The sequence below is a fragment of the Phasianus colchicus genome, chromosome 4 (assembly GCF_987193195.1).
Source record: "Phasianus colchicus chromosome 4, bPhaCol1.hap1.1, whole genome shotgun sequence".
Classification (NCBI taxonomy): Eukaryota; Metazoa; Chordata; class Aves; order Galliformes; family Phasianidae; genus Phasianus; species Phasianus colchicus.
In genome coordinates this window covers 54,772,922-54,830,440 of record NC_143439.1, presented here as the reverse complement: position 1 = coordinate 54,830,440, position 57,519 = coordinate 54,772,922, and the positions used below count along the sequence as shown (strand labels likewise).

At 39.2% G+C, this 57,519-nt stretch overlaps 2 protein-coding genes across 2 annotated transcripts; one reads left to right on the top strand and one right to left on the bottom strand.

The window, feature by feature from the left end:
- Positions 1-5,956: 5,956 nt before the first annotated feature.
- On the bottom strand, positions 5,957-37,208 carry SEL1L3 (SEL1L family member 3). Its single transcript, XM_031588442.2, has 24 exons — positions 37,063-37,208; positions 32,648-33,215; positions 30,648-30,774; positions 27,762-27,883; positions 26,325-26,440; positions 25,369-25,424; positions 24,702-24,834; positions 24,043-24,175; positions 23,161-23,304; positions 22,232-22,443; positions 20,391-20,570; positions 19,302-19,421; positions 18,610-18,750; positions 18,319-18,381; positions 16,671-16,847; positions 15,973-16,100; positions 14,765-14,848; positions 13,843-13,933; positions 13,648-13,732; positions 11,456-11,565; positions 10,145-10,272; positions 8,373-8,475; positions 8,208-8,280; positions 5,957-7,243 (listed from the first exon to the last, which is right to left on the bottom strand). Exons 1-24 carry the CDS (start codon positions 37,117-37,119, stop codon positions 7,080-7,082), a joined length of 3,315 nt encoding a protein of 1,104 aa, XP_031444302.2. The 5' UTR covers positions 37,120-37,208; the 3' UTR covers positions 5,957-7,079.
- An 81-nt stretch (positions 37,209-37,289) lies between these two features.
- Positions 37,290-43,823, top strand: SMIM20 (small integral membrane protein 20). The gene is made up of 3 exons (XM_031588443.2): positions 37,290-37,610; positions 40,019-40,075; positions 43,275-43,823. The coding sequence occupies exons 1-3, from the start codon at positions 37,502-37,504 to the stop codon at positions 43,310-43,312; spliced, it is 204 nt and encodes a 67-aa protein (XP_031444303.2). The 5' UTR covers positions 37,290-37,501; the 3' UTR covers positions 43,313-43,823.
- Positions 43,824-57,519: the final 13,696 nt, after the last annotated feature.

Below are 57,519 nucleotides of genomic sequence, written 5' to 3'. Positions count from 1 at the left end.
AAGTATTCGTGTTTAGTTAGATCTAACAGATTTTAATTCAGTCTCCTGTTACAAGATGCAAGTGCATTCATGTGATGTTTCCTTCTGCAATGAAGGGAACTGCTGCAGACCACTGCTTTACTTACACAGTAAGATATAAAGTCTTCCTGCAATAGTAACCCAATTGTATCAGAACTGCTCTGAGTATGTTATATCTGGAAGTCAGATGTACAAGGAAAGCCCTAGCATGTTATGTCTTTATTGGGATGACATGAATCGTGAGGACATAATCTTTGGTTTGCTTGTAGCAAGCAGCAGTCTTAGAGGATGCTGCCAGAATGACACAACACCCTTAATCTGATGGAAATAAAGTAAATTCATGAAGTGCACTATCTATATTGCAAGACAATTTTGTTTTAACTGTGCTAGTAGACTTACGTAAACGTGGGCCTGCTGGGAGTGGTGGGGGCTGAGGAAAGAGAACTGGGGTAAGGGCAGTGGTAGATAAAATTCTCAGGGTACAAGCTCTTGATCATAGTCCAATTGTATCTTCTTCCAAGTACAGACAGAAGTGTGTGCGTGTTCAATCTCTGTGCCTCTCACCACCAAGCATCAGAGATGGAGACAGTTTATTAACTGAAGTGGGTCCAAGTATTACTACTGGCTGAACTTTGCCCAGTACAGTGGGCTGAAAAAGCACAGTAAAGCTCACTTGATCATTGCTGCTGAGATAACCTGATGATGATACCTGGGACAGTCCATGCAAGAAACTACCCTAATGAATCCTCTCTAAATTGCTTTGTCAGGACTGATGCCACGTGTGGACTTCTGTTGTTGTAAATGAAGTGATGGTAACTGCACTAAAACAATTATCAATGCTTCTTCACTGATGAATATCGTGTATCTTCTTCAAAAGATGTCTTCAGTCTGTGTAGTTGCTAAAAGCAACACAGTCTTTTAATTGTAACTGTACTATTCGGACTGGGACAGGCTGACAGGCTGGAAAGTTTGGCAGTGAGGAGCCTTATGAGGTTCAACAAGGGCAAGCGTAGAGTCCTGCACATGGGGAGGAAGAACTATGTGCATTAGTACAGCTTAGGGGCTGACCTTCTGAGAGTATTCTTCAGAGAAGGACCTGAGTGTCCCGGTGGTCAACAGGTTGGTTGTGAACTAGCAATGTGCCTTTGTTGCCAAGGCCAGTGGGTGTATTAAAAAAAGCACGGCCAGCAAGTTGAGGGTGATGATCCTCCTCCTCTGTTCTGCCCTGGTGAGGCCATAACTGGAGTGTTGTGCCCAGTTATGGGCTCCCCAGATCACAGCGGACAAGGAACTACTGAAGAGGGCCCAGCAGAGGACCAACAAGGGGATGGCTGGGGGGGGCGGGGTGGATCTTATCAATGTTTATAAACATGTAAAGGGTGAGTGCTACAGAATCATTAAGGTTGGTAAAGACCTCTGAAATCATCAAGTTTAACCATCACCATGCCACTAAATGATGTCCTCATTGCCACATCTACATGTTTCCTGAACTCCTCCAGGGACAGTGACTCCACCATCTCACTGGGATGTCAAGTGGGGGGGGTGGAGCAGGCTCTTTGCAGTGGTGCCTAGCAAAAGGAAAATGGGCGACAGGTGCAAACTGGAACCCAGGATGTTCCATATGAACATGAGAAAGAACTTCTTTCCTGTGAAGGTGACAGAGCACTGGAACAAGCTGCCAGAGTGGTTGTGGAGTCTCCTTCCCTGCTATTCAAAACCTACTCAGATATTTTCCCGCCCAACTTCTATAGGGAACCTGCTATAGCAGGGGGTCGGACTAGGGGATCTCCAGAGGTTCCTTCCAACGCCTGTGATTCTGTAAAATATCTTTAAGAAAACTTTTTAGTAGATTCAGTGAGAGGATCAGTTCATGTATCTTTACATATTTGCAGTGATTTTATGTACTTTTACCCATGTGCAGCACGGACCTTTTTTAAATTCAGCTTCCCATCTTCAGCCCTTCAAAGAGTTTTGGAATTATATAAGGCAGCTACACAAAACAGCAGGTAGATATCCAAATTTCTGCTTTCATCCACAAGTGTGTGGGTTGTTTTTGTTTTTTTTAATAGGCAGAGTTATAATAATAAAATTACTGCAGTGAGAGATTTTATGTTATAAACAAATCGTTGCTAAGCTTTTAATGCATCACAAGAGAATCTAAGTATTCCTGGGGTAATGGTCTGGGGCACAAGGTACAAATATTCATGACATTGGGAAGCGTTTTGTTATTGATAAGCTGAGTCTGATTGATTTCTTTTATTTTTCCGATGTTAACTAAGTTAGCATATAGGACGATAAAATATTCTTAGTGGTCTTTTCCAACTTTAATGATTCTGTGAAATCTTCAAGGAGGTTCTTTAAGGTATTGGGACTATTGGAAGGCACAAAATGATTATCAGGTTGGTGAAATTGGGACTAACGTTAGAGTTGATGCTGGGAGTAAAAGGTGGTCCTATGGCCTAAACCAGAGGCCATCAGCCTCAGTTCATCTGCGCAATTAATCTAAACAGGGTATAAAGTATGTACTTAGACACTGGTTCATGGTCATCTGTGCTATCTGGCTCTGTGCTTCCCAGCCTCACCTACAGCTTGAACAGCAGTAACCCCATTGACAGTGTTAGGACAAAGCTGAGGGGGTTTTACAGACCAGGACTGTTGAACAGGCAGATGGGAGGCATCCACATTGTGAGGATGAGTTGAACTATGGCCATGCTGTAACGCTTTATTTCACAGTCAGGTAGTGAGTAGAGTGGGATCTGCACTTCGTTAGTGCATTAATACAAATTTAGCCAGAGATTGTGCAAGTTCAGAAGCAAATTAAAGATGCTTGCTGTGTAAATCTGCAATTCTAGGCCATGATGTAATGAACAGATGGAAAAAGGCCATTGACATTTCTCACTTTCTGCTTTCCCAACTGCCATAAAATGGTGCATGCCAAGCTCTGCTACTGAAGTTGTGTTTTCTGTGGTTTGCCAGGTGAAACTGATATGAACAAATAGCACTGCTCATGATTAGGAGCTATCTAGAAGGTTGGTGAGTGATCAAAAAGGCAGAGGTTGACCTGGACAAACGGGGTGAACCAGGAACCATACGATGGGATCTGGGAGAGAATCAAGGTCAATGGGTACATTAGAGAAGGAAAGATCATTGTTGAAGTCATAAAATAATCTACTGCAGCCAGCTTCCTTCTAAAGTATTATTAAGGTGTCAAAAGGTAGGTATCTGATACGTTTACCAAGAGGCTCCAGTACCTTGAGTCAAGGGGCACATAAGCATAGATGCAATTTGCTTAGAATATCAGTGCTTCAGAGTATCTAATCTACAGCAAAATTTTGCAAACACACGATGTCTAATGCTTTCAGTAAAGTAAGCATAATCCATGTGTACTGTACTTAGTCTTTTCGTTCCCACTTTGGTTACTCATTACTCCTTTTTCTAGTTATGATTCTTGCATGCATGAATCTGTATGTAACTACAAAGGGATGTCTTATATTTAGGCATGGACTTAGTATTATGTTCTTTTTAACTGAAAATAAGTTGGGCCTTCTGGCATAGCAATTAGTTACAACACAGCTTGCGCTTCTAAGGAAATGTTTCCAGCATATTTGCACACTGTCTGCTTTTTCTTCATTTGCAGTTTTCTTTCAAGTGTTTCTATTCAGGTGTTGTTTCTCTCACCTACATCTTAGTCACATGTGCATATATGCATGTATACATACACGTATGTATTAGTCCTGGTACTCTGTGTATGTATTGCAAGTATGTCTCCTACAGGAATTATAGTATTTCTATTTGAGTTACTAGGAAAGCACAGACAATCTTTAAAAGCATATGGGAAAAGTTATCTGTGATGAGATTTGTTTCTTCTCTGCATAACGTGTCCTCATAGACTACAGGAATATGATGTTTAATGCCAGATGACTGCTGACCCTTCACTTTGAAGTGCAGGACAAAGGTACAGAACAGGTTCGTTAAGTTTTGACTGAAATTGCCTCCCACACACATACCTCCTTCTAGTAAACATATAAATAGAATTAAAATACAAAGATGTAGAAAGAGAGTAAAAGGGAAAGAATAGCTGGAATTTTCAAAAACTGAGCCTAAGTGTAAGGAAGCTCAAGAATAATGAGGGGAGTCTAGACATAGCAAGGGAAATTGCTCTATCTTCTATGTAGGTTGCTCCAAAAATAATGTCTCCTATCTATTTCCATGCAAGGAACAACAGATGTAAAGAGCACAATTATACTACTTGATAGAGTAAATCTCTGCTACAAAACATTTTTTCAGCATAATCACACCATTAATTATACATCCTCACTAGTGATGAACAAGAGCCTGTGTGCTGTTCTTGTAACAATCTGTAACAGTGGAAGCAATCCACTTTCACAGCTGCTATGACTGCATTGTTACTAGGACAACACTGCCTATACACTTGAACAGAAGGAAGTCAGAACATGCCAAATCCTTGCCATATGGTGGGTGTGGTAGGACAGTCCAGCCAAGATTGGCAATGTGCTCCACTGTCTTCAAACTGGTGTGTGGCCTAGAGCTACCATGCTGCAAGCCAAACCTTGTCTTCTCTGGCCTGACCCTGGAAGTTGAAGCCTTCAGCTTGGTCAGTATCAGGATGTAGCAGTCAGAGTGGATGGGTTCCCAGAAATCCAGAAAAATCACCACTTTCCTATCCCAAGAGAGTGCACTCACTATACCTACTGAGGGCTGCATCTTGAACATTTATTTTGATGGGAATTCACACTTTCCCACTCCGTGGACTGCTGTTTTGACTCTGGTTTCTAGTGGTGATCATATCTTGTCACCAGAAATGATGTGAACCAGGAAACTGTCACCTTCAGCTTTGTGTTGGTTCCATTGGTCTTGACAAACTTGCATATTGTATTTTTTTCTGCTCTTGTGTCAGCATTTATGGGATCAGATGAGCTGATGTAGATGCTCTTCATTTCCTGGTGTGACAGCTGTCTGGAACATAGCTTTTCTTTCATGTTGCTGTTGCTGAAATGTACCACCACACCACTTTGCTGTGCTCACATCCAGTGCATTGTCTCCATAAATGTTCACCAAGTGTTGAAGAAAGTCAATAATGGGTGCAACTTTTTCCACACAGAGGAATCCAATGACACACCTTTTCTTCATACGTACTTCCATGACAGGCTGCAATTTGTCAGACTAACCCTCTGCCATCTGTCACATGGCAACAACACGTAAAGAGATATTGGCAGTAAGGTTCAACTTCTACTGCCACACCAGCAACATATAGCTCTGGGCCAGTATAATAAAATAAGAGGCATTACTTTTGAAGCAGACCTCATAAAAGTGAAGTTCCTATGTAAACACCTCACAATACCTAGTAGAAAGGAATATCAGGTATATATGTTAACAAAATCTGTCACATGACCTCCCTCTACAACCATAAAAACAACAATCTGTTTGCACTGTTCTTGTTCAAATAAGTGAAAAACCTAATAATAAGAGTATACTTCCTCATTATATATTTGGAGATAGGGGAGAAAAAAGCTTCAACATCTGAATTTTCTCCCTTCCTTATTGAATGGAATGGCTGGCTCAATGCACCAACTCAGAATGCTTTTGAATTTTTATGTATATATATTTTTGCAGGACAAGCATACACTGGTGTGTGTGTGTGTATATATATTTCAATCTCTTTCTGAAGGTTTTCTTTCTTTTAAATTCATTTATTACCTACTGAAAACTCCTCCTTCTTGAACGACAAAAAGCCTCCTAGGTCCACTCTGTGACAATGCTGTGTGCTTCAAAGAAAGTAATGGTTGACTGTCCCATTTCAATCTAAGAAAACAGACACCTAGATAATATTCTTGAACATCTGCAATAGTAAGATACTATTATAGGAGAATCTCACCTGACAGGTGCTTTAAAAAAAAATCCTCACATTAAGGCTGAATTAGAAAAATATTTTTATTTACAAGCGTAAATAACGTAGTGCAAGGAGAGTGGATTTAACCCTCAGTAATGCATAGATTGATGCAGATTGATGCAGTTTATAGTCTGTGATCTAAATACATTTGCAGAAGTGAATGTACATCTGCATTAGAAGTCAGACCTCTCCTACAGCCACTTACCTCACAGCTCTAAATCAGACAGAAGACATTTGCACCATGTTCTTATTATCCATATTTCCCATCTAATGTTAATCAAACTGTCATTTAAAGAGGTATTTTTAAGAGGTACTGTAGACTCTGAAATAAATCCTGCTGAGTGTTAACCTATGTAAACTCAAGAAAATGAACTGTTCACTCCATGTCACTTGGTAACACTTGAATATTCCCTTATTTATCTATTAAGGACTCTATTTTCTCTAATCAATATCTCTTGGGTGGAGGAAATATTAACTGTTGTGTTCCTAGGAAATTGCTGACACTCATGAAACTTTGACATTTCAAGGGTTAGCCAGTAGTACTACTACATTTTGTCTGTATTGCAAATCATCCCAGTGTTTATCTTTCAAAAGAGAATATCTTCTGCACCAAAGAATTAGGATGGAATATAAGGTGTCCAAAAAAAAACCCAAAAACTGTTATGGGTACAAAATTCCTGACTGGTATGGCACTTGGAAAGCAGTGGTGGCTGAGTTTCACTTGTATATCATTTCCATGCTTCCAGCTCAGAAAACTTTAGTAACTGTACCAGTAAAGTGGCCTTTACTGCATTTGAGCTTATCTAGTAAGTTGTTAGATATGCAAGCAAAATATTTGCTTCATCAAAACCAAGGGGAGTTTTTGCATCAGTTAGGTATTGGCTTTGTATGTCGTCTTCTAGTCCTTCAATAAAAAACACAACGGTCATTTGTTGGGTACAGTAAGATAAGCTGTATTCCCTGTTTGGAGTGTTAAGGTTATTTTAGGGGTGGTTTTCTACTAGAGTAATTAGATCTGTGGATTTCCCTGTAATTTTGGATGTTGGGCTGTATTATTAATGCTACTAATATGGTTGGCTGCCAGTTCTTAGATTTGTGGTTGTTCATATCCCGTATTCCTGTAGACTATGAGCCTTAAGAAGACTACACCTCAGTTGGTAACAAGAGGATTCAGAGGGTTTAACTCCTGCTGTGCTAAATCATCTGATAAAGTTGATTCATCTTGTTGCACTGGTCTTGTAGCCTCCTCGTTGCTGCTCCCTGAGGAAGGTTCAGCCAATGATGGTTCAGATCTTGTTCCAAGAGAATTACTGGCTTCAGGAAAAAAAAAAAAAAAGAAATGATTAAAAAGAAACTTCATTCCATGTAAGAAAATGTCAAATTAAAAACTCAATCTTTAAATATTATGTGGCTATAAAATTGCAATATAAATATGATAATACACAAAGGTTAGGAAATATAAAATTAAAAAAAGAGTATCTGTAACTTTAACTATGCCACTTGTACATATGCATTGCAACTCCCAAGTTAGATCAATAAAAGCTAGTAAGAAAGGAAATGCAGATTATCAAGTTACTTCCATAATCAGCATATTATTTACAGTGATGTCCTAAATGCTGTCTAGTAATTAGAAAATTCAAATAATCTTATATTTAATGCTGAGATATACATATATTTTAAAAATACTATTCCCTTTTGGTGTAGACTGGCAACTGGGAAGATATTTATATTGCAGAAATGTTTTTCTTTTCTAAAGAAAATGCATTTAGTGGAAGAAAACTCTAATTCTGGACAGGAAGAATCTGCAGTTGCTGATTCAGTGTATTTACTGATGCTGTTACTGGTCTGAAGAGGAACTGACTAGTTTCAAGTTATTCCTGTGTACTAGTTTTCTGAACTGCACTTTTACTCCCACACTCTGACTGGATGCAGCTCTACAGAACATGGGATGCAGTCTCACGCATTGAAGAAACTATTTATGAACTCTCACAGTCATATAGTTAGTGACTGCATAATCTCCTGCAGTTACTGTTTTTATTAAGAATCAAAGGTTTTATCAAGGGAAATTCTCAAGAAACTAACAAGTTTAAACCAGTTATCTGTGTCTGACTTCATGTGATTCTTTTCAACAATCAAACAATGACTTGTATACCAAAGAACTTGCTGTGCATTGGCCATTCTACCATATCTAGAATTCCCACGGTTATTTTTAAAGTTCTTACTGAAACAAAAAGATCACTCCTATTATTTATTCAGTTTTATTATGAAAAGTACTTACCAGATAGAGCCTGAAAATAGTGTACTGTAAATGCAACCAGAATTGATAGAAGAAAGGTTCCCATGAAATATATCTGTGACAGGAAGATTTAAAATGTTAGATCAGTGCAAAGCCAAGATAGTGCTCCAAATGAACTGGTGCATGTATCAAAGGAACAATACATACCAAAGTAGACTGTAAAATATTGTTCCAGAAAACTCTCGTGTAGAAATAAAGCAATGCTAATGAGCATGGACTAATTGATTCTTGGTTACTATGATTCCAGCACCTACAACCAAAAGATTAAAAAAGACTAATTAGTCCTACTTTGTAATTTTGTGGCATCTGTAATCTGAGAATCTCCAGTGTGCTTGCAGTAGCCTATAATAACAAGCAGATATGATTAGCAGTATCTCGCATATGGTAAAGTAAAAATTCAAAGAAATACCAGATTAGCCTCATTATGTACAGAATACCTTATCCTAGAAGTATACTTATATTTTCTGATTAGTCAACAACTGGTCTAAGCATCCAGGCTGCCCTTGCTGAGAACCACAGTACAATGTCATATCCACGTGTCATATCCAGGATACTTTATAACTCATGTGAGTCACCAGCAGTTGGACTTGTTTCAAGATTAGGTCTACAAAATTGGGCTGTCTGTGCAGGAGATTGGTGCCTGAAACTTCTTCAGAGTCAATGGAGTACTATATAGTGCAATCAGAGCTCACAGTGCTTTAGCTGATTAACTGCTAGGGATCTGGTGTGAACTGAGTTGTGTAGTTGGTTTCATGAGTTAGGACTTTACCAGCTAAGAGAGAGTTTTAACTTCTAAATCACAGATACTTTGAGTTTGAATTGATTGATTTACTTTTTTTTAAACCAAGCTGAGGGTGTGTGTGTGTGTGTGTGTGTGTACATGCCATTCTGGACAAAAGTGTAGAATGATGGGAAATTACAGCAGTGTTGTCCACTCTGGCATCATTCTATATGAAGCAGATGCCTTCAGCTCAAGAGAAGGTAAAATTCAGGTTTACAATCCTAGGAAGACCTACTTAGCTGAATGCTAATTTAATGTAGATTGGAAGTAATTTAAGGTACAAGTTCAGGCTAACTGCAGCGAATTGGTGAACTGTTGGCAAATTAACAAGTGAGCCCTTAGTGTTGGTATTATCTCCATTATTATTATTTTTTTTTGGTCGCAGCACTCAGTGGCAAAGCAGAAAACAAAAAAACAACTACTTGTACTTTCTTTGCAGCCTCATATTTAACCATTAGCTCCTCCTCCCTTAAATATATGGAAAGGCAGTTCCCCATATCCACCAATAATGTGTAAGCTTTCAATTCCTACCATGTATTTCCAACACATGTATGCTGCTGGGAAAAGGAACCTAAGATCTGTACTGGAACCAGAGTTCTTTAGGTGATTCCTGCATATACAGCACTCAGCAGTTTAGGCAGTGGATCTGCAATGTTCTCCTATCTACTGCTGTACCAGCCCGGTGCCAGGATGATCTGTGGCACAGTATGAGCAGGAATACACTGGAATGTCTTTGCACAAACAGCAGAAAGAACTACTGTTTTTCCAGTTACGTGCTTTAAAATTCTATATTCTATATATATTAAAAAAAAATTGTTTTTTGGACAGTTACAAATTGTCAGTGACTAAGTTAGGAACTTAAAAACGTAGAATTGGAAAAGTCTATCTGGATCATTAAATTTAGTCACTGCTAATTCAGGGAACCACATACAATCAGGTCTCACATAACAAGCATAAACTGAAGTATATTTAGCAGTTAAAGCATTTAAAACATGTTAACCTTACCCTGCCTTAAATCATACAGGTGAATGAAGTTAATAATTACAAAAATTGCTGTTCTCTAAAGTAAATGCTACTCATGGAAAAACAGAAGATAAGGAAAAAAAAAAAACCACAAAAAAAAATCCAAAAACCTCACCTGTAATAAAGTTCCTGAAGAAGTGAAGTATTACCAGAATGCAATGCCTGATCAATTTCCAAGTGATCCAGAATGTAAGAAGGTATGGAGTTGCCTTCTTCTATGAGAAGGGCCAAATTAAAGAAACCCTAATAGTAAAAAAGAAAAAGTACATATGCATTTTAACCATTAATATTCCATGTATGTACTTAGAGACTAGTATAAGTATCAAGTATCTAAACAATTATATTAGTGTAACATAATATTCACTGAGTAATTACGAGAGCCTTACATTCTAACTGTATATCCAGCTAAATACAGAAAATGCAAAAGAATTAGCATTCATTTGCTGTGACAGTTTTCTCAGAAACTACTTGGAAAAAGGTTTGAGCTTTCTCATCTTTATTTACTCTTTAAACACAGCCGCCATATCAAACCATAGACATCTACTAGAGAAATAGACTAAAAGTGGGAATAGATTCTTGTCATGTTACCATTTAATTCTGCTCTACATAATTCTATAGGTCAATAGAAATCAGAACAGTGAAACTGAGAGGAGAAATTTGCTCCAAGCAATTTAAATCTTTTATGTTACACTTGGCCTACTTGGACTAGCTGTAGCCATATGACCCTTCAGAGCCTTGAATATGAACATGGGAAATGTACTGGAGGACTCCCTATCAATCTGGCTTTCATAACTGTTCGTGTTTACCTTCTTTCCTTTGCTAACTTACCAGTATTTTTGTCCTAATATCCTGAAATAGAGATCCCAAGTATGCTACCTCTAATAAATTAGCATACAATATATTACCTGTAGACTCTATCAGAGATATAGGGAGAAGACTGGATCTAGGACATGCCCTAACACCATGAAGGCAGAATGAAGAGTTGAAATGTTGCACGTCTCTTGTAATGTAACATCATATATCTCTTCATTATAAAACATTTTAAAATGGATCTTTTGTTGATGGAGCAAACAAAATTTACCTTCACATATACTTAGTCAATGGAAATGGACCATTCCTCCTATTTTCAAAACAGCAAAAAACTGAACTGGAAGAAAATTCAGGCAACTCTATTAACTCTTCTGCTTGCAGTGCAAAAATTGCCAAAGGTCACAAAAGAATCAAGTGTATTGAGATATGGTAGTACTGAATTAGGCTTTTCATCTTCAGCTTTTAATACAACCTAACTCTAAGCATGTCCTTCTATTCGAGGTCTGCCTTCTATTATGAAATAGTAACCAGTGATCCACAATATCCAGTCTCAGATGAATCATCAGATTGCTCTAAACTCTAGTGTTTCTCTAAAACATTACAACAGCAGATCTACCTGTGAATCTCCCTCTAATGCAGCTTGTGCGTACATCCGCACTGACCGATCAAGGTCTTTAGACTGGTTCTGGTAACCATAGTAGTAGAAGTCTCCCATCTTCAAATAAACTGTGGAAGAAACCAGTAGCATGTTATTTAAAGCATTTGTAGAGACAGAATAAAGTAACCGGTAATGTGATGGAGAATTTCATAATCTTTCTACTTAGATGAGTGTATAAAAAGTAGGGGTATTCTTCCTCACTCATTGTCTCTGTGACTATTTTATATCAGACTGACAACTATAAATATCCTGGCTGAATATTTTCATGGTTGCTCTTCAATAAATTAACTCAGTAACAGGTTATTACTACTTTTACAAAAAACTAAGAGACTTCATACTTAATATACTTAATGCCCTCTTCACTTGCTGAATCTGTCAGTCTCCCTTTGGGCAACCTGTAGCCCATTATTCAAGTCAGCTTACTAACTTAGTAAGACTTAAAACGTGCTGTTTCACAGTGACAGAATGATCTCTTAAAGTTGAATGCACCTTAAAAATTACAGAGATTTGCTGATGATTATTTCACTCATTTCAAATTCAGTCCAACCCAGGACAATAGCAGGGGTAGAATTTTCCTGGTACACCCAACAGATTCCCTACAAATACCTTTCTCTGATACTGTACAGTAATGAAACACTGTAAAAGAGTAGAACACTGGATTCAGGAGCCAGCGTGTCACCGCATTAACATATGCTAAAGAGCTTATGAGCTTCCATGATCATGTCCAAACTAATCTAAGTTAAACTCTCCCCAGATAGTTGGAAACACTTCTAGGCTTTCGTTTTGCATGTCTCTTGCAGTTACTCAGAATTTTTTTTTCTCTTTTGTTTTAGCAGTGAACTATAGTAGAGCTCTTCCAGCAAGTCAGTCAGTTTCAATAGCAATGGGAGAAAGAGAATATGCACTGGCTGACAAAGATTCAGATAGTAGTGCAAAAACACTGTAGTGAAATCACAGAGAGGAGAGTTCCCCTTGACTGTATCAGGCATGTCATGCCAGCCTTCTCATGAGAACTCTCCAGGAATAAGCAGTGGCCTTGTGGTCACACTGCTGATGATAACATAGCTCACAGAATCTCTGTTGCCAGGATTACTCTCCTACAAGAAGGATTTGATCCTCCACTAGTATAGAAAGGGGCCTAAGATTAAAGTCCTCTTATGCTATTCATGTGAAGATAGAAAAAGTAATAAAATTCTTCATTTGCTGAAGTCAACAAGTCATTTTTCCTTCAATGGAATGACAGTCTCACCTAATGAGTCTGAACTGCAGAAGCTCTTCTAATGTAAGATTTCACCAGTGGATCTGTAAGAATGCCAAAACTGCACCCTGCTAAGCTATCAACAAAGTCCTCACAAAAGCTAACAGGGTTTGTCAGCTCCTGCAGCTTTAAGCACTATCAATGTGGTATTTAGTTCTAGTGCTTGAATTATTTTTAAACTGCACTCTTTCACATTCTTTTTATAGAGCACTGAAACCTTCCTGTGAAACAGATGAGCACGCTGAAATACTGAACTGTCAAGGGTAACAAAATGATTTAGACACCTAAAATCACAGATGTATTAACATGTAAGACCAGAGCAATCTAACTTATATGTTAACAAACCTTCTTTTTCAGAAAGGCATATATTTTGTTTTACAGAGAGAATCTTTCAGTTCCCCCGTGGTAATCTGTGCCTATGATGATAAACTCTGTACCCTGACAGAAAAACTCACAATAAATTAGTTTAGCCTTCATTTGTTTCTCATGACTCAATTATGATATGGAAGTATATTTGCTTTTGGATTTTCCCTCTGATAAAATAAACAGTGTGAGCTCTTAAAGTCTGCTGCTATTTTTTCTTCAACGTTGAATCAATTGCTCAGGCTCCTAAATGTCTGGTGCTTTCTAAGCACAGTATTTTCTTTTCTTTTCTTTTTTTTTTTTAATTGTTCCTCAGTGTTTTATCCTAGAAAAGGGAAATTCTTAAAGTGTGCTGAAACACAACACTTAACACACTTCTAATATTCCTGTCAAGATATTGAAAAAGAAGTCTAAGTATGGATTACTCTTCCCTTAGCTTGCTCACTTGCACAGAAGTTGCAACAAATGTAACTTTTTAAAATTAAATATATATATATATAAAAATTCAGAAAGAATTCCTTATACATACCAAATGAGGGTGCATTGATTTGTGACACAGAGAAATTGTAGTATCTCCAAACACAATCAATTGCTAGGTATTTCCTTGCTAGATCCTTGAAAGAAAATGAATTCATCCATTTATATCACTCACAAGATATTAGGATCACCTTCCAACTAAAAGGTGTTCCTTTTACAGTAATGAGTTATGAATACGTGTACTTACTGGTCTTTCTTCACAGATGTGTGCTAAATTTGACTGTGACACTTCAATCCCAGTTTCAGCTGCTAGAACATAATGCAGCAAAGCTTCATGCCTGAAGTTAAATAGAATAAATTTGTGAAATTATTAACAAAAATCACAAGCATTTTACTTACATTATAAAAGCATTTACTTACAAATTATTACATAAATCGACAAAATCACTTAGGAGCAAAACCTGTGTACAAGGTTTAAAAGCAAAAGGCTGATGAGCCCATGCAACAGCTACATCTACTGGCAGGGTTTGGTGTAACAAGAATTGCTGGATCTCAAGAATTTTCAGTGTTTTCTCTCTTGTACTGAAGCTAGATTAGCTCTAGTGTGCATTTATTCTTTTAAAGTGCAACACTGATGATATAGCTATATTGATATTAAGCCCAATAATCTTTTAAAATGTTTTGGATATAACATTCCTAAAAGACTTACCCTGTACTCTTAAAAAATACCTATTATTAATCTGTTTATACCTGTCAAGCATTCATGTAGGTACATCTTTGAAACACTTTACCTGTTCATTTATATGACTCCATTGTTCTATCTTTATAGACTATTAGTATTTTGGAACAGGAATTGTCTCTAACATTAGAATGTGTGAGTAAAGGAGGATGTTGGTCCCTCTATGGACTATAGGCATTTCATTTATTGTAAAGCAAGCAATAAAAGGTAATTTTGCATTTGCAATATAGCATTTCAGTATTTCAGTACAGTGTTGTAGAATTTAGGACAACCCTTGCTGCTTTTTACATCAGTGGGTGTTTTGCCACTGATTTTGTGACTGCTGTTATTTACTTTTATTTGAGTCGATGGTCTAGTGTTAATTATTTTATTATTCTATTAAGTAAATAAAAAATAGAACATGAACTTGAAGAGAACAGAACAAACATACCATGAAAGTTCCAGATAAGCATTGAGTGCTTTTCTAATCACATGACCTAAGTAACCATTCTTTTCTGCAATATGCTTTGCCCAGCTGTAAAAAAGAACAAACAAAATATTAACAGCTGTGCTCCAGTAATCCCAACTCACTTTGACATGAACAATACAAAAGGATACAAGATCATCTTCTGACTTCCTTCATAATATAAACTGTGAGATTTCACAGTAATTGCTGCAGCAGTCCTGCAGGTGTTGACTGAATGGATCCTGGAGTGTGTCCAGAAAAAGGCAACAAACTGGTGAGAGGTCTGGAGCACAAGTCTTATGAGGAGCAGCTGAGGGAACTGGGATTGATTAGTCTGGAGAAGAGGAGGTTCAGGGGAGACCTTATAGCTCTCTACAACTACCTGAATGGAGGGTGTGGTGAGGTGATAGTCAGCCTCCTCTCCTGCATAACTGGCAATAGGGGGAAATGGCCTCAATTTGTGCCAGGGGAGGTTCAAGTTGAATATTAGGAAAAATTTATCCTCCATTTCTCCTCCAAAGGAGTGGCCAGGTGCTGGAATGGGCTGCCCAGGAGGTAGTTGAGTCACCATTCCTGGAAGTTTTCAAGAAAAGTTTAGATGTTGTATTAAGGCATATAGTTTTGTGGGGAAATATTGGTGATAAGTAGACTCTTGGACTAGATAATCTTGGAGGACTTTTCCAAACTTGGTGAATCCATGATTCTACGAATAAGAATATATTTGCCAGTTTGCTTCCGTAGGCATATCAGAGACATTCTGTGGTTTATCTTAGCTTTTTTTTTCTTTTGTTTTTTTTTTTGAAAAAGAAAACACCAAATGCCCAAACTTAGTGATAAGTGCTATAATTTCTCATCAGCCTCTTTGTACAAGTGTAACATCTCTTAACATGCTAATATGCTCTGCTGTGTTACACAGTACCTGCATTTTCTTTTCCTGCCCTTGGATCAACTCAGAGTGCCAATGTACTTGGGTGCATCTGAAAGTCCACCAGAAGTACTCAGCATTTCTCAGAATCTACTGGTAATTTAAATAATGCTCATATTAATGGGGATCAAACTTTACAGATTTGTTTCTCATGGAGGTAAACACCATGAAATAAAAGACATTTCGACTGTGGACTTAAAAATCACCAATAATCAAAATAACCTCAACAGAAATAAATTCCCCTTTAGCAAATGATTTCATTCCTTACATTACAGCTTTTTCTGGATCTCTGGGGAATTCTTTCATATTTCCTGTGATGTAGTACAGAGAACATCGTAAAGTTCCTTCTATATGTCCTCCTTGAGCAGCTTTATAGAAATATTGTGCAGCTACTGTCTGTGAAGAAACAAAACACAATCAACAACTCTACATTGTTAATGCTTACTGAATTTTGGTTCCCAGGTCTCATTTCATTAAATCAATTTAAAAAGGCAGTTGGCAGATGTAGGTAAACTGTACTTAGGTGAAATTAATTGCTTTCTTTAACTTTTTGAAAGTTTAGGCTGGAAAAGATTTTTAAAAACTAAAATTCTGAATGAAAAAATGAAGAGCAAAGCAACAGAACTTAAATGTGAATAAACCTTCTTTCCCAGAAGGCTGGAGAACAACGCAATACTCAGTATGTCTTGCTGTGTACAACCACCATCCTCAAGTCTCTGAAAGTGATTTGTAAAAGATAACTCAGGCTGTGCGGGTGGGGCCAGAGCCCCAAAAGCAGGAAGGATGCTTTGCTGCCAGTGCTTTGTTTCTAAATTAAAGGAACACAAACACACACAGCTGGGATACTTGAATAACAGTCTAAGAAAAAGCATCAAAAACCAAGGGATTGAACATAGCAGTCTCAAGAACAAAGCCAAAATCTGTAAATTGGGCACTAATGTAAACAACCATGAAATACTGACTCACTTGATTTCTACCGGGTACACCAGGGTAAATCCCATCTAAATAAAGGACACCAAGATTGTAGGATGCATCTGGATTTCCCAATTCTTCAGCGATTAACCAGTGCTTGGCTGCTTTTCTGTAGTCTCTTCTAAAATTGTGGTAATACCATCCCAGTCCATTCACTGCTTGGGGCAAGCCCTCAGGGAAGAAGAAGAGCAGTCTCAGGTCACACATTTAACTCTGCTTTGGGTCATGCTGCACTCCCAACCTGCTGCCTAATTTTAGGTACTGTCATGGGCTTTCCTGTCTGGGCACGTGGCACACACATTCAATCAAAATTCTGATTGAAATGGAGGAGATAGAAGTTTGTTTATTTATTTATTTTTTTAAAAAACTTTTTTTCCTTTTTTTTCCTAGAGCTTTTCTTCCTCAAGGCCTTGTGTTGACAGCAAGGAACAATAGTCAGTCCTCTCAGTATCTGTCAGGCTGTTCATTAAGAAATGATTCCACTCTGAAATCCAGCTCCTCTGCCTCCTTATTCTACGGAGTCTCAGTCACGTCTGCATTCAGATTTGTACTTGGTGACAAGACCAAATAAAGACTGTTTTCCACTCATTTTCACTGCAGAGCCTAAATGGAAGACCTATCTTAGTGCATCTGCAGTGAAAATAAGGGAAGACAATAAGAGAAGCTAGGGAGATAACCACACTTCCAGACAGGATTAGCAATCAAAGACTTCTTTTAAACTACAACATCCCCTTAGGAATAAATAGGAAACAATGAACAAGGAAATTCAGAATGCTGTTCTTCAAACATAGGTATCTATTTTATTTGACTAGCCTCACATATATCTTTTTAATACATGCCGCATACTAAGTTGCATCTTTCCCTCAGAAAGTATGGATCATGTGGAAAAATCTTGCTGGGACACAGCTTTTGTTCTGGCTGCAGTTAGTCACTGTCTCCTCGCATAAATGTGTGGATTATATGGTGGCTATAAGTTTGGCAGCAGTTCAAATTCCTCAGAACCAGTAAATAAGTTTGCACATGCTATTTTTTCTTATTTAATGATGCACATTTAATAGCACAACCCTGCTAGAAACAATTACATAAGGTAACAGCTACCTAAAAAACACAAGCAAATTGCTTGCTACTGACTGCTAACATCTTCTACCCTGCATATCCTCTTTCTGTAATCTTTGTAGAAAGAGCTGTGTACTAATGGCACTGACAAAGACCTTCTGGAAGAGCATTTATTTTCCTTTCAGATGTGGGTAGTGTTGCTAGCTTACCTATCAAAATCCAAACAGTGTTCAAGTTGTTATTAATTATGGTGTTATTGTTCTAAAGGTACACAGGATCACAAAAATGTAATTATGTGAGCCCAGTAAGAGTAAGAAAATTGTCTCTGGACTGTTCCCTGGAATTTGCTGCTAAGATCCTCACTGAAAGGAATTTTTATTGTATTGTGAAAGCCGTTCTGCTTACTCAGAATGCCCTTTTCCAGTTTGGGAAAATAAGGTTTTCACCATTTAAGGTAAAGGCAATGGGAAGCTATTATTTACAGAAAATTATTATATACATTTTTATATTTTATGTAAAAAGCAGAGGACATTATTATTGGCAGCTAGAATATAAATTCTATGATAAGATATTAATTATATTTTACCTTGGCTGCTGCTTTCTTCATCAGCTCTAAAGCAAGTTTTGTGTTCTTTTTCACACCTTGGCCCTAGGAAATGTATAGTGAAACAATCATTGCTTACAATTACAGAATACATGCTCATGAAAATTCACATATATAATTCCAAATGCATTATAATGTCAACACAAACACTTACTAGGTGTTATTCAGCTTTAAAAAGCTATAATTTAAAATACAGCTTTGTGCTTATCCTTCATTCACAGCTTTGCAAAACCATAATGAGTTTTGGAGGTACAAACACAAAACATTACTTACCTTAAACAACACAATGGCATAATCATATATTAACACTGGATCTTCTGTTTCTATTGCACCCTTTGCATACCATTCTATTGCTGCTTCAGGATTTTTTGCCACTCCTTGTTGGCCCCAAAACAGCATCTGAGCCAATCGTTGCTAAAAGAAAACAAGGTAAGCATCAACGTTACAAATGTTAGCACTGATACTGGGAATTTTCAGTGGAACCCACTTTTGCATGCTTAAATGGACTTAAAATGAGTGAAGAAACAATATCGCTTTGAGATACAGTTATGTCTTTAACAGTTGGGATGTAATTAGATGTCAGGAATCTTCATAGAGCTTCCTGATGGTGAAATGTACTGATAAAGGCTGTGGTAATTGTATGCAAATCATATGATTCAGTATCACAACATACGATGGTAGTCTGAAGTTAGCAGCAATAACTGCACCATATCAAAGAAGAACCCAGGGAAAACAATCAGAGAAAGAGTTTGCCAAGTCTTGACAACTCTTTCTGTGCACTGTTGTTATGTTGTTATGGCTTTTTGCATGGCCACTGGATATTTTCAGACAGAAACACGGGAAACAGTACAAGCCTTTCTGTGTACAAGCAATTTCATGTGTATAGAGAAAGTCTGTCTGCTATACTCCATAACTCTACCGATGCATATATAAAGCCAAGAAGGAGGAAAAGTATTATTTTATACCTGCGCAGCTGCATTTCCTCTTGTTGCTTCATGTTTTAACCACATGAAGACATCGCCATTTTCTTTTGTTTGAGCTTTCAGCAGCTCATCATCCATTAGCCTTATAGTTTCAACAAATGCCTGAAGAATAGGAGAACAGAACAAAAAACATTGCACAATAAATTCATACACCTGCCACCTAATGAAGCTGTCTGCTGCCTACTAATCCTTAAAAATCTGTGGCCAGTTCTGAGTTCTACAATTCTCATCACCTTTTTGCTGACCAGAACATTAAGGAATTTATTTACCTCAAGTGTAAAACTACTTACTGCTTCATTATAATACACAGCTCTAAGTCCACTCTACAATGGAAAAGTATGCCAATATGTCCACAGCAGGAAAAAATTCTTAGTTTTGAATGCAATTAATAATGACAAAGAAGTGCTTTTGAATACATTTGAAATAAAAGCAATAGAATTTTCAAGAGATTTTTAAGGTTTTGTAGTTCGTATAGAAAACTTTTCAAACAAAACCCAAAAAAAGAAAGCTTAATGAAGCCATGCCTATAGTCATTCTTTCTGATGGGTCAAAATTCTAGTACTGGCCTACCTTGAGTAGTCTTTCCAGAAAAGTTGTGCTACCTCCTGATCAGCAACTAATTCTGAGATCATTCTGCTGTAACTTTGTCTCCTCAGGTAGGCATTTAACAACCAAATCTTTTACATTTGATTTTAGAGAAGGTAGGAGTATGGAAAGGATAATGAACATTTCACTGAATTTCATGATGTTTGGCTACTGAAACAGCAGACCAGATGCTTAATAATGATAGTTATCAATATTAATGATTAAAAACCTGAGTGAAAAATTAGGGCCTAGGAATAAGACTTAGACTTACTGATAGACAGGCACATGGACAATCCTGGGGACTAACATTGAGTTGGTTTCCCCCTTCCTATGAAATGAAGTTATAATACTTATACATAATTTGTGGGATTTTCTAACAATCAGATGAGTTAATGCTTGTAAATCAAGATGTCCACATCTTTATTATAAACATATGAAAGTCACTTGCACAGAAAACAAATCCAGTTATGCTTAAAATTCTTTTACCTGTTCCCCTTTTATAGTGTGTTGATCCAAGGAGGTCTTTATTGCAATATTACTGTAATAAGCATATGACAGCTCCAAATCAAGTGGATAGTTATTAATGCCTTGGTAATGCTTATAGCCAAGATTCATCACAGAAAGTCTCTCATTCCCCTGAGCCCCAACCAAACTGTACAGCAGTCCCTGGCAAAAATCAACAGAAAAACTAGAGTGAATTTACAGCGTATATCTCACATTTAGCATTTTCATGAACAGGTACAGGCAACAGAGAGTTGCCTGTAGCAACAGTAGCTAATATAGCAGCTATATTAACACAGAATCAACAATGGCCCCAAAGTAGTTAAAGTGTGTTTTATATGCATAGAAAGCTTTGTAAGAAAAACTAGTCTCTCTAAATACTTTTAAAATTACTACACACTGTGTGCAGTGTTTTTTTAAGGCCACATTATTATAAAACTAATAATACTCTGATACTTTCTATAGTCAGCAGTGACCCCTAACTATTGTCATTGACATCATCTGTGTTTTAACACTGAATTCCCTGGAAACAGAGAGTGGCAAACAATCAGTACCCGAAAATTTTACCCTCAGGATCCAACGGGACTAGGAGGGGACTTGTATAGCTAAAGGGAGCTTTGTAAGTCACATTGTTTGGTGCTAAAAATAGCCTAGGTACTGTAAATTTGCCAACACAATTTTCAGCACTGTTGCATTATTACAATTTTTCATCTGCATAGTAATAAAATACAGTGGTGTCCCATCTACACTGGATATTAAATCATTTCCTATACTATCTGAAGCAGATCCTACAAAGAAATTTTTTAGCCTCCATAATTAGTACTAGGTACACTCCACAGTCAGGGTATTAAGAATATTCCTGTCTAAGGTCTCCTGTGTTTCTGAAATTGAAGTGAACTTGGTCTCTTAGGAGTTCTTACGAACTGTAACCACATTAGGCAGAGCTGCTATTCTTTATATTACACTAGCATCTTATATTACACTATTATATCATTGTTAAATATCTTTTGGCAATTTCAATACAGCCCTTTTCCAGTGATAGATACCCTCTTCAGTGACCTTACAATGGAATCCAGAAACACCTCAGTTATTTGCAATTTGCCTTAAAAGTCTAGAGACCATATACTCCATGCAGCTACTCAGCAAAAGCATTGTCATTTTCTTTTCTAAAAATATAAAGATATTTCCTCACTTTACCCAATTTTAGACATCGACAAGCAATTTAGGTAGTTTCAGAAACTTCTGAACTGTGCAACTTTTGAACTTCTGAAAACCCAAGATTTAATACTAAGACTCTGTATTGCAGTAGACCAGCAGCTCTCCCATGGCTAGTTATCAGGTCTCCAGCAAAGAACTATTAACTTTCTAATTTCTTCTACTGTGGTTACCTTCAATAATTTGATCATATACTCAGAACTGTACCATGAGACTTCTTTTCTGACTCTGCTATAAAACCCTTTCGCTTTAGGAGATCTGCCTTAAAGGAGATATTTTCATTACCACCTATGGGTAACTCAAGGGCTACTTCTTCATTCTGCCTCCTCAGCAACTGAGAAAAGAAGCATGTTTCCACCCTGCCATTAGTACCACTTTTAGGTCTTATTAAATCATTTATTTTCCTGCCATAAGGAATTCATAAAATGTCACTGCCACAGAATTATTTAGGAGTAGCTGTTTTAGACAGTCCCTTCAACCACAGCCTGAAAAGGGATCTGGAGGCCACTTTATATTTCTTATTTCTATTGATCCTAACTTTATCCCACTTCTAACTTGCCTCTAAAGATAATTATTTTCGCAGAAATAACAAAATGTATTAAACATACTACCTTTGTACGATCCATAGACACACCAAGCCCTGTTTCAAATATAACTGCAAGGAAATAAGAAGCCTTATGGTATCCACAGCAACTGGAGTCCACCAAGAAAGGGACAGAGGAGCCCACGCTGCCTAGGCCATCAGGACTTGATAAATTCTTTGCAATCTTCTCAAATATCCTCTGGCCTATTTCTAGAACTGTATCACTTTCCTCTTCTGATACTGAAAACACAACACAGGACACAATGTTACTGCAGCAGTTAAAACCAGGGACTGATTCCCCTTTCCAATTTAGTACAACCAAGTCGGATTCTCCTATTTGTTATACTGAAAGGTATTCTCAGTACAGACAACCAAAATTCCTACAGAGCTGTAGGGGAATTGTTATGCGACAAGCCTAAATTGATGATTGAGCACCTGGTGAAGGGGGTGCCTGGTCCAGGAAGCACAGATGTAAGCAATTCTCCTGTGCTTCCCACAGGATTGGAAGGGGGTGGACCTTAGGCTCATTTAAGTACTAGCCTCTGAAGGGAGAATATCTCCTGGATGGAGACTGCTTTTTCAGAAGGAGAGTTCTGTAGCCAGTGATCCTATCACTAGTTGGTGAGTCAACTTCTTCCTAAATATGATTATTGATATTCTTAATGATACTTTGCCTGGAATCACAAAAGATTTATCAGAAGTGATTTCACTGCTTCCAAGGACCAAGAAGTAAATAAAAATTAAAAAGACCTTCTTAAATAAGCTAATCACTAAAAACATATCTCTACTTTCTTCTACATGATAAGCCATCTTTTGTTTGTGGTGCTATGTACCAGCTAACTTAGTAAAGACTTATATGAGAAAAAGATCTATGAAACATTAAGTCAGAATGGACTAACTTAAATCAAATATATTGTGGAGTTATTTCAAAACAGTAAAATTGACTATGATTACCACCTGGAGCACTGAAATCCATCTCTTGCAACAGTCCAAATAAGGTGTGGTACTTTTCCCTGAGTTCTTTTCTCCACGTGAAGGCGTCGCACGTGGACTTTCCTCTGTATTTGTGAAGCTGCTCTAAGTAATAGTTTTCAGAGTAACCTTGAGAAAACAACATGTTTAAGTGAGACATGAAAACTGACTTGGCTGCCCTGTAAACAAGCCCCTGGTAGAATTAAGATGTTTCAAGAGTAAATTTTAAAAAATTATGGACAAGATGGGTGCTTCTGTAACACAAAGCATTGTTAAAATTGGTACAGTTAGCACAGTCTGTTTACAAATATATAAGGTTCATTCTATTCCATAACCTTGTCACAATGCATATAGTCAAGTTCTAACTGGAAGCATTGGCTTTTGGTCAGCACGCATGTAGACTATGAAACTCTTCTTTAAGTGAAATGGTTGCTTTGGTATAAACTTACTAATTACTTGATATTAGGCAACTGGAACAGACACTTGCAAGAAAAAAGAAGACATTTTGGGAATAGGCTTAAGAAGCCATCTGCCTCTACAGAAATTTGCAAATGAAGCTGAAGAAAGGTAACTAAACAGTTTACATTTAAACTTGGAAATGTTTCTTTGTCCCTTTATGTGCCTCTTGTTAGAGAAGAATTATGAGAATGTAATTTAGGTTTGAATTCTACTGCATAAAAGTCTTTGCAGGAACAAAAACTGTTTTAGCAACCAGTAAGAATGAACTCTTCAAACTGACTTTTTTCTTGTTATGTATGGCTGGATTTAAGTATACTTCTGATAATCATTTTCCAGGATGGGATAAAAGGAAAGGCAACAAGTCTCCAAAAACAGTTTAAAACGCATATCCCACAGATTAATACTTACAAGCTCTTTGTGCTAGTTGGCCTTTCCTTACAATATGACTGTACTCATAAACTATGTCTTGAATGTCCATACATCTCTCATAGTAGTGTTCAATTTGTTCCACTATTTCTTTGTCATGCAGAGGATTAGAAATCTAGAAAAATACATATAGCATTTACATTACCTGTTGTTTGTTGTCTACACTTTGTAATAAGTAAGTGTTCTAGGCAAATAATGAAAGGAAAGAGATTATTTACTACAACCAGCTTATCTGGCACATCATGCTAATGTGCCAAACAATATGATGCCAGACATGACAAGACTATGATTTCAAATAGTCAGCATAATTCACAGATAAACTTGAAAAACTGATGAAACCTGAGTGGTGTTTACCAGCAACTTCAACAAAATCATAAGCTATCAACCGTGTCCTGTACTGTATCTTCAATAACTCTAGAAAACTGAGTAACAGATAAACTGTATTTAAATAAGAACTTAATTTGAGGAATACTGCTTTACGTACTTGCTTTGAAAAGTCTTATCCTCTAACATTGAAATACTAACACTGCAAGATTTTGACATGAAATAATCATATATTGCTTACGTGTTCCCAAGTTCTAATATTCCATATTAGCTGGCTGCTAATTTTTAAATGTTTGCCCAAATCTGCTTCTGTTTACCTGTTCTGTTTCCAAGACATTAAGACGATAGTACTTCACAGGTCCAAAGAATGCTTCAATACCATTTACATATCCACTGCCTCCAAGGACAAAATATCCAGCAGTGTCATCACAGTAGAAATCTTCCCTGAAACTTGAAAACACAAGAGATGTGAGCTGGCTATCAAAAGGTATTATGAAAGGGGGGGAAAAAAAAAATCTCAATTTCAGTATCCAACATGATCCAGTTCTTTAGAATCAAGGACAAACTAAGAATATTTTAGACAGCAGGATTTCTGCTGAGCAGATAACAATTACGCAGGTGAAATTCTAGCTGCCTCGTGCAACAGCAAAACTTCTGACTTCATTAGCAAGGCTACAACTTCATCTGAAGACTGATCCCGATACTACTAATTTTTTTTTCCACTCAGTTTTTAGCACGGAGGTCAGACCACAGCACAACAGTGTATAGTACATTACCTCAAACTAGCTCATGGCAAAACTACCAAGTTAGATCATTCTCAGTGTAAATATAGTGATGCAAACTGGTTTAGTGAGTCTAGTCTAGTGAGACTAGAAAAAGATGACAAATTCTGAACATCTGGAATCTTGGTTATGAACTTGCTGTCCTCCAGTTTTCCATATCTGAATACATATATTACTTGGCAGAAGGGAAAAGACTGCTTACATAAAAGACTGGTGATGTTGTCTTTTCAAATTCTTCCCAACGCTGCTCACTTCTACCTAGAAGAACGCACAATATTAACTCCAATAGACTAAATATTACAAGGAATATCTAAGACACTTCAACACATAGTTCACAAGATTACAACTGCAGATGTCTTGCGTGTCCTCTACATCATTGTCATGTATCTGATTTGTGTTGGGAAAGTTAGTGGAAAGTACTGATAGTGGTCTGTGGTGGGCAATCACAAGAGGAAAAAAATAGCACAGATATTACCTACTTCAGCTATTTAATTTGTGTTCAACTATGAGATGCCTATACTTCACTGAAGCTTTTATTCTTCCGAAGTGTGAAAGTATGTTTTGCTTTTATACAGTAGAGAAATGAAGAGAATATTCATCTCCTCAAGAAGTTGTAGCTTACAGGTAAAGAATGGCCAAAAAGTTAATGAATCTAGGAATTAGATGCCTGAAAATGAAGACAAGTTAAAGTTTTCATACATGTTGCTATTTTAAAAAGTTGTCTAAGGACATAAAACAACCTTGCAAAATTTCATCAAGTACTGAATGGATTTATCTTCCAGTGCTTTTAAAGTAAGACTCTCAATTTCTTGATGCCTCAATCTCCTATTCTTCCTTAACTTAAATATTTTGTCTAAGATCCTGTTGTATTAAACATGTGAAAATGAAGTAACTAAATAAGGAGATTTGTGTGCACCTCTGGAGTATCAAAGCATTAGAAAACTCGCTAAAGGAAGATGTGTAAGTGGAATTGAACTGAACCACAACTTTATCTGTCCCAAGAATGACTCTAAGTACTGAAATGTTTTTAAGTTCGGTTATACTTTTTCCTCCTGCTGTAAGAGTGCTCAGCTGAGTGATATGTTAAGGAACTTGTCAGAGACATAATCAAATCAGAAGACTCTCAGTCTTGATCCTATAATTTAGTCAGACACATACCTGTCCACCCTTAAAAGAGAGATCCAGTCGAAACCACTGCTTCAGAGGAAGGCTGAAGCTTGTTTTTACTGCAAGGTCATCTCCTCTCATGAGGTGCATCTGAACATGCACATAGCCTGACAGAACAACAAAGGAGAAAAATGCACTAAACATGACAAACCATCAATATTAAGAGTGTATTTCCTTATATATTACACTGTACTCTTTATCACAAACAGAAATCTGGAGACTTGCTATGCCATATGTGAATTGTAACAGGGAAACATGCTCTCAAGTGCTATTGCACAGGCTGCTACATGAAACTACTAAATCAAAACCAACTTGTCTGGGGAATAAGGATACTAAATGTGTCAAACCGGAAGGATGCCACAGTTGATCTCAAAATGCTATACATAATTTTAAACAGCACAAGGGGACATGAATATCTGTTCAGTGTTTAACTATTAGCATGTGAGAATATAATTATGGACCAGGTACAAGATGACTCCAGACCCCATTACCTGGACCTGCAGAAGCTAAGCTCATAGTCTGAACTCATAAAAACAAAACAGTCTAAGATAACCTAACAAACACTGGGAATAAAGTAGGCCTTAGAACCTCTCAAAGCAAGTCCCTTATTGAGGAAGTAGGTTCCAGTGGAGCTGTCATTTGTTTTCTCTTCAAAGAAACAGTTTGTAATGGAAATATAATGAATACTGGAAAACTTACCACAGTGCTGTATCAACTATTCTAATGATTTATTATTTAAATTGTAATGAGACAGAGAAAATAGAAATAGCAAAAATAGCTGGAAGAGATTAGTTGTGAAACCTGCACCTGTTACGAGAAAGCCAGTGGTGCACTCAACTTTTTCTTCTTTTAGACTGCCAGTGAGCCCTCACTTGCTGAATTTCTTTATGTTTCTGAGATATAAGACCCTGCCTTCTGGCAGGGAAGTTCTTTAATTGTAACTATTGCTAAGATAAGCATTACCTCTGAACTTTTTTTTGGATCAGGGAAATAGACCTTACCTTGAACATCACAACATAGGCAAGAACTTGAATTATTTCAACTTCTGAGGCTATTCCAAATTTTCAAAAATTTTTATGTAGTATGTATATAAGAATTGAGAGCAATATTAAAGTAATACATCAACAATAATAATTAAGGTTGTTTATCAAAATAAGACTTTAATCCCACTGTTTTTTCCTAATCTTTAAGACCTAGTGCATCCTCCTGCCAAAGCAAATATGCTGACATTTTCCAAATTATCCAAGACTAGATGCTATGCAACTATTTTTCAGTTTTGCTCTACTTATTTAGCTGTTACCTTTCTTTTCAGATGCAACATATTTTTTCAAGATCAATTTCACAAGTTATTGTTATTCCTGTGTATAAGCACAGATCTATAAAAGCTACATGAAATCCTTTCTGAAAATAATTAATGAAATCCCTTACCTTCCTCATTTAGAAATATAGCAGGAGTGCTATACATCTCTTTTGGATCAATAAAATAGAGTATACCACACAGATCCTTTTCACAGTGATGCAGTAAGTATAGCCAGATTGAAACAGTGAACCTGCACGAGGGAAAGCAAACAAGAAATCCACTCCTGATGAGAAATCTCTTTATGTAAGTTCAAAAACACAGATTTCACCTTCATTTAGCAAACTGTTTCATGCTTGTAATCTTCGGAACACATCCTGTGCAGTAAAAACCTTCAAACTAACTCTGCTTAAGATTTTCTGTGATCTGCTTATAATTATGCACTTCTGTGGCACTGATATGACAGTAAAGTTAAAGAAGCGTTATTTTAATCAGTTCCTCAATAGTGAATCAGAACTCACATCACTAAAGAACTGAAAAAGCAGCTGAGATAACCTGGAGCCACCCTCCCAATTGCAGACTGTACAAAATCCCCACATGCACGTTCTTGTAGTCTAGATTGTGGAAGCCAGTAAAAACTAAGTTGTGTCTTCTGTACTAAATACCAACAGTGACAATGTGCTTGGAAGGAGCGGGTGAAATAGGTGTAACCTCTGGGTAGTACAAATAGGTATGAATACCTGTCATGGAGTTTATCAAAGGATAAACAAAGGTGGAGCGTGTTCAAAACATTGACCGGTGGGGGAAAAAAAAAGGAAAAAACCCTCAACTTTACTTACTGAGCAATTTTGGTACAAAGCCAGAATGGTTTTACCAGCTCTGATATCATTACAAAGCAGATTTGCTGAAGAATTAAAATCAGAATTTATGCCACTGCATCTGACTAAACTAAAAACTGCTTCTGTCCTATTGACAGGAACTTGGCACTTATTTCTGTAACAACAAAGATCAATGCTGAATGCCTTTGAAAATCAAACCTCCAATGTACAACCCAGCAAAGCATGAAAAATTACAATCTTTGACAATGTCTTCCTACTGGCTTGTAGAAGAAGGTATTAATTGCATTTTGTGTACTTAGGAAAAAATATTTCTTTGTTGGTCAGCTTACCTTATATTTCTTGAGAGAAGTTGCTAAACATACAGCACCTTGTATTTCTTCCCAAACTAAAACACTGAAGGTCTGATGTTAAAAATAGCTGTTCTGATGTTAAAAATAAAAAATGTAGAAGTGATGCAGTTTTCCCTAATACAGTCTACGCCTTAATTAGCAAGGTCATATTCTCTACGGATGGAACATGGGTGAAATAGAGGGGTTTGTAAACCACAATCATTTGTAAATAGATTATTATGATCTGCAGGTAAACACTGTGCTTCCAGCAATACTGCTTGTGTTTGCACAGTGTTCTTTCCATCTTTCATCTCTGGCAATATAGCAAGCTTAAATTCTGCACTCTATTTGCTCCCTCACTGCCAGTCATACCCTGTCTGGACAAATTTCCAGGGACATAAGTGAGAACAATGCTGACACATTTTGCTTTCTCCGTTACTGCAGAATGTCACGCAGAGTCAGTAGTCCCTCAAATTCCCAGCCTATCCCTACTGCAGGCTGTCTGCTGGCAGCTGCCCCAAATGATAGTTGCTACTCTGTTAAAAGATAAAGGCGAATCTCTATTGGAAAGCTTTTTCATTCAACAAAATCTTTGATGAAACTCAAATGAGAAACCTGTTCGATTAATCTTTTCAGTTGTCTTTTGATGCGGTGGGGAACCACCATTCACGTACAAGCAGCTAAAGGAAAAATCTTTTCCACTTCTTAACAGAGCTAACCACCGATGTCATGCATCTGCAACACACAGGCAATACTTCATGCTAGTACTAAAAAGACAACCTGAAGGAAAGAGCAGGTGGAAGGGTGTGGAGCAAGTACAGAGCTGCTTAAATTTATGCTGTGTTTTGTCATCCAAGAGCTTCAGCACCTCAGTACCAGAAGCAAGTGCATGTCTGAGTAAAGAGCAGCAGACAGTGCAAACTAGGCTGTCACGCATCCTAAAAAAGCCAGGAGATAAAAACTGCACTGAACTAATGACTGCAGAGCTACAGTTTGTGGGCTGCTAATCTGTACAGAACCTGCACTTGTCGGGTACTCTTCTTTGGCTCTCACTGCTTAAGGCCAAACACAAACAAGCAGGCAAGTTCAAGTTGCTGTGATCATGTCCTGTTTCTGTGGTAGTGTTTCTGGGGTAACAGCATCTGGTGGAAATGAGATATGTATGTACATGTACGCACATTGTTTAGTCTGAAGTAGCAAAATATGGCTGAAGAGTTGTGAGAGTTGTGGGAAGGGGAAGAGGAGCAGAGAAAGATGCTAGTGTGATTCCTCTGTAACTGAACAGCGTGTCTGACTTGGAGAGTTTACACAGGAATTGTGGAAGGGAATAGCATAAATTCAAGCTGGATGACTCAACTAGGCAAGAGACTATTGCTAAGGGCTTGTTAGGCTCCAAACTAGTATGAAGTCATAGGGTAAAAAAGCTGTTATACACCATCTGTCCTGTAGGAAACAGTACTCTGCAATTAGTCTGCAAATGGTTTGAAATATAGATCATCCTGTGACGTAGAAAACCTCAGGTGAGGTAGTCACAAGCTGTGTGATCACAACAGTATATAACAGCTAACCTACCCTCCTGGTGGTACCAAATCAGCTTAGTTACATTTACAGTAGTATCTTTCATGGTATGTCTTACAGTAAGTAAGCCTCTTAGGCTCAGCATAACTCCCTACAAAACTGCAATCAGAGAACAGAAGGAACTGCTAACTAATTTGAACCTTTTCTCAAAGTATCAGGTGGTATTTCTTTAATTATGAACCAAGCTTAAGAACTGAAGAGTACATATAAGCATATTCTATAGCCTACAAGAATCAATTAAAGCACATTTCAGCTATTTGCCTATACTTACATTGGATAGTCAATCTGATGTTGTCTGACTGTTTCAAGTTCTCTGTTTTCAAATTGTTCAAATCTCTTCACAATTCCTGTCTTCTCCCCACTGGAAGCATATATGAAGTTGAGAATCTGAACACCATCTGCAAAAACACAGATTTCCTTAATCTGCTAGAAAATAACCATTGTTAACTGAGTAATTAATTAGCTCACACTTGTACATTCAAATATTTGAAACACATAATTGATTAAAAATTAATGCAAAGTTTCAGTAAGTTCTGAAGCACAAGTTCATTTGCCGATATTAAATGCATTAGCCTTGGAGTGAATAACTCACAGGAAAGTGAAATGGAATCTATTTCCAGCCACTGCTGGAAGCAGGGAAAACATTCTAAGGTACTTAGATTTGAAGCATGAGTTAGCTTAAACAAAAGTTAGTATGGAGGAAAATCTTCATTTATGTTATTTGTTTAAAATCTCATCCTACCTTCGGTTATGCCAGTGTGAGATTAATCCACAGCTCCTCAGCTTACTCTCCAGTTAAACTGCACGTATGGATAGATACCAATTCTGTCCTTAACTGATACACACAGTCTAGTAATAAATCTAACTGATAATGTAACCCCAATAAGAAACAGAAGACATTAACAGTTTTTTTAAGGCATATCAAGAGCTTTTCTAAAATTGAGCAATTTGTCACAAGTTAATTTTTAAAAATTAATGTTTTTTGTTATACTAAGTGTTCTCATCTATAATGTAATTAGATAATGCATAATGCATTAAGATGTTCCACACTGTTGTCAGAGATTACATGCTCAGACTTCAAGAAGTAGCTCAGAAAGTCTCTGGAGGCAAAAACTACCTTGCTTTCTGGTTCTTCTCAATGCATTCACATGTCAATGTAGCAAAAACAATTTATAAAAATGCTTTTACAGGTTTTGCTAGGAGAGGACTCTTTAGAAGCCAATAACCTTTTTGCTTTTAGGTTGTACTATGAATGTGTACGGAGGACAAAGGCAACTGGAAGTGGATATAAAGCTAGAAATAGGCAGATGGGGAAAAAATAAAATAAAAAAATATTCAAGAGAACTCTGAGAAAACCTAGAAGGCAAACTTGTGAGTTTCAAGAATTCATATAATTGGGTAGGACTTTTTATTTACATATATAAATATTTCCATTTATAAACTTAGCCCAAAATAACAAACTTTTTCTTGCTAAACAACAGGATACACCAGATATAAAAATTAATTTTATACTGTCTCTGAAGCATAATATTCTGTTAGCAAATTGTAAGTAATATAATTCTTATTTAGCAGATGATGGTTATTTTTTCTTGTTACTTGTGCGAATCTATGAGTACACTTGAAGAGAAATGAGAATTAAAATGCTCAAATATAACATATTTAGTTTATAAACACTAGAACAAATGTTGAAAAATTAGCACTGTTGAAAAATAAACTTATTTTAAAACTTTTATTTTAAAACTATTCATTTTATCAAAACTTCTTGACTATGAAGGCTTTGGGGGGGCAAAAAAAAAAAAAAAAAGTACTGCAGCATTTATTGCACTATGAAGTCTTAAAGATCTGTTTTTGAGCATATGGTCATTACCTCAAGCAGAGAAGTTGACCACCTGCACGAGAATTATGTATGCAAGACGTTAAAATAATACAATCACAGACTCTCTTTGAAGATAAAGTCTGAAGGTGAGGGAATGATGTCCAGTGACCTATGTGAGTTCTAAATACAATTTTGTGAATACGCTCAGAAAATAAAAGGCAGTGCCACTGTGATGAAACAAGCCAGCTTTGAAAGACATGATTATTTTTGTCATTTGAAGCTCTAATCTTGCATTTATTAAACTTGCACTCAACAGTGTGGGCCAAATAAACTGTACTACCTAATCTTCACTACGGGTACATATTTTTTAACAGCTTACAACATTTTCTGATGTTCTTTCAGTCTATTAGTCCACTTGGAAACAAACAACAACAAAAAAAGGACATAACACATACCGCTTTCATGAGGGCACTGAGGTATCTTGTTTGCCTGAAGCATCCACAAATAGTCAGCACCCCACTGAAGACAGACTTTGTGGTCTTTATACGGGCGTTCAAAAGGTGGAACTGATTCTAAAAAAGTGTAATTTTTGGCAACTGCCTCCTGGTAGCTTTCATTCTGCTCAACATCATAGCTGCTAACTGATCGGTGACTAATCCACGCATATAATATCACACTGTGCACTATTATTGAGTTTCTGATGATGTAATCATCTCTGTAAACCATGATGCTTGGAAATTTCAAATGTATTTGTCGAGTTTGACGAACATAAATATTCTTCTCATCCTTCCACCTTCTTCTGTATACTGGTACACCAGTCCTGAACTCTGAGGAAGCTACTGCTTCCAAATTAACTATACAAGGCTTAGAACATAAATACTGAACAGAAACTTCAGAACTGTTAAGGACTTTCTTATCCAAAACATTTAAATGAATGAAGTCCACAGAATCCATCTTTTTTCCAAACTGTGGCGTAACTGCTGTAGTCCGTTCTGTCTCCTTTCCAAAAGATGGCACAAAATTCTGTAAATAAAAAAACACAAAAAAACAATTATGTTAACCAGAGAACCAAATTTACACAATTACTAACATACTTCAACCAATAGCAGATGGTTTTTAGACAGTACTCAGACTCCAAACCACCAGGATTCTTTCACACAGCACGTAGCTACTAAAAATATACCATCAAGATTTTAATGGCAACAGTTCCCCTACCACTGGCTTCTCAAAGCCACATATGCTTCTACAAAACAGTACTTAAAGGGTGTATCCTGCAAGTGGAATCTGGTCCACTAAGATACTGACTTACACGTCATGCTATATACACATGTTCCTAGGATCAAGCCAAAAGAATATCTACAAAAAGGTGCTGGCATTTATTCATCATATCATTGTTCACTTGCACTGCTGCAGCCTGATATTTCTATCTTCCTAAAAAGTTAGACCATTTTGTTTCCTGCATGAGAGGCATCTGAAGAGCAGGAATGATAACCAAGGCAGACCACTGTGGTTTCCTGAAAATTAATTCATGTTCATAAAGCATTTCAGAACTTACTACAGAAACATTCCTAACTGGAAGATGGACTTGTAAATCTGAGCAACAAGTCTGGCAGACAGTACTTAGCTTCTGCTCCCTACAGCTATGTACAATACATTCTTTATGAGTTCTTGGACATGCACAAGGATTATCCTCCATGCTGAAGTTCTTGTCTCTAAAGCTTCTGACTGCTTTTTTTCTTTCTGCTCAGCAGCCAGCGACTGGTTTGATGTGCTGCCAGGGATACTGAGGATTATTGAGCTTGGGGAGCCACCACCATCACTGCACTTCTGCCAGATTCCCTGATCTGCATAAAACGTTCCAAACTGTCACTCTGGTCTATCAGGGAAGCTGGTAGTTAAGGTTATTCAAAATGAGAAGCTCTATTTTCAGTGACTTTTAACTTTGCAAAGCTTAAACAGAGTGAAATGAAATAGTTTGGATAGCTACTTCACGTTGATGTCTTTTTCACTGCAGTTCTCAAAATATTTAAAAACTTGAACCAAGTAGTTTGTACATTTCTATCTATTAGATATATGTGCTGTTAACCTGAAAGAAAAGACCTCACCCCTCTGCCAAGATGGGGATCAGTAAATAAAATGAATTGTTTTCCTTTTTGTATCTTAAGAATACATTAACACCTTGAAAGCTACTCTGAAAACAAATATTTGCCTGTTTAACTTGAAAAGGTGTAACTATCAGGAAAAGACAGAACTAAGCTTACCTGTACTCCCCTCCTCATTCCTATTTTAGATTTAACTGTGTGACCAAATTTTTCTCCTTTATTTAAAGTAGAAATTGGAAGACATGACTGAGTGAGGGAACTTTTGAATGAAGAAAGTGGGTATTGCTGCTAGCAGCTGGTAACTCCAGATAACCAGATTTATTCACAGGCTACAGATCTTTCTGTACTTGTTACTCAAACTGCTTTCCACAAGAACAGCCAAGAGTTCCTTACTTCCTCATGTCCAAACCAAATGTGCAGTGATGCTGTACAAACACATGGAACCCCAAGATGCATATTTATTTTGGACAAATAAAAATGCAAACCATGCCACAATGCCAGGATCTAGGCTTTTTACAACAAGCTCTGTCTTCACAGTAACAGCTTTCCTCTCCCTCCGTCTTGTTTCCCATTCTATAAAATGGATAAAATTCTATTAAAACTAAATCACCATTTCAATTACTAGTGGTAAAGCACAGTAGAAATACCCATTTGAATCTAACAAATGTACCTGCAGTCAGTGTTTAAATGATGTGTATTAAGAAGGATTTACTGAAGAGGATAAAAAAGAATGACCAGTAGTAGGCTGTGTCTATTGGAAAACTGACCACCGCATCCTGCAATAACACACATGCAGAAATACCTCATACAGAAGCTGACAAAAACTTTAATACTAATTCTAATATCTTTTAAATATACTATTATATGTTTCCTTATTTGGTTCTACTTACGTCTACAAAGCACACATAATAGCATCCACAAATTATGCTACAGCTCCTCTACTTGATCAATACCACTCATATTTATCAAATAATTTGTGGATCTTGCAAGAAACAGTCCTGGAAAACAGCTTAATCTGTATGATATATCAGAATCTGCACTGTGACATGGCCCCCAGATTATACAAGTAAGACTGTATGTTTATCCCAGGGTGTTGAAGTACACCAGGTAGACAGTACGAAGCATCACATTACTGCTGCTTTTCATATATATCTATTTACAGTCCAAATGTATACAGCCAGCCTGCACTTCGCAGGGGTTTATCCAACACAGAGACACAGGAGTTGGCTCCCAGCAGACGCTCCCTGGGTCTGGCAGTTTTCATTAGCAAAGACACAGCAGTATGTGAACACAGCCATCTGGCTTCCAACGGAAGGCCAATTCTGGCAGAAACAACACTACTTTTTGTGGTGCATATGTGCCAAGGCAGCAAGCACTGCAACCCACAGCCAGTTCTTGCAGAATAAGCTCCATGATGCTCCTAGAGCACTTAGGCATTATGTCGTGTGACCGTTGATGTGCAGGTCAACCTCAGCTGTGTGTCTTCCCTCAGCACCTGTTCTGCAAAATGGCTCCCACAGGTTTACTCCTGAACATTTTCTCATTGATGTCTGATGTATTGAGACATGTTTGGGTCTGCCGCCGCATCACACCCACTGAACTCCTCAGGATGCTCATCTAGGCTGGGACACAGCACAAAGCCATCCCCTACTGATGCAGCTGTGACAAAGACCAGGGACAGTGCAGTCTCCCAAATCACAGTGCAGTGCCTGTACCCACCTGGCTGCCTCCCTGCATTGCTCTCCATGCACTGTGTGGTGCACCTGCTAAATGAGTACCCCTGCTCTGTAAGAGGTCCCAGGTTTTTCCTCAGCATTACCTCAGACAACGTGGAGTATATTGTGCATAATCTCTGCCTACAGGGAGCTGAGATGAAAGGATTACAAAACGAGTGCGATTATGATATTTAAATACAACATTTTCCCTGTGTGGTAAACAGGACAGCCATGGCAGATCAAAAATGAACTGTAGGACAGGCAGAGTTCAACGAGGAAGGCACAGAGGCTTCACTGTGCGGGGCACCTTAATCACAAAGGCTGTACAGGTTCTGTTCTTGGATCTTCTTCTTAAACCCACTGAACCTGAGGGCATTAGCCCACGCCATCACACCAGATGTCAGGACCGAATCACAGCCATTAGAAGGAAAGTGAATATTTCAGCAGTCAAATACTATAGAAAAGGCTCAGAATCGTGCTTTGCTTAGCTGGAATAAGATCTCAGCAGGAATAGGGCTCAAGCCCGCAGAAATCCCCCACATGATCCTATGGGACCGGGCCTGTTTGTTCAGAGCCTGAGGACAACCACAGCCCTGTACCTGTAATGGCCACGTCACGCTGATTTTTAAGCAGTGTGGAAAGGAGACACACCAGAGCAGGTGCCGCTCTGCTCCCCACCAGCATCAGTGTCCCATACACGTACGGGGGCTCTAATCGGAGTTCGTGTTCAGCAGAGTAGAAGAGGAACAAACTGCGCTTAGCAGATGCCTTTAGAAGGCAGCGTTTCCCTTCAGGCGTTACAGCGGCCACACGCAGCACCTGGAGCGATGACAGCGGAAGCCCCATCCCTCCAGCCCACCAAGCCCAGCTCAGCGCCACCCGCCACGCGGAGCGCGTTACCGGCCCGGCTCGGCCCCGCGGGGCTGCAGCCCCCGAACGCCGCGCACAAGCTTCCCCGTGCCCGGGGCCGGGCCGCGGCTGCCCGACGCCCTCCTGCCGAGCCCGGCCGTCCGAGCTCGGGAGGTCGCGGCAGGTGCGGGGGCCGCCACTCACCATCAGGAAGAGGAGGAGGAGAGGAGGGACGCGGCGGGGCTCGGCCGGGGGCCGCATGCTGCCGCGGCGGCTCAGGAGGCGGCGGCGCCCCGCGGCGTGGCGCTGCCCGCTGCTGCCCGGCCCGGCCGGCCCCGCCGACGCGGATGCGGCAGATCCGGCTTCCTGGAGGAGGGGCTCGCGCAGCGCCGCGCCGCGCCCCGAGCGGCCGCCGCAGGTGCGGAGAGGAGGGCGCGGCTGGGCCGGGGCGGCATCCGGCCGCGGAGGGGCCGAGCGGCTTCAGAGCGGCTGGAGCGCCGACGCTCGGCAGGAAGCGTCCGTCCCGGCGCCGCCGTCGCGCCCGCGGAGCTCGGCGGCGGCACGCCGCCCTCCCCGTGCCGTCTCGCCCGGAAGCGGCGGCCGCGGAGCTTCCGTCCCGGGCGCGGGGCGTCCCTGCGCCGCCATGGCCGGGCTGTCGCGCACGCTCGGCATCTTCGGCTGCTTCGCGGCCGTGGTGGGGGCCGCCTTCTACCCCATCTACTTCCGGCCGCTGCTGCTGCCCGAGGAGTACAGTGAGTGCCCGGGGCGGGGCGGGGGAGCGGGCCGGGCCGCGGGGCCGCCGTAAAAATGACGCGAAACTCGGAGTGGTTTGGTCTCAAGGTGACCCCGCGTTGTTGGCTGGGACGGGGCCGTGCGCAACTCACGTCGTTCTGTGAAGTGCCGTACCGGGAAGCCCCGGGATGCCCCGGTAGCGGCGCGGAGCGGAGTCGTGCCTCCGTGCCTCCGTGCCTGCCAAGCCGGGCAGGGGAGCGTTTGGTGTGACGCATCTCAGCGCGAGGGCGGACGGGCGCTGCCGCCAAGGTGCACGCGGTTACTCCGAAGAGATTTCTAGGAAGAAAAACAAAATGGCAACGAAGTTATTGATCGCCTCAGAGGGACTTTAGCCTCGCCTTGATGGTGGAGTAAAATTTAACTTGCAGGCATCCAAAATAATGGAAGGAAGCAATGTTTGTGAAGGTGGAAACTGCCCCGAGCGCGGTTTTGGCACACGCGCAGTGGGCACTTAGCACACACTCACACTCGCTATGCAATACCCGATTCCAGGCTTCATTTATCACATGTGCCTCCAGGTCTCCTTGGTCCACACCTTTGTTAATTTCCTGTGTGCTTTTTGTGGCTCTTATCAGCTGTATGAGTGCTGCACAAGTGTTCACCTGACTCTTAGATTCCACGGTTGTGATACTTCACTGGGAGTATTAATTTTAACATTTAGGGTAGGGAGGATTTAATTTTTGGAGTAAGCTGTGTAACAACAGAACTGCTGTAGAAGCTCTTGCCCCTCATTGACTTGAGCTGTGGTGAAACACTCATTATTCCTGTGTATTAGGAAGCCAGGCCTGAAGTCCCAGTTTTTAAGAGGAAATAGCTTTGAACTAAAAGAGGGGAGATTAGATTGGGCGTAAAGAAATGGTAAGGGCAGTGAAGCCCTGGAAGAGTTGCCCAGAGAAGAGGTGGTTGCTCTGCCCTTGGAGGCACTCAGGGTCAGGCCGGATGGGGCTCGGAGCAACCTGATCCAGCTGCAGGCATCCCTGTTCATTGCAGGGGGAGCTGGACTAGATGGCCTTTAAGGATCTCTTCCAACTCAGACAATTACAGAATCACAGAATTGCCAGGGTTGGAAGGGACCTCAAGGATCATGAATCTCCAACCCCCCTGCCACATGCAGGGCCACCAACCTCCACATTTAATGCTAGACCAGGCTCCCCAGGGCCCCATGCAATCTGGCCTTGAACACTTCCAGGGACGAGGCATCCACAACCTCTCTGGGCAGCCTGTTCCAGCACCTCACCACTCTCTCTGTAAAGAATTTCCCCATGACATCCAACCTAAATCTCCCCTCCCTCAACTTTAAACCATTTCCCCTTGTCCTGCAGTTATCAACCCTTTCAAAGAGTTGATTCCCATCCTGTTTGTAGGCTCCCTTTAGGTACTGAAAGGCTGCAGTGAGGTAACCCCTCAGCCTTCTTTTCTCCAGTCTGAACAAGCCCAGCTCCCTCAGCCTGTCCTCATAGGGGAGGTGCTCCAGTCCCCTGATCATCTTCGTGGCCCTCATCTGGACCCTCTCCAACAGCTCCCTGTCTTTCTTGTACTGGGGACTCCACATTTGGACAGTTCTATGATACTAAGTCAGATATCTGGATCATCATCATGTAGTATTCTGCAATAGGTCAGAATGGGTTTTAGTTCTCTGGAATGATTCTTGACAATGTTTTTTAAAGGCTTAAAAAATTCAGTGGGATGGTCAAGAGGCTGCTACAGGCAAGTGCTTTTATGTTCTGCTTCAAAGCACTGTGGTGGTAAAGCACTTAATAGTAAGCAGGGGGAAAAGTGGTGATGGCAGCATTTATTAGGGTAAAACGATACAAATTTAACCATTTTTCTTCCTGAAAGTGATTGAATCTTCAAAGACACTCATATATAATTATGCTGTAATTGATAGCTCATTGTCTCATATGTAACAAACCAACCCTGGAATAAGCCCACTGCATGGAAAATATCCCCCTAATATTTAGTTTCAAAAAATTTACAAGCAGTGAAATCTCCCTGGAACAACAGTTTCCAGAACATGAAGGTGGAGATCACCAATTCTGGAATGAATAAATCCGTTGAGGAGTTTTATGTTGAGCATATGAGGATAATCTCCTTAAAGTAGTGCTCCTTCCTTGAGTTAAGGGATCACAACAGGTGTTTTAACATTGTTTGTAAAAAGTAGCCATTGCTTTAAGATAGTTATCTCATAGTTGGTTCTGCAAGGTTACAAACTAGCTCTTAGTTTCTCTGTTAAGTGTGAACGCTACATTTGCATTGTATACATGCATACTCATTAGGATTTTACTGTGTGGGGTACAGACCTCATTAGGTGAGGTCAAGATGTTTTCTTGTTTTCTTTTTATTAATATTGTTCTGTTTTGTTTTCCAGAGAGAGAACAGTCAATAAACCGAGCTGGTATTGTTCAAGAGAATATTCAGCCTCCAGGTATACTTGATTCATGAGTTTGTACTGTTTTAAAGGTCTTCTTGAAGACTTGAGTATTTCTGTGGATTTAAGTAATGCAGTAAAGATAGAATATATGTATTAAAAAAAAAGCTTTACTACAAAAACATTTTCTCAGGCTAATTCTTCACTTAAAATTGTGGATTTAATAAAATCTGTTTTAAATTGAACAATTCAAAAAAGTTTTAGAGATTCCGTTATCTTACTCTTAAAAACTTTGTGCACAAGTGTATAATCAATGAAAATTATATAAAGGAATATTATATAATCAAATAATATTAAGATGTTATAATAATGAAATAAGCAAGAGAGTTACGCACAGCAAGACAAAAAGAATAAGTAGGATGCTTACCCATGTCATGGGCTCGCTCAGGAAAGACCAGTGGAGTGGATCTTCCAAAGAGAGATCCTTCCCCACTGGTAGTCAGCTCTTAAATGGGTCTAGGAGAGGTGGAGCCAGGCTCCACCCCTTCCTGCAGCACAGGTGAATTGCTTTCACCTGTGCTCCCAGGGCTGACTCATTGCTCGCCTCAGGTGACTGATCAGAGGTTCAGGCCACAACTCAGCAGTTCCCATACACTCCACCCCTTCACAGCATGAACCAATGATCAGGTTGACTAATGGGTAAGCTTTTCCTAATACAGAGAGCCACTATATCACGATGCTTATACAATTTCCATCGCAACGCATGTTGGTACAATTCAAGACAAGTGACGATTGGTGAACATTGATATTCTTGTATGGGCCAGTGCTCGATGAAGTTACTAGAGGCATGCGGTCATCAGGTGCAGGTCCGCCTTATGTTCCATCAGTCCCATATAGGCCATCACCAGGTGTCACACGTGATATGACTGTAACACTGGAATGCTTTGATGGCATTTCGTTCCTTCCGGTGATCCTGAAGGCTCGAAGACTCACAGGGAGTAATACAGATGTTTCAAGTTTCAAGGGTACCAGGAGGGGAAGGTCTGCTCTCCAGGGCAAGATACAGGCCGTATTTCTATCCTGGGTCAACACTTCCGCTTGTATTGGGGCATGTTCCAGCTGCTTGTACCACATCTTCTAGCCAGATATCTGTGGCTGCATAACTATGTCAGGCACCAAAGGAGGTATCCTGATCTGCCATAGGGACATGATGGTGGTCCCTTTAGCAATGAAGATCAGAGTGTTGACCACAATATCAGTAGGCCATGTACCTATTACTGGAGGAACTACTGAGCCTCCCACTTCCAACAATCTCCCTCAAGGTGCAAGTAGGCCACACCACCTGGGTCCTACCTGCACCTTCCAAGGCCATTTTATTCTATGGGTGCCTAGTTCTTGTTTATTGAAATACTACGAACTTGACCTATTGGAAAATTTAGAATTGGTTTTTTTCCTATTAATATGCCAAGTTCCTGTTCTAACTTTTCAATACCATCTTTTAAAAGTTCATTTTCATTCACTAAAGTATTATTCCTTATTTCAGCATTGTTTAAAGCATTTAACAGTGGCCATGCCACTGTAGAAGCAGCTATTTGTCTTTCTCTTGTGACTATTATATCTTTGCCTAGTCCCTGAAAGTGATCTGCTAGACAATATGGAGAAACGTTTCCCACAACACGTAGGGGATCCCATTTTTCAATGATTGTTGCCAATTCATAATAAGGGAATCCTGCAATCTGCCCTGGAATTATTTTATCTAGGGGGCTAGTGTTCTCCCCCTTGAACCATTTACAGAAATTCCAAAGAAAGGACATAGTGTAAGTTTTAGCATATTTGGCTTGCTTGCCTGGCTCACCAAGTGTATAATCAATGAAAATTATATAAAGGAATATTATATAATCAAATAATATTAAGATGTTATAATAATGAAGTAAGCAAGAGAGTTAGGCACAGCGAGACAAAGAGAATAAATAGGATGCTTACCCATGTTGTGGGCTCACTCAGGAAAGCCCAGTGGAATGGATCTTCCAAAGAGAAAGAGATCCTTCCCTACTGGTAGTCAGCTCTTAAATGGGTCTAGGAGAGGTGGAGCCAGGCTCCACCCCTTCCTGCAGCACAGGTGAATTGCTTTCACCTGTGCTCCCAGGGCTGACTCATTGCTCGCCTCAGGTGACTAATCAGATGTTCAGGTCGTGACTCAGCAGTTCCCATACAACAAGAAAATAACTTTTGCTTCAGTTCAGGGTAAACAAATCATGAGTGGTCTGAGCTCTAGCTGTAGAAAAGTTTGCTGCACCTTTGTTTTATTGAATGCTGCTTTACAAGTCAGCTGAAATGCAATTTGTGAGGAATTTTGTCGTTGCCTTCCAGCCTCGTGGGAGGCAGAAATATGCGACACTAAAGGAAATTTTGAATGCAGTGCTAATAGCTTTTCGGTGCCTGCTGTTACAAGTATAAGGAATAGGAAAGTGTGAGGGGAATAAAGTCATACTACTCATTTACATACAATTATACTGTAACTGATAATTCATTGTCTCATATAGCAAAACTGGCAAGGTTGATATTTCTCACTTAAAGTTACGGAACACGTCTTGATGAAACAGTTTGCATTTGAATATGTTAAAGGGTAACTTTACTCTTATTTTTAGAAGAGCCTGACAGCAACAGCAGGGGAAAATCCAATAGGATTAATGCCACATAGTAAGCTATGCATATCAGTTAAATCATTAAAGCAGGACTGACTTTCCAAGAAAGCAGTTAAATTTTGAAGAGGAGCAGGCAAGTTATATTGACATAAAAAGTCTTGTAAACCTGCTTTTTATTAAACAGTAAAGAAGATTGGACTGTCTCATTTATCCAAGATGCAGGTACTTGATGACCAGTGTTCCTCAGTATAGTTTTTTCATGTAAATTTAGCTGTTGATGAGAATTTATGAGATCCAGTAGTTGAATGTGAAATCTAGACAAACTGAAGTGTAAAATAAGATGGGATTCTACATGCTTTTTTCTCAACAATATTGTAGTACCTTACATGCTGGTGTGAGGAACTTTTTTGCTATCTGAAGCTTAAGATGAAGATGAGGTTGAATTCCTAAATACTTTTCAAGCTTAAGTAGATTTTTGAGCTCAGTGCAGAAAATGTTATTGAGATTCATTCATATTTTGTTTTTTTCACAAAGCTGGAATAGCAGACAAGATTGTTTTTTTTCCAAAACTGTAGTTATGAACTGTTGGTATTTTCGTATTTGTTTTGTAGGGTTAAAAGTATGGTCTGATCCATTTGGAAGAAAGTAATGTTGCCAGCCTGGTGCACTTGAAGGCAGAACTGAAGATGAACTTCTTCAATTATTTACTCTTACACTGAAGTGTGCCTTTGGGCGTCACTTGAGAAGAGTTCTGATTATGCTGCGTGGGCACATGAGGAGCAACAAACGCTACTGGTTGGAAAGCCAAGAGGAAAAAACATCCCAGTTTTGGCAGGGTGCTGTGGCACAATGGACAGACTGCTAGGGAGGTGACTGTTTCTTGTGTTTAGAAGTAAAATATTTGCTTCCTTGAGAAAAAGGAAGCATTATTATTTTTGTGGTTAATCTGTAAACGTTTGGAGAACAAATTATGAATAGACTAAATTATGCAGACCACTGTAGTTTCCTCCCTAGTTTGAAAATTACTTTCTGTGGTTTAATTGTGAAAACATGATAGAAATTTATACTGAGAGAGACTTGTGAATATTTGCTCTCTCTTAGGCAGAATATAACACGGTAAGTGAGAATTTGTGCATTAAAATTTCTTCCTTTCAAACCAATGCGTGTTCTACGTTATTTGTTATATATTTTGTGAGCAGGTGTGGTGGTTAAACTTGACCACCAAGGTGAGCTGCCAAGTGCTCACCTAGCCAATCTCTTGTTCCCATTCCTCAGCAGGATGAGGGAGAAGACAGGATGAAGAAGCTCGTGGGTTTTGATAGCAACAGGAAGATTGCTTACTGTCTACTGCTGTGGGCAAAACAGACATGTCTTTCATGAGTTGCCATGGGGACATTGACTCAGGCGAGGTCCTCTCCACACACTGCAGAGAAATGCCTTCTCCAGTGCCTGCAGCACCCCCTTGCCCTCTTCTTTTCTGACATTTTTACTGCTATTTCTCATTTTTTTCTCCTGTCTGTCTTTTCTTGTTTCTTAAATATATTTTCACAAAGGTGCCACCCATTTGGCTGGCAGGCTGATCTGTGTCCTCTATGGGTGCATCAGGGGACCAGCTGGGACTGTGTGTGTCGTGGTGTTGCAGCCCACCTCCCTCCCACCGAAACCTTGACAAGTACACCCAGTAAAGTAGGTTAAGACTGTTGGGGTAGAAAATCAGATATTTCAAAAGCTTTTTTAAAAGCACCTTTATGATGAGTATAATGATATGAGAACAACCTAGTAAAGGACTGCTCCTATTTAAAATCCTTACCCTAATTTGTCTTAATTTAATTGGTTAATTAGTGTTCTGAATAAATGGTGTTTTCAGAAGAAAGAAATGATCTGTAACCTGATATTGTTGAGTATAGATGTAGCACATACATTTAAATTGTATATGCTATCTTCCTTTCTACGCTATTCTTAGGATTTAATTGTGAGACAAACATTTTAAAGACTATTGCAAGAATGCATGTGCAGTGAGCATTACTCATAAAGTGAACAGGTGTTAGTCTTCTGTGTTTTTTTTTTTTCAGACATCACCTGGCTTTCTTAATGACAGATAAAAGACTCATCTTTTACAGTGTTCTTTGCCAAAACAGTTGTTACTTGATATCCCTTTTCTGCCTTTTGTTGTTGATTCCCTCCCACACAGACACATACTTCCTTTTCTATATTTCTCACATCTTTAAAATCTTATACTAATGAATGTCTTTTTCAAATCTTTGATTTTTTTTTCTGGCAAGAAAATAATTATTATTCATGCAAATCAATACAAAATGAAACTCTTAAAGCAACAGGGAAGATACTGCAGTAATTCTCAGTTTACACTGAAATTTTCTTTCATTGCTCTGGCATTTGCCAGTTGCCTGAAGACTTGCCCTGGACTCGTCCTAATCCTGCAGTTGGCTTCCTGGGCACAGTGACAGTGCTTTGCTGTACTGCTCGGCACTGCACGCATCTCCAATTGCTTAGTTGCAGGGGAGGTTGGGTAGATAACCAGTTGTGTTCCCCAGAGCTTTTTCCTTAGCTTGCTCTGAAATTAAGAGGTTTCTGCTTTTGTGGACTGCAACTATTACTCATTTTCAACACAAGCACACAAAGCAGTTTGGTATGTTTACAATAATACAAAATTCTGTATAACTTCTGGCATTTGGGAAATTTCGGTGTGTCTAATCTGCCAGGAGTATCAATCTGATGGTTTTGTTCTATCTTTTCTGATTATTGTGATAAAATGTCTTCTAAGAATGTTTTTAAAACTATTATTCTTTAATATGAACTCATTTTACTTACTTATTTTAGCTGGAATATAAACAACAAATACGACTTTATCCTCTGATGGACTCAGATGTTTCAAAAACTGTACTTCGATAATCTGACAGAAGCAATTGCTTGTACTAAGTTTGGGTCTGCTATTTTAAGCTGATAAGTTTTGAAATTACTAGAACTTGTACTGTGGAGAGGATGTTTTGATCTAAACCCAGACATGACTGAAATATTGTAGATTGTTAATGATACAATGAAATTCTCAAACACAAACACGATAGGATGGGTGAAGACAGCGAAATGTACTGGCAAGAAAGAAAAATGAGATTTTACAGTATGTGCTGAAGATTGCACACTTTTGTTGAGATTGTTTTCATTGGGAAGGTGAGAAGGGTTTTTTTTTCCCCCTTTGGTACTTAAACACATTGAGTAGTGTTAACCAATCTTCAAGTATTACTCTACAGATGGTCCTCTTAAAAAAAAAAAAAAAAAAACAGTCCAGAAAAAGAAGCAGTTGTTATTTTTTGTGGTTTTCTACACCAGAATAAATCATGCATTTTCCCTTCTTGCAGTCTAACAATAATTAACTACTTATTTTCTCAGAACTGTGTACACTCCTACTGACCTTCTTCATGTTAATATGCAGACACAGCAGTAAATGGAAAGCTGCATTGACTTTTTCTGTGATGCCACACAACCCAGATAGTATGTTTGTTAGTGGAAAGAAATTATTTTCTAGCTTCTGAGAAAGTGCTGCAAACATTACAGTTTTTATGTGGACAATGTATGACTGGAGGGCAAAAACCAAAGTGCAGGGTACAGCATATTAAAGCTCTTTTAAACATATTAGCCTTGCAAGAAGAATAGTGCAGTTTTTAAGTCATTGCCTTGGAAATTAGGACTGTTGTGGTCAGTCCTATGCTCTGCAAGACTTTTTTTTTTTTTTTTTTTTGTCAGCACTTGAGCTTCAGTTCCATTTGTAAAATAAAAGTAATAGTACTCCCCTTCTGTGCTAGGCATGATGGAGATAAGTACAGGGGTTGATTATTCTGATAATCTGGAAAACCTTTTTGGTTCTTACCTAGGAACTTTTCTTCATGATTATGAAAAACTGGACTGGGAATTAGATATTTCAGTCCTGAGTATTTCAATGTTTTAAAGAATCTTTTTCAAAAAGAAACAACTGAAATTTCCCAGGGCTCATATGTTACAATATGCTCTGGGTACAGAATTTCGGCTTTTTGGAATCAAACAGGAAACTCACCTGCTCTTCACAGTACTGATATTAATTTCAAAATCTCCAAATTTGAGCATGAACTTTCACATGTAAGTTGAAGTACAACCCAATGTGAATGTTACTACTGTTGCAGGAAAAAAAAACAAGTAGGGAAATGGACAGGTTTTGCTGTGGGCTCAGGTGTCTGTTCTAAGCATACACCTGACCATTTTGCATGTTCTTTGACTTGCCACTTTTCTTGTCTTCTGTAACGTGTCCTACCTTCTGTCCTTTGCACAACAAAGAAGTAGCTAGAAGTCTTGCAATATAGCTGAAAGTATCGAGCAGGTGACACTGAGTACCACTTAAAAGAAGTGAGGGAGAACTGGAATGTTCTGTAGCCCTGGAGGAACACCTTCGAGGTGGGATGCCGGGCATGAATGGGAGACAGGGCATACTGGTCAACTGAATGAACAGGAGCATGAGGGCCAAAGGATATACATCCATGAGAAACCATCCTTTGTTAGCTCCACTGCTCACAAATTGGGATACCCCTTTCCCTCTCCTCTGTGTACTCCCCAAAAGTCAGAGGTAAACATTTCTGAAGAAAGTTCCGAGTAAAGACAGTGAAGTTATCATGAAAAGAGAGCATCTAAGGAGATCAAATATAAATGTTCTTCACTCCAGCCTACCTTGGGAGGTCAGAAATCATAGAACAATTCAGGTTGAAATGGACCTCATGCTGAAAAGTATCTTTCAGGCCTCAGGTCACAGGGAAAGGTACCTCCTTCACTGTCCGCTTTTTCCTGTAACTCTGTACAGTACAGTATCAAAAATACCAATCAGGATAGAGGAGGAAGGTACTCCCATTGCTTCAGCAAAAATTCATGTAGGAGGAGTCCTTCTCAGCCACCCATTCACTCCCAGAACTGGATGCCTCTGGAAAAGTTTAGGATTGTATTAATTCTTTCAGCTTGGAAGAAGAGAAACCACTGTGGATATTAACCATTTGCTCCATGGCTGCTCCTGTGACTTTTGGGGTGCCAGTGATTGTAGCAGACCACCTCTAGATCCAGATTTCCTCCCCATCTACTGATAAAAGGGACGTTTATACAAGAACTCTAACTTGTGCCATTACTGATTGCACCATTAGGAGACTTCTGAAGTCTGGAAAGCAGGTAATCTTAGTAACAGAATCTTCATTATCTGCTTGTAGCTTCCTCTGAAAAAAGCTCTCCATTCCACTGGTCCTTCTTGTAGTTGTCCTGTGAGTGGCTGGCACAGGCTTGCAAGATATTCCAACAAAGAATTTCTCATGGTTCAGTCCAAAATCCCATGTCCCACATTAAGAACTTGTGATGTATTATGTTCCCCTGCATTTTCTTTGTGCTTTTAATATGGTTTATGTGATTTTATGGCCTCTTCTGCCTTCCTACTCCTCTCTGCCTCTGGGTCAAAGCAATGATGCCAGCAGCACCATTAGCTGAAGGAGCCTCTAAGCAGCTTGGAGGGTGATCCAGGGAATGTATTCCCATGCATTAAGCCTGCCATTTCTACTAGCCTGTTGCAGACTTCCTCTTATTTTCTTTTTCAGCTGACAAGCCTTTGGTTCATAGCAAAAACTCTTGTTATTATTCTGTATCACACCTAGTACAGTTAATTTTTGTCCCATAGTTATCACTCTAGCCTTTTAAAGTCTTTTGTGTAGATATTGCCTCTCAAATCATTTAATCAGAACGCTCCATTAGTATACTGCTATTTTTTAAGCCAAACGGCTACATTTGTCCTGAGACAGATCTCTGAGAAACACCACCATTAAAATCCCTCCAGGCCAATGACTTCCCTTTTGTCATATCTGCTTTAGCTAGTTCCATGCTTGGTTTACAAGCCTTGTAACTAATTGCTTTCCATGTTGCATCATTTAAATGCTTTGCTAATGTCCAGACAGAATATACCCCCTGAATTTTTGTCATGCTAACAAGTTTATTAAGTAGCAAGACATGCTGACATGTTGACTTTTGGAATTTTGATTTGCATCCCCATTTTTCGTTACTTCAGAGTTTACCATGATCTTGTATGTTTTTCTTTTTTTTTTTTTTTCCTTAAAATAATAACAGCTAGGTAGAAATTCTCCAAAAGAAGTCACAGATGTACTTGGACATTGTCCTACTTTCTTGTGTGGATGCTCCATGACGCATATGAAATGAAATACTGAAGCTATTAGAACTAACTAAACACTGTGAGCATGACCTGTCTTGCCAGCCTAAGGAGAGATGTTTGCTGCTATTGGCTGTTTTCAAAAACTTTTTGTAACTTTTGAGTATCCAGTATCCACGTTGTTGATTATTGGCCTATCAGAAAGTTGCTGTAAATGTAGTTCAAGAACACAAGGCTGGTTTTATTTAGTCACAAAAGCCATAACACATCAAGCTTACAGAAGAGATTACTGACAAAATGTGATTTTTTACGTGAAGTGTTCTCTCTGCATCATTAGCAAAATTATTCAGGGTGATGTGAAAGAATTTACATCTGGTTCTGGTTTCCACAGGTCACTGAGTGCATATCATGTAGTAAGGCTCTTGACAAAGCAGGTATGACATTCAGATAATGACTGCCTAGGAGAAAATAGGAAGTCTCTCTTGGCTTCAATCCTTTGGTTTCAAAGAAGAGGTACAGATTAAGGTAAAGATTTAATCTTTCAGTTGTGCCAATGGTTTTAGTGGAAAGATACTTTGTGATTCATTTGTGAACTGTTGCATTCTTTGTGACTTTCTTGGAATATGGTATGTAATTCTAAAGATGCCTCACTCCATCCAATTTCATGTTCTGTTTCCAACCAGTCATCTCACCTCACCCTTTGCCAGGAATCTTCTCATGATGATGTGTTCTGTCTAAAGTTCTGGTCATCTTTAAGTCTTAGAAGTGCAAAAGGTATTTCATTTCTGTTAATTTTGGCTTTCCAAGGTAAAGAGGGTTTGCATGCTACTCTGTTTAGATGAACACGAATCTTAAAGACTGAGCTGGTAGTTCCAGGCTGTATTTACAGCCTTAAATTTGGGGGAGATTTATAATCTTTTAGACTATTTTTCCTATCTATGTTTGTAGGTAGATAGCTCTGCTTCTAGAGTGAACATGCTGTGTGTTCAACCAGTTTCATAGAAATGCTTAGTCTTGAACACAGTATTGTTGTGAAGAAGGATTCACTATTGCATTGCTTAGAAAACTGTTTCCTGTGGCAATTGACTACAGTAGGTATAAGGGTCCTTACCACTTAATTCTTTCAGGATTCAATGGTTTTGTCTCTTGCAGGTTTTGAGTTAAGTCAAGAGAAACTACTGCATACAGTATAGGGACTCTTCCTTAGTTATGGCCTGTCTGTTCAGGAAGAGATACTGAGCTGGATCTTAAGATTCCAACTATCTGAAAATCTTGTCATTTTCAATAAAATGTTCTCAATGCATAGCCTTCTTTGTGTATGAGGCACCTTATGAAATGTTAGCTCTGCAGCATAAAAGCATTAGGGGAATATTTATGTTTGCTTTATTGATACTATCTGAATGAAAACAGAAGTTATACTGTTCAGACTCATGTGTTAGTTAATGTGTTAACTGTCCTGCTAACAAATTTCTCACTCGAAAGCATGGCAGGAGATTCCCCTCAAAACAACCCACATGTTCCAAGTATAATTGTATGATCTGATTCATATGGATGCTTCTGAATTAAATGCTAGCTCTTATGTTGGAAGTCTTTGTAATTCTGATGGATGTACTATTTTGTATCATCACTGAAAACAAAACACTATATAAAAAGTAATGAAGGTGGAACTACATCCAATTAAATCTGAAGGGGGTGGATATTTAGTTGTTCCATAGATGTATTGGAAGGGAATTTTTGCTGAGAAGTTATGTGCACACAGGAGAGGACACAAGACTAATACCAGACTAAACTTCTGTGCTTGAGAGCACCACCACTGAGATCTTTGGGTCGTTGACTGGATTAATATATCTTGCCAGGAGGCTCCATGCAGTCTGCAGTATGTTTAAGGAAACAGAGGATCATGGTGAAGTTCCAGACTTTACTTGAGTACAGGCCAGTGTGATGAATGCACACATTATGTGTCCACTGTGCAAATTAAAACTATAGAGCTGTGTTTGTTTTTCCCACTAAGGTTGGTGGGAAAGCAGTACTGTTCAATGACAGTATGGATGGAATGGGATTTTGAAGACGTTTGCACTGCCAGGAGAGGTGAACTGGCCAGCCATGAGCTGGCATCTGGATGAGCTGGCCAGTCATGCTCCCTATCAAGGTATCTTTGGTAGGAGGGCTTTGGCAGCTGGAAGGCAGCCATGCAGTGGGGCATGCATGATAATTCCAACTCTCTCCACCCAGCAGAGCAAGAGCTGCAGTCACATTTTTTGCGAACTCCAGCAAGTGCTAGCAAAAGATCCCAGACTGCTCAGCTCAGTCAAGACAAGAACAGAGCCATCCCTCCACACACCTCAAACCATCCAAACCATCTACTGATATTCAGCTTAGGCAGTATTCTTATTTCTGTAGAGGAGTGATACTAACAATTGAAAGCCCTCTGTGCAGGCTCTTTCCAAATGCTCGTCTCTCGTTTCCCTTGGTCTGGAAGTCATTTTAGATTTGCCAGCTGGGACTCAGCCCCTGGGCTGATTCCAGCACCTGAGCCTAGGTTTATGTCAGAGTGAGCTGGCTGCTCCCGTGGGATATTACGGCGTGCCCTGACTCAGGAGGTGCTCAGAAAGGTGCTGCTGGACCTCTGGAGGGAGACGGAAAGTGGCAGAGTCAAAGCTGAGTGGTTGGAGAGCAGTGATTTCCAGCTCCTTCAGATGTTTATTTCCTGGTGAGTGGTATGTTTAAGAATATTCTTAATGTTTGGGGTGGTAGCAAGAAATGATAGACTATTTACTTTTTCTATTTCTTCTGTCGTGAATTTTAGAATATCTGTGACTAAACATAGTCACCAGAAGAACCCCCTAAACAGAGACTAATAAACTGGATAATTGTCCAGTCCTAAGTGTCTGAATGTGGAGTGAAACTTCAGTTTAGTTTTTTTCCCGGTGAAAACAATTTGCTTTTCGATATAAAATACACGATCTCTTGGGATCTCTGTATTTGCATTTCATACATTATTACTTAAAAAACAAAAGCAGTAGTCTATGTGATTACAACTGAAGAATGCAGATTTTGTCCTTAGGCAAAAGGTAAAGGAGAAGAAAAATGGCATTCATTTCTGTTATGTAACCAAGAACATAAAGTCTTAGAGAACAGTGGTAGATTTTTCCATTCAGAAATACTGTGTATAACTAACATAATTAATTATTGACTTATTCACAACCAGGAATAAAGATGTTCATTTCATCTTGTTTTACAAAAAAATGGGTCCTCAACGTGTCAAGTGCCATGTTAATAGCAATTGCGGACTGTTCTTAAACAGGGATGGCAGAGAGTTAAGAGTTGAGGAGAATTATCTCACTTATACTGATGGTGAAAAAAAAAGTAAGACTGAATGGTTTATCTGCAGTTCTGAACACAGCTTTCAGCTGAAGTCTGTTTTATATTCAAAACTCACTCCAAACATTTGCCTTTGCTGTTTCCTTGATTATATATCAATTTAGATTGACATAAGATTTGGGCTCATTATGTAAGTCAGATATTTAATCTGCCCTTGTGTAGGGAAAAGAAGGGATTTTCCTGGCCTAATAACCCAGATTTTGACCCATCAAAGGTGTCTGTCAGGAGGGACTAGGCTAGTTAGGGGAGTTCAATACCAGTATATGGAAGCTACCCTCAACAGCAACACTAATTAAAGGCTATTAAACCTGGACTAGTGTCCTTTCTGCATCATGGAATGAATGCCCTTTCTTCATCACGGTATCTTCTCTCAGAACTATCTGCTATGGCTCCTTTCAAGCACCTTTCACCCGATCAGCTCCTCACAGAAGGTCCCCCCAGCACAGTCCAAGTCTTGACTCCAGAAATTTCAGAGACATTTGACTATATTTTTCAGACCAAAATATACTCCTGGGAGGCAGCTAGGCAATCCTTTCAAGATAGTCTTCAAAACAGTGCATGTACTTATGACCTCTTATGCACAACCCAGCACTTGGTATAACAGGAGGTCTTGATCTACAGCCCATAAATTCCTTCCCTGCCTACTATATTTGAAAGTAGTCATAATTACTTCTGAAGTTTATCACTCAAAGTGAATGAGCCTTGGTAGGAATGTTCCTCCTTCTTCTTTGCAGTCACTCCCCTTCTGTGGCCTGTTTACTCTCATGCAGTCTACTGAGTAATTAGAGTAATTGCTTCTGGAAATAGGTGGTCATACTTGAGCTTTGCCACCTGTATTTCCTGAAGACAACGGTTCCTCATTGCAATTGTGACAATAAGTGCTCTGTGAACTTTCATGCCAGGGCCTGGATTGACATACTGCTAGTTTAATCCTGTCTCTTAGACTTTTCAAGACACAGCAGTCCTCTGAGCTGGAGAGATATGTGCCACGCAGGAGATGTAGTTACTTGCATGCTGACCTACTTAACTAAGCTGTTGTAGGTTTGCTGGGACGGATCATCTTGAGAAAATGCCCGAGAGTGAGATCTCACGGTGAATCAGCTTGCAGGTGGGTTACCTGCTAGGCAGCTTACTGTCAGGCTTTTTGATGATCTTTCTGTTGGCTAGGCACATCTGATTGGGGTCTGCAACTAGCATGGATGTTTGCGGAGAAGAGGGATTTTAAAAAGTCAGTGCAAATGGTATCCTAAAATAACATGGGTGAGAGTTAGGCATATGCTCTAAGTGGATCACCCTGATAGGACTTCCTGCCTATAGAAGGGCAAAAGGCCTCTTCAAGACAACCCAAACTTCACATTTTCACTCTACAATCCATCTTGTCCTCTAAAGGAGCAGACCTGCTTCCATAGGATGGATGCATAGAATGCAGTAATGGAAAATATAAGGTCAGTTTGCCTTTAGGGAATTTGACTTGCTATTCAGTCAATATATATTTTAGATTTCCTTAAAAATCTGTGTTAACCTTGTGGTGACCATACTGAGCTGCAGTGCATGTGGCTGCTTTGTGAAAAGGGTTCTACAGTCTGCTGTTTTACAATGTTATGTGATCTAGGCAAAGTTCAGAACAAAATAAGACATATTTATTTATTTTTTTCTGGTAAAGAAGTCAGTGTTACTGCTCAGGCTGTCCTATTATTTTCTTTAAGTAGAATACATTTTTCTCTTTGGTCATAAATAAGTAATTATTGCATTTTTGCCATGCTGAACAGCCAGTCTGAAGCTCAAAGTAAAGCACGTATATGTCTTCTGAAAGCCTACTGTCACTGGCATTTAATCATCTCTTTAAATTTAGCGATGGGAGCTTGAGAATGAGAGTGAATCCGGGCCTTAGTAGTGGTGCGTTTCTTTTTGCATAAATCCAGCCTTCCCATTGACCAGTAGATGGGGCAAGTGAACCTCCTTAGAGTTACAATCAAGATTTCTCAGAATGCAAGGTTAAAATGTAGCCCTCGTTGGCTCTTAGTTCAAAAGTCTAGTTCGAACTCTCTTTACCTTTGTACTGTAAGGGTAAATTACGTACTTTGACGCAACTGGACTATTTTCTTTACAAACATGTGTCGTAAACAATTGTTCTATTCCTTGAAATTCTGAGATTTAAAATGATATTCCTTTTTACACAGGGTTGGAAACAATTTTTTTGAAAGTTTAGTTGTGAGAAGATATGGGAATGAGTGTTCCCTCCCCAAAACTAGCTCATAGGTGTTTACGACACTCTTGAGAATGCAAGGGGTCGAAGTTTTAGTCTCTGGTAGTCTTCCAAGTGACTGTAGAGTGTAATAATTACAAGATCACCTTCTCTTCTTACTTTAGGTTACCATCTCCAATTTTCCATTACAAACTGTTGCCACTTTTATAGATATACCACTGTACCAGGTTTGCACGGCCTACATGAGTGACCACAGTAGTTCATCTTAGACAACCTTTCTGCCCACGTTCTAGCTTTCCACTCGTACTTCATGTGGAGAGAGAGGCTGACCCACAAAATAAGTTCCTGAATGCTGCCTGTTACAGGATGAATAACCTTTTTCTTAAACACGAGGGAATGAATAGCCCTTAGTTTCTCTTTAGCATCTGCTTTTTCTTCTACACTTTATCTTCATATGCATGCTATGCTCTGGCTCCACTTCTTCATGCTCAGCTTGGTAGTATACAGGTCCCAAAACTGATTGTATTCTTGCAGTCAATGTGGTGCAGGTGCAAGGACCATTTGCTGCCTCTCACAGAAGCAAATAATTCCAGTGAAGTTGGTCTTGTGTGGGGTAGGAGGATCTCCAGGTGGAGAGACTAGTTACAGCGGGAAGCTTCTGCTTGTCGCATAGACAAGATAGTATTGTTCAGCTAGTTGGGTATATCCTGCCATTGAGGAAGCAGATCCCACTGTTCAGCCTTGAAAAAAAAGGAAGTCTGCATTTATCTGTGTGAAGTGAAGTAGAGCATACGTCTGAGATATTTGGTTGGAAGTGCAAAGAAACCTGTATCTATACTGCACTGGATAGGTCAGATAAATGCAGTTTGTTTGTATAAAACAGAACAGCTGGTCTAAAGATCTTTTTTTTTAAAAAAAAAAAAATCATTATTTTTTTAAAAGCCTGGCCTCAAAATTTCAAATGCTGAAACAGGTAATAGGTGTAAGCCTACCTTCTCAGACATGCTGGGGAAACCTTTGCTGGGCACTGACTAGTTGAACACAGGTGTGTCTATATGCTACCATCTGTTATTATCCATTTACGATATACAAAAATTTTTTCTGGATGGGAGAAAATTCCTGCCTGAGGAATTCCTAGCTGGATTAGCCATTGCTTTTTGCTCTTGATCAAAGCTGCAATGGAGATGGGTAGTACTGGGTATGGGAGGAGACACAGCTGAAGTTGGTGTAAGCTGAGAGCAGCACCTTTGCAGACAGTGAAAGTAACCAAACTCTACAGAGATCTAAAGTGGTAAGATTTTGGCTCTCCTTCAGTTCACTGTACTGAATCTGGGCATTGTCCTAACCTTCTCTGTGTTTCTAAAGAGCAATTTCTGTTAACTTTTCCACATGTGACTTAAAGAGTGCTTCACTTTCTCCTTCTTTTCAATCTCATGGTGCCTTGAGACTCTAGCACTGATTCCTCCATGGTGTGCAGCCTGGCTCAGAGAAAGACTCTCTCAGCCAAAATTTCTATAGCCTGCTACAGTCCTTCTTTACTTTCCATTTGGTCCTACAGGAAAAAATGCCTCTGACTTCTGCCATATCTACCTTTGCCTTTGAATGTTTTCATTGCATTGCTATGTTTTGGATGAAATTTAAATTGCTTTGTGTCGTTTCAGCTGACATTTGCATTTTGTTCACTGAGTGCATCTTGACCATCTCCTGTCCTCATTTCTTCTTCAGTGATTGTCTTCTAATTATTTCCTTCATGTCTTTCCCTGCTCATGGAGAAACGTTCTCCCAATAAGATGAGCAGTGCTACTATCACTGAACATGCTCATTTTCACATTTCACTCTTCCTATTCCCTTTAGATTTAGTACTTTTTCTCTTCATTTTCTGCCTTGCTGATGGAAAGAACTGTTTTATAAGAAACACACTGCTTCCATGGTAGGTATAAAAGCATGGCTCAGACTGCATGGGTTCCTCAGGAACTTGGGCTGTGGCACAAATTGGCATGAGGCAGCTGGGAAGAACACCTACAGCATGCAGTGGTTTATAGCAAGCCAACTGCTCAGTGACATGCTGGCCTCTGAGGAAAGCTATGCAAGCTGCTAGCCAGAGGTCTCTCAGGAGGATTGAGAGTTTGTCTGCTATTTGGCTCTTCACAGACAGCAGATGTTCCCTGAGAAGGTGAAACATGCAATAAATGACCATATTTACTTGAGGCAAATCAAGACAAGGCAGCAGTCCAGCCAAGTGTGTTTACTGCTGCAGGAATGCTTTTGTGCTGATACAACATATTTTCACCCAAAATCTTGGAACATTTTGAAAGTGTTAACAAATGTAAGCCAACACCAGTGTTTGCGGATCTATTTGAGACAGACTTTTATTACCTGCCTTGAATACCACCATCTAAACAGCCCACTCTGCTTTTGGTATTTGACCATTTCCTTAGCTGCATATATGGCATCTACAGGTCATGCTGAGCTCATGTTGATACAATTACGTGATGTGTGAGATCTGAGCAGGTTACTGTGCAGCTGGCTCAGGTACGAGCATGAGAGGGGTTGTCATTTCAGCAGAGAGGCACAACTGTCCTATTTTTAAGAGGAAAAAAATCTAAAACCTGAGCAAAAGGCAAAAGACAAGTCACAAAGATGCATCTCTTTTCTACTGCTTTTTCTCAGGGTGTGTGTGTGGGGGTGGAATATTAAAATAAAAGTGAAACACTGAGTAGATTATTGCAATTAGAGATAAGTTCAAGCTAGGTTGTGTCATATGTGTTCTGACTGAATGTTCGGCTAATGTCTAATCCAGCAATCCAGAAGGAAGAGAAGTAGTATCTTTAAGTGCTTACAGTTTTAGGCTTAATTTTATACATTCCTCATGGACCAACAGATACCTTTGGATGCTTATTCTGAGGTTACTTGTCAACCTTCAGGGGCATACAGAAGAGGACTGTATCTTCAGCCAGCAGCAGAGTGTTAATGCAGGGACTTCAAATTGTTTTTCTAGTGCAGAATGTGCTGCCAAATAAATATCACCTGGTTCTGGTTAAGTGCCAAAGCATTAGCAGTGAGGTGGGAGCCAGCTGGGCTGCAGTTTTCACCA

What these genes read in the sequence shown, in the direction of transcription:
- SEL1L3 (XM_031588442.2), bottom strand. Translation starts at nt 37,119, where the DNA reads ATGCGGCCCCCGGCCGAGCCCCGCCGCGTCCCTCCTCTCCTCCTCCTC. An exon ending in GAGGAAATGCAGCTGCGCAG is followed by an intron (nt 18,751 to 19,301) that starts GTATAAAATAAT and finishes GTTTTCTTTTAG; the next exon opens with CAACGATTGGCTCAGATGCT. An exon ending in ATATTTTACAGTCTACTTTG is followed by an intron (nt 8,281 to 8,372) that starts GTATGTATTGTT and finishes TTCCTGTCACAG; the next exon opens with ATATATTTCATGGGAACCTT.
- SMIM20 (XM_031588443.2), top strand. Translation starts at nt 37,502, where the DNA reads ATGGCCGGGCTGTCGCGCACGCTCGGCATCTTCGGCTGCTTCGCGGCC. An exon ending in GCTGCTGCCCGAGGAGTACA is followed by an intron (nt 37,611 to 40,018) that starts GTGAGTGCCCGG and finishes TTTGTTTTCCAG; the next exon opens with AGAGAGAACAGTCAATAAAC. An exon ending in AGAGAATATTCAGCCTCCAG is followed by an intron (nt 40,076 to 43,274) that starts GTATACTTGATT and finishes TTTGTTTTGTAG; the next exon opens with GGTTAAAAGTATGGTCTGAT.